The 67,877-nt window shown below is 42.7% G+C and overlaps 1 protein-coding gene across 1 annotated transcript; it reads right to left on the bottom strand.

Annotated features, from left to right (window-relative positions):
- Nucleotides 1-8,626: 8,626 nt before the first annotated feature.
- PSTPIP1 (proline-serine-threonine phosphatase interacting protein 1) lies at nucleotides 8,627-44,077 on the bottom strand (the record flags this gene model as incomplete). The annotated part of the gene is made up of 14 exons (XM_009703291.1): nucleotides 8,627-8,840; nucleotides 10,843-10,940; nucleotides 12,577-12,647; nucleotides 14,194-14,278; nucleotides 17,364-17,460; nucleotides 18,095-18,193; nucleotides 21,010-21,089; nucleotides 21,936-21,981; nucleotides 23,763-23,861; nucleotides 24,949-25,011; nucleotides 26,916-27,022; nucleotides 28,116-28,150; nucleotides 40,046-40,120; nucleotides 43,952-44,077. Coding segments are annotated over 14 exons (1,213 nt in total), but the record flags the coding sequence as incomplete, so codon positions are not given.
- Nucleotides 44,078-67,877: the final 23,800 nt, after the last annotated feature.

Raw genomic sequence — 67,877 nt, 5'->3', positions numbered from 1 at the left:
ACCACTCACTGACTGATACTCAGTTATTTCCTGAGCAGTGACCTGCCCCTCCCGGCCAACTGCCTCCAGCATATGGTATGGAGTATCCCTTTGGCCAGTTTGGGTCAGCTAGCCTGGCTCTGTCCCCTCCCAACTTCTTTTGCCCCACTGGGCATGAGAAGCTGAAAAATCCTTGACTTGATATAAACACGACTTAGCAACAGCTAGAAACACCAGTGTGTTATCAGTATTCTCATACTAAATCCAAAACACAGCACTGTACCAGCTACTAGGAAGAAAATTAACTCTATCCCAGCCAAAACCAGGACAACCTTGCAAAAGAGATTATCAGAGCTCAAATCTGGTAACCTAACTGAGGTTCACTTAGTGATCCTGCTGGAGCAAGCAAAGAAGCATTTGGGCAAAGTTTCAACTTTTTAGTGCTATGCAATGGACAACACTTTTTTCTTTTTGCTCCCACCTGCTTTTCTTGACCCTGAATGATCATGCTTCACATCAAAGCTGTTGAATTGAAACCTCTCCTGTCTTTGCCAGAGGGAAGCCTGCAGCCATGGGTTACTACTGGTAACTGGTGAGCCACAGCAGTGTGGGACCATAGAGCTATTTTTGTCACTCCAGAAAATGGACAATTTTGCTTTCATCTTGGATGTGTGATGCTTCAGGCAGCAGCCCTTCACCAAATGGGCTCCTGCCCCATTTCAAAGAATAACTTTAGCTTTCTCCAGGATAAGTGCGATGTCAGACCTTTTCTAACATCGGGCTGTGACTGAAGAACTAGAATTCATTTTCTTCGTGCAAATAAAATGCTTAAGCAAACCACTGACATTTGGGGGGCTTGGGAGCATCTAGGATAGCTTGCATGCAAAAGCAGTCTGTTTGGTAGACCGAAGTAGGAATTGGTCTAGAAAACCACTTTTGAACAGTGTTCTGAAATTTTCCTCCCACCTGCACAAAGGAAGCAGTAATATATGAAGTTAAGTCGTGCTTGCCACTGAATGAGGGTACCAGCAAGTCAAGTAAACAGGGGTAGTGTTCATATGCCCTCAACTAAGAGTAAGAGAAGGACAAGTCATCTCTCGCAAAGATTGCATTATGTAGTCCTGGGCCGAGGCCTCTGCCACACACCTCACAGGCAAGAGGCAAGACTTTATTTCCTGGTACATATTGTAGAAGAACTAGGCACTCCTGGCACTTCCCGGACTTGGAGAATGCCCCATCCTTGGGAAGCATGCTTGTTGCTGATAGTCCAGCACTCTACAAAGCACTCTTGTGCTTTGAATACAATATTTATTTTAAAAGCTTAAAACTACCATTTTAGCCTGGTAGTGTTAGTATATGTGGGCGGGAAACAAAGATGTTGGCATTGAGAAAGGATGTGTTGACGATACAGTATGCAGACTGAGCGAATGTAAGGTGAATTTAGGACCTATGCTGATAAGTACTGTGGTTAAAAAAGCTGGCACAGGACCCTACAGAGTAGGGAAGGATGCATTTCTCCAGCTCCCCTCTCTCCCTAGAATAAGGGCTTCACTTTGGTTTTGAATCCCCCCATGACTGCTGAATTGAGGAGTGACTGTAGTAAAACCTTTGTCTGCCACTTAGCAGAACAAAGTCACTGTCGCTCATGTCTCCCTTCCTCACAAGAGGTTCAGACACAAGAAGGGCTGTGCAGCCCTTCTCTAAAGACAAAGCATTTCTCACGTCTGTGAGTGCATTGAAAGCTTTCCCATTCACACTTATGTTAACATTCTTACCCTGGGAAGGTTAAAGTTCACCAGTTTCCCAAGAAGTTCCTCCATGGACTGTTTTCAGCTTAAAATTTCAGAACAATTCTTCCTTAGATGCAGCTGTTGAGCATTTGTGCCCTTGCAAAGCAGAAGGGAATGTACTAAACTCCCCCACACACTCCCTACATTGAGTGTGAGTGTTATCTCATGTCTGCAACCCCCTTCCCAAGGGCCATCCAGTCATATTACAAAACAAGCAATGGCACTGTGTACACAATATAATTTGTCCTTTTGTACAAGATTTTCCATTGCGAATATCGATCTGACCACCACCCAATGCTAGTTTGTTTAGACCAAGTCTGGGATTGAACAATCACAAAAATACTTAGTGTGCCAGAAGGATTTTCAGCTTATGATGTCAAAGTGCTTTACAAACTCCCCGTGATCAATGGGGAAACTGAGGTATGAGGTATGACTTTGGAGAAGTTATACCTTTGCTTCACAAATTCAGTCACTTTTTTATTAAAGGGTTTAGCCTGGGCTTCTTGAACAATCCAAGTGTGTAATCCCACACTCAGGAAGTTTCACTTCAAGTTTAGGCTAGAATTTCTTTAGCTGTACCGTGTGCCCATTTACCCTGGAGCAGGGGCTGCAGCAAACACCAGAATTTCAGTCAAAGAGAGTTTAAGTCAAAGCGCCACTGATGCAGTTACAGTTGATTCAGTATTGTGCCAGTTGACACACTGGTTACTTCTACCCGTGCCTGCCCTTGGTTTGGTGGTTTAGTTGATTTATGTTAAGGTTATATGTGCTGTTTTATGTTTTCAAATCTGTACAACACTGGCTCTTTTAGATCTGATACGTAAAATTCCTTCTGATTTCAAAGAACCTCTTAGGATATCTGTTCCCTCTTTACTTACCCCAGTTGTTTTTGTACCTTCTTTACCCTCAAGATGATATGTGAAACCCCCCGGCTTGCTACAGGTAGAAACCAACTGGTAGCTATGTTCTAAGCCCTATTCTGTTCACCCGGTGGTTTTGGAGGATTTTGTCTTTCCTTTTAGAAATTTCAGGTATGTTGAATCTGATTTCTTCTGATTTTGCTGGGAGGTCTCAGTGATTTCTATTAGAGTCTTATATCTAAAAGCAAGATTTAGTCTGTGCTCTCCACCAGAATACACCACCACAGTAAATCTGCCTTTTGGGCCCTTGTGTCAGACGGAAATGCTGCAGCCACATGGCACGCAGCAGCGATAGGCTGTACACGTGCTCTTAATGTTGCACCAAGAGGCTTTGTGCCAGATCAGGTGTCAGCTGTCCTTTAACAGCTGGTAGAAGGGCAGGACGAGCACTGTGCCATGTGCACCAGCTAATTTGATGGAAATATGATTATCCGGCCTTTCTAGAAATGGATCAAATTTGCACTGTGCATGATCCAGGAGTGCTCAAATCTGGAGATAACTGTGGCTCTGAGCTTCCCTCATCCAAAATGTGAGCTGGCCACTGAAATTAAATAATTGCTAACAAAGAATAGATAATGGCTAGCAGTTTGACTAAAAGTTCTTTGCCCTCTCTGCTTTCTCTCGGTAGGTGGGGTGTTGTCATTTTGTTAATAACCTAGTCACAGGCAGGACACTAATTCCTGTTCCTCTTCCAAAATCCAGTTATTCCACATGAGTATCCTTTCCCCTAAAAAAACAGTCCATCAGCCCCTGCAGGCCCCTAGCAGCTATTTACTTTCCAGAAGCCTGATGTGACCTAGCATCACAGCTTTATCTCCTTCCTCTTCCTGGGGAGCAAAACCTCACCTATTCTCTCCTCTTTAGCCTCAGCTACAGTAAGCATGCCTAACACATCACAGCTGCACTATAAAAACACCTGTGATGGGTACTGTCATTAATTTAGGAAGCTGGTGAATGGTAGTGGCTGACCTTCATGCTGTTTTTAGTTTTGTTTTGTTTTGTAACAGCCAGCTCTGCTTTACTTTAGGGGCTTGGCTGGCTTGGTGGTGCCCATAACCCCATGGCAGCAAGGAGACATGGATCTAAGGCTGAACTAAGGGCATCTTCCTGCTCTCCTTGCTCACTAGCAATAAGTGTAGTTTCTGTTTGAGGATACATGAAGTATCAGTAGCTATGTGGCTGGTAACTGCCCTTGCTTTCAATGGCCGAGCCCTGCAAGCTGGAGAATGACAAAGCAAGGGAAAAGAGATGGTATTGAGCAGCAGAGGCTGCTTTTCAGGCCTTTACAGTTTGTCCTGTACTGTGCAGAGTTGTTGCCAATCCACACTGAAGGTTAACAGTGACTTTTCAGTGCAGCAGACTGTGTTTGTATAGCACTGATGTGGAGTCCCCTAAGTTCTCTAAGCCTGCACAGTTAAGCCAGCTAGCAATGATACAGCCAAGAGATTACATAGTATGAGAGAAGAAAGTGTATTAGTTATCCACCAGTGTTTAGGTTAGATGTTTCTTAATGCCCAACCAGGCTCCTATTAGGCACCACCTGATGCCTGGCTTGTAATGAATCTCCGCTTGGCATCCATGTGCTTCCACTTAAACTGCATTCAGTAATCAGTGAGGTCTGAGCTGCAACCAGGAGTCTTTGCCAAGAAAATTACCTCTGGAAAGGAGACTCAGACCTCAAATGCACCTCTTGAAGAAGCAAGATGAGAAGGAATCCAAGGTAAGAGTTGCTGCTGTTTATGTCTTATGTGTATGATGCGTCAAAGCTTTAGCTGAGGTATGCTGGGGTTATTCGTAATACAGAGTTCAAGCCAGGGTCCTCGAGGAGGTGGCAAACACTTCAAACCTTGAACAGCCGCTGTGCTCCTGCTGTTGCTGACTGTTCAGCTGTAAAGGGGTTGATTTCTTCCTTTCAGCTGACTAGTTGTAAAAAATGCTAGAAGCTAGCTGTCTGTAGCAATGGACCTGTGTGCTTTGGCATGAGGTCCTTTCTGTGTGGTTAAGCACTGCCTGCATTGGCTGTCCTAGAGCTTGGTCTCCTGGATCTCTGTGTTTCTACTCTGACACTACTTACTTTGACCAAGTTTTACTACTGGCTTGTGGGTGCTTAATGCCATATGTGGCAGCTGAAATCTATTCTGTGCAGAGATGGGCCTCATGCTGCGCTTGTAGACACTTCCTAATTACACAGGGTTGTAATTGGTTAAATGTTATTTTTAAACAGGTTTTCCTGTTCTTCTCCTTAATTATTAATAATATAGTAAAAGAGAATAATATGCGTATATCTGTCTGGTTTAAGGGTATTGTTGGGCTGGATTGCCTACTTCCATCCTTTGAATTCTTGTTGCGGTTAAAGGAATAATAGAGCAGATTACCACTACACTTTTTCAAATCAGTCTAGTGGACGTGTTCCTCAAATCCAAAATCCATCTAGAAGAGCAGCAGGTGTCAACCTCAGTCTCTTTCTATTCTGTTGTGGTTTGTGAGGGAAATGACTCCCAATCTTTCTTGCCGTTCATATTTAGTGGATAGATGATGCTTGTTTCTTATGGCCCAGTCAAAATTTCTAGAGTTAACAGTTACAGGTCTGAAATTGTTCAGCATTAAATACTTGTTGTCTGTTGTGCAAACTGAAGTCTTGCAGTGCTAAGTCAAAAACAGCTCAGTAACTTTATTGTAACTTCTCTTTAATTAGTTTGTCTGTATATATATACTAGCCACAGGCTATATGTAGGTAATTAGGTCCCCCCCTTGCAGAGCAGCTGGGAAAAGCATGTTCCCTGCTCTCTGGGAACAGCTGCTTGTGTGTGAACCCACGCAGAGCCAGAGCAGTAGCGGTGTCAGTAAAGGGGTAGTCTGCTTATTGTGAGTGTGCTACGAAATAGGAGTTAATGTGACAAACACACAACTTTGTTTGCCACTCTTGTTTTGTCCCTGCATGTTGCTTGCCAAAAAATGGTAGTCAAAATGAAAGTGGAGGCTTATCAGAAGTGTTTGTCCAAAAAGAATTTCAACCAAAAACACTGGAGTATAGTTTAAGAATGCCTCTCAATGGAAGGGGCCCAATTCAGTTTCCCGTCTTACCTGAAAATTAAATGGTTGCTTGAATGTGTCAGTTCTGTTGCCCAAGTGTTACCAAACTGGAGAGGAGACGTTGTTAAGGCAATATTATTAAGGCAGTAACCTACATTTGACATTCCTCTGCTTTTCCTCCTGATGGGGTGGATGACACCTAAAATGCGGGTGTACTCAGAGGGTGTGGGTATTTCTTGATATCTCTGTTCTATTTCTGACGAGTGCTGCCACACTGATAGGGCAAACCACCTAGATATGGCTTGGTAACTACTTATCAACCAAATTCTTCAATGTAAAGCAGAGGAATCATGAGAAAACATTGCTGCTGCTTTTTCATTTCCTGAATAGTCTGGAGTTAGTATGTGGGACCCAAATGCTATGACACTGGGTAGATTTTGAAATACCTATAGCCTGTTGCACTTACAGCGGTATTTACTTGACAGAAAAACAGATGGGTAGAAAGGAAACCAGTTTCCTGAGTTTAGCAGCAAAAATATGAAATTATTTGATGAGGCAGAAAAAATGGTCACCATTCCACTAGCTGTCTGTCAGAGATGTACACCATGTGGTACATGTAAGCAAAGATGATCTGTAACAGGATTTCAGGGTAACCAGGACTGAGTACTGCAGTGGCTTGTGTGGGACTGACTGGGCTCCCAGAGAAGCAAGGAATCTTGACAAAATCCATGTCTTACACATAATTAGAGGAGGTGCATCTCAATGGTTTATTTTTTCTCTTTAATTAAGATAATCTGCAACATATCTACCTAAATTTATTTAAGTATTTGTTGGTTTATTACAGTTCTCTTTGTGGAAGACTGAGTGTTCAAGAAGCAAATATATTAAATCTCTCATACTTTAAGTTTCCTTTCGTGCTGTATATAACAAGCAATGTTGTAGTTGTCTCTGACAGCTACAATTTACAGTGCGGTTGCCTAGTTGAAGGCTGTTGTGGACCGTCTTTCTATCACCGTTCAATTCAGATGCGGTCACGGAAACCTGTTGTTAACATCTTCAGCCTGAACAAGCACTACTGTGTATCTAACCTAGGGCCTTAAATGCCATTCAAGTTCCTGCAGTTCCTCTGAGCCTGTGCTACTGTGAGGTACTAAGCCCTTCAGCACTGCTGCAGATGTGCTGCATAATAACTTGGCGAAATGTGGGAAGGACAAGTATGCCTGTGCAAAGGATTGCAGGAAACTAAAGAAAAAGGGCCTGCAGCAACTTTTATTCCATTCTTGAAGCAAGAAATTAGAATAAGGTAATGCAAGTGCCTCTGACCTTTCTTCTGTTTCATTTAAGGAATAATTGCATTGACCATTATGGCTTTTTCTTCTGTCTACATTTCTCTTTGTCTTTCCTGCTGTGTCTTAGCTAACAGTTCCTTCTTGCTCTGTGCCTTTTGGGTAGCAATTTGATTCATTTTCATTGACTTTCAGTTTTAAGACCTGAAACTTTGGCAAGCAAGGTCATTCTGCCACAGAAATAGCGCGCTCTGCTTCAGATTAAATCACTGGGTTTTATTTTTTTTTAACCATCTCGAAATGCTGAGAAGAGAGGAGTGGCAGAAAGTATCTATTGATCCCTCAGTAAGTACAGTAGTAGTTGGAAACTTTCTTAAATACTAAACTAGAAAGACTGATGGAGCTGAAATCTTTGAAATACAGTGAACCTGCACAGTGCGACTTCTCTGAAGAGGGTTTATTGAAGAACAAGCACATTAAAAGTGCCTGGAAACGAACCAGGACATATCTACACCAGCAATCCCAGAGGTGCAGAGGCTGTAGATAGCAGTTGGAGACAGAAAAGTCTGTGGGAAGGAGAGAGAGGATCAGCCAGGTGGACAGAGGAGTTGGAAGGAGATCTTTCAACTTGATCTTTTCAATCTGCATACCTAATGACACAGGTATGCAGATTGCATGAGGAGGTGATGGTACTTCTCTCTGGTGCTCAGAAGAGAAGGATCAAGGCAGTGCAACACTGCTGAAGGCTTTGCTTATTTTTTGGTTTTGTTGTTGTTTTTTTAAATATGAAAAATCCCAGGGACATGTCAGGGAAACCATCAAACCAAGGCAAAAGCAAGCCTTGGGCTCATCATCTCTTCTTGTTTTGCTGCCTGAGAATCCAGTGTAAAGCAGAGCCATAGACAGCATGGATTTCATTGTATTAGGAGATGGTCATGATGGGGAGTGCCTTATGTTTTCTTACTACTGATGTGTCTCGGTCTATCAGGTGCTCTTCTAGCTGCATTCGTTGTTTTTCATATTTTCATTAGTGTCTCTGATAAAGAACAGTAGAGGATTCTGGTTTCTCTCTGGTTACTTATATGCTGTAAGGGGAACTTGAAAGGGGGCTGTTAAAAGGAACTTGAGAGAGCTTCTTCCTTGCTTTGTACAGCTAAGACCCTGCAACATCAAAGCTATCTGCTTTCTGAGTGTGCTTTCCACCGCACTGTCAAAAATGCTTTCGTGGCCTGTGCTGTCAGAGGAGGGGATCCATGGCAAAGAACGTGGTTGCTGTGACCATGAAGGTGACTCACAGGCTGGCTGGAGGCAGTCCTCCATCCTGGAGAAACCGCACTTACTTCATGGATCTTTTTCCTTTAGTGCAGTTAAGTTCTGGGCAGGATTTTCCTCCCAGTTTCGCCGAGCTTTGCAACACTGATGGCAGCACAGTGTGCTGAGGGTAGGAAGAACTGAAGGAAGAAACGCACGTCCTAGTCTCTCTGAGGTGAAGATGGTTTTGGCAGACAGCGTAGGTCAGGAGGTGCTGGGATGAGGCAGGAGGGAGGAAGAGGAAATCATGGTCAGTTTGTTATTTCCAGACTGGTAATTGTAGAAGACAGTATTATGGATTGCCCTTGGTCAGCTGAAGCAGACCTTGTGTGCTCTTTGTTTTCAGTAATAGAATATTTTCTAAGTCTGAGGACTGGGGCTTCTTTGTATCAAAGCTTTTTGAGATAAGACCCTGGCACAAAGCCTCGCTGCCCATTCCTTTCTGCTGTCCACCAGCCATCCTCATTTTCTTCAATGACAACTACAATGTCTCCTTCACTGATGTCCAGTTCATCCATGTTCTGAAAGGAGACAGGGAAAGGAAATTTGGTTAGCCTGAGAGCACAGGAGGGCCCAAGCATGTATCTGGTGGTTTGGTTGTTTTTTTTTTACCCTGCCTTCCACCAACAGTCTGCCAGTGTCCTTCTGGTTGGGAGTGAGCCTGAAGTACCAGTGAGGGATTAAGCACACTGAGCTGGCTATTTCCCTAAGATCCTCAAATTTCCCCAGCCTCCATGGTGTTTCCTTCTGAGCAACTTGACTTTTGTATCATTGGGGAAGGCTGGAAAGGGTTAAATATGACTGTCCTAAACCAGGTAACCATGACCCTTCCATAGTCTGCAGGTGTTGCTAAATAAAACGGTGCACAGCGTAATTCCCAAGAGAGATAACTGTTTCTACTAATCCAGGCCTTAAATAGGTCTCTCAATTCTTTTAATACGGAACAGTGGTGACCAGTGGAGGTAGCGCAACTCTTCCTGAGATAGTTAACTTTTATCTCTGAGACAAATGGAGTAGTTGCAAGTAAGCTATCACTGAGCTCTGGGGCAGCTATCAGTCCGTTCAGTGGTGCTGTCCTATTTTCGATAGGAAACCACTTTGCTACCTGCAGTGTAGTAAAATAGAAAACAGAATAAGAGAGGCTTCCAGATATGTTTGACATGTCAGCTAAATCTAAATTTATTGTACCTGAGTAGGTAAGAACGGACTCAAAAAGTGAGAGGCCTCAATATACAATATACTAAAAGTAGTAACAGGCTCTTTTCTCAGCAGGGAAAATCCGTGTGTGTCATATTCTTAAGGCAACTCCTGGAGTAAGGATCTGACAAAGAGATCCAGCAGTCTTCTCAGGGGAACTGCCATTAGTGAGACACTTTCAGCTGTCCTTGGATGAAATTTCAGGCAAATAATAAAAGCACGTTTAAAACAAAACAAAACAAAGAACATATAATAAAAGGTGTCAGAATGCTGCTGTACCTAAGAGAAAGCGCTCCTTTCCAGCCCTTTCTCTGTTTTCATCATTTATCTGGCTATCTCTTTTGTCATATGCCAGCATTTCTTCAATGTTGGCTATTGATGGTAGGTCCCTTGGTGTGAGGGTCTCTGCACTGTCACATAAGACCTCCTGGATGCTGTTCCTTCTGCTAGTCTAAAGCTAATAAAAGGAACCTTTAAACTGATATGTAATTAAATGGTGAAAGTCCCGTTAGGGGAGGCTAATGGTTTAGCAAGAGTCCAAGAGCTTCTGTAGTCCATCTTTCAGATGGACATGATATTCAATTCATAACCAGTCCATTCATAACCTTTTACTAATGGTAAGGGTAAATATGCCTAGATAGGTCTTAAGCCAGTGAGAATTCAATATCCCAGTTAAGGATGCAGGTTGCTCTTTATAACAATCTTTTGGTACATGGACTATGTCCACTGTGATTCTGCAGTTTGCAACATGGAAATACAGGGAAAGTGTCATTTATGGGGATTCAGTCCTCTCCAGAATGGAGAGCCAGTGTGTTAAACTGGAGCAGGACTCTCCAGATGATAAGCGAGATCAAATGGAGGAGAGTTTCTAGATAAGCATCTGTCCCAAACTCTTACACGAGGAATTTGTAGCCATTTTCCCTAGGAAAGCATTTCACAAGAGATAAAAGTTCAGAATGCACCATACTGCATATTTAGCCATCGTTCCCTAAAAAATAAAGTTTTCCTTGGGTTGTAGTCTCCTGCGTCTCTGGAAGGACGTTGTAACAGCTCAGCACGAATTTAGGAATGATTACACTAATGTGTAATCACTTGCAAAATATCTTACTGTTTCATTTTGAGGCAGCATGTGATGTGCGCCAAGAACTGGCAGTTGGGATTCCTGGCTTCTGCATGTGACTTTGACCAATAATTCTCTAAGTGTCCCTGGCTGTAAAGTGAAGATAGCATCTCCTTCACAGAATTAGCACTTTCAAGATATTTGGATCAACATCATCTATTTTAAATCTGATGCTATGAAATATTTATTTTGAAGCCTTTCATTACCTGGGCTGTGTAGTCATAAAGTACTCTGTAGTCCTGTGATGATGTGATTCCAGCTTGTTCATTTACAAAAATGGATGCATAGACGCCGTCTGCTTTCTCTGCTAGGGAGGAAAAAAAAAAACAAACAACACAACAAAACCAAACAAAAAAAACCATACCACAGAAACAAGGAGTTCAGTTGCTTATAAATGCATGGGATCATATGCAAGAGTTCACAAATACAAGGGTTTCTGTTCTCTCTCTGTCTGGAGATGTAGACGTTTAGAAAAGCTGCTGTGAACTGTAGGTAAAGTCTTGCACAAAAACTGTGTCCCATTGATTAGATGACAGTACACCCATTGAACTTTGTGGGAGGTCAGAAACTAGCTTTAGCTTCATCCAGGTTGGGAAAAATGTTTACCCTGCTAAAGCACAATCCAAATGGTCCAAAGAGGGAAATGCTGTGATTAAAGTAGTTTAAAATGGTTGCTACTGGTGGCATAGAATTCTAGCAGTTCAGTGACTCACATAGAGCTTTTCTTTTTCCCTTGAGGAAAAATGGAAAGTATTGTGCCAATGGGTCACAAGACATTTCCCAGTAGTTTACATAGTTTCCAGATAGCTGTTTGTCACTGACATAACTTTTTTGGCAGATGTTGTTTTAATCCAGCTTGACATAATTAGGGAAACCTCTTATTCTTTCCCAGCATCTGCCTGGGAGCTTCCCCTGCCGTTGAGGCAAGCAGAAGTTTCCCACGTATGACTCCTTGGTGGGATGATAGGGCTCTGACAGTGCGTGGAGCAGCCGGGGTGCCTGTGCCTTCCCCCACTCAATCCTTGGTTTAATTGTCCTGCTCTGAGGAGCACTGTCGGCTCCTTGACTTTTCAGATTTTGAAAGACCAAGTATGGGAGCAGTTGAAAAAGCTGAACGCAGAGGGTCTTGTCCAGGGAACGCTCTCCCCTCCTGTCCCCAACCTAAGGAAATTCAGAAGGAGTGATGACCCTCAACTGCACAACGCTGCACTGCTCTACATGTGCCCGAGCTGGTGCCTGGTGGGTCCAGCTGGTGTTTGATAGCACTGGAGGGTGTCCCCTGGCTGAGCAGCAAGTGGAACAAGTAAGATAGTCTGGGCTTCGTTTCTGGGTGCCCAAGCGGGCAAGCCTGACAAAGGAAATTGATTTGGCTATGTTTTAAAGCTGTTCTAAAACAGCTTTGTACTTTCTTCAGGCAAGAATCATAGTTAAAATGTTTTGTTTTAAATCAAACCAATAAAAAGCTGTTACTTTCTGCATAGCCAAAATACTGTGTTGTAAATGTCATCTGGTGAATGCCTAGTTGCAAGGGTTACAATAAGACAGTGTAACTGTGAAATGAGATGGATGTTTGCATTCATATGGCGTGAACCTGCTCTGTTAAAAACTTTAGGTATTCTCTTAGGCTTTTTAGAGGTAGTGTATTCCACCTTAGGAGAAAACTATTATCTAAGTCAGACTATGTTGTTCTGAATGTATATATATAATTGTTCTCCCTTGCCTAGACAGAGGTTTTGAAGATTGTATGGATTATTTGGCACTTTAAACTGGGAAATTTGTTTAATACACATCCAAGCTAAATTCGTTTCCAGTCTACTCTTACTCTTGACTGCCAGCATATGAATATCTGCTATACCATTTCTGCTCTGTGTCAAAGCTTGATTTAGCAATGTGATCTAAAGCAAACACATCTGGTAAGCTTATTTCCTGAAGAGGCATACCAAGAGGAGGGACTGAAGGAGTGGTGCTTTCCGTGTTGTTTTTGCTGCTTCCATGCAGTAGTCCGGAGAATCTGCAGAACCAAGAGAAGCAAATAACAAAATGAGTGAACAGGACTGGGTATGAGCATTCCTTCATCTCGGCTGTCTGACTCAACCTTCCCTCCATCTGCTGCAGCACTGGGTAGATGTCACCTCTTCCTGTGGCTGTCTGTTTTCATTTATGCTGTAGATATATTTATCCTCAGTTAAAAATATATTTAAAAAAATACAGCAGAATACTGAACCATCAGCTGTCACTAAATTGTGCATAAAATTCATCAGATAGTATTTTGTTGTTGATCCAAAAGCTCATGGTGCGAAACTCCAATTATTTCACGACATTAATATGATGAGAATTATCAGTTGTTTATAAGAGATTACCATCTCTCTGTCTTTAAGGAAAACTCTGACACAATTTAAAATACAAAGCTTGTGTAACGAGCCTTTCTAAAAACTGTGAGTTTAAATGAAATTCTTTTTTTCTTAATCTATCCCTAGTTATTTTCTATATCAAAGCTGTGTACTGGAGTCTAAGTAAAGTGAGAAAATGGGGTAGGATTCTCAAGCATAGATAGAAATAGCATTGCATACTTAAGGTGTATTTAAAGGGTCTGATTTTTCAGCTGGCGAACGCTCAATGTTTCTGGAACATGGTCATCCAAACTCAACGGTTTCTGAAAAACTCAGACTGAGTCTCCCTAGGCTATTTGCCCGTGCAGAGCACAAGTTGTATTCTAAATGGCAGTACTGTTGTCTTTTGTAACTGTATAGGATGCAGCATTAGAATTCATTATTGCAGAAGATTCAGTTGCCAACTGAAAACCAAAGAATTGTATATAAAACTTTTCAGTTTGCTACCAGACTTGGACCACATTTTAAATGGGAGATCACAGCCTGCTCCTTCTCTTAGCCATGTAACAAGGCTTGTCAAAATATGAAGCTCTTCTGCTTTAAATGTGATGCCATTGCCACTGTGAATTAGCCATTTTAGTATAAAATATTTAAACCAATAGATCTACCATGCTCTTCCACTGATATAACTGCATCCATGTTACAGCATTTACCAGCATAAACACATCAAAAAAAGAAAAATTGCCTCCCTAATCATCACAGTTATTCTGCTAAGTGGTTTTTTTCCTTTGCTCTAGATACAGAGAGCAGCTCTTTGTTCTGCTCAGCTGGGCGGTGCAGTAAGCCAGGAGGTATTGCTGACAAAGACAGCTTTCCCCAGCCTCTGCTCCCAGCAAGATTCACCTTTGCCCTCCCTTGAACAAAGTGGTTTTGTTGCTATGTGCCATGACTCACTAAGAAAGAGGAAATAAGTGACTGCTACCCATTGCTGGCCAACTAATTGTTTTATGAACTCATCCCCTGTCTCTCTTCCCGCTAAGCCATGGCAAAATTACTGTGACTGGTTTTAATATGTTTACTTCTTCTGTCAAGTTATATTTATTGATACGTAGCTGCCTTTTGCTACGATGAAGGAAGTAATAACTTTCCAGGTCTTGTTTCCTGTCATCATACATGGCTGTTCATACGGAGAAACACATCTTCTGGGAACTGAAGTTTGCCACTTACCTCTTCATCATCCCACAAGACTGAGTTGGGCTGCTGTTGCTTCTGTTTGGTTCTTTGCTGTAGTAGTTCTCATATCCTATTGCATCTGCAACAGGGCAATAAAAATGAGATGTTCAAGCAGGCAAAACTTTTTTCTCCCCACCAGGATGCAACCGACAGTCGCAACCATCAGGGGCTGCTGGAGCAAACTGCAATACAGCACCTATCTGCACTTGCCTGTGATGTGGCTGGAGCAGCTCAGAGGGACTTGGGGACCTGAACAAAAGCCATTCAAGTGATTGTAAGCAGATCTGTCCTTGGTAGAAAGGCATGCTTGACCTGAGAGGAGCACAGTCAAGGTCCTGAAGAACCCTTCTAATAGCTGTGGCTTACCCTAATTAAGAAGGCAGTTTCCTCTGTGACTACTTCCTCAGCTGCCTTAAAGCTCAGGATTTAAGGGAGCTGAGTATGGTCATTGTGAGCCTGGGACCATGGTCACGATACAATTGGCTGCAGTGTGCTTTGTTTCTTTTTTTTCTTAACGTATTGAGTCAGGAATTTTTGTCAGAGCTAGGGAGATTTCTGAACACTAATGGCAGCAGCAATAATCAGCAATTTCCTGGTGTGTGCTTGTGCTGGCGTGTCTCCCTACCTTTCCTGTCTCCCCGTCCACCTCCTGAGAGCTGACTTGCTGTTTACCCAGAGATATTTGGAGTTTGTTCTCTCAAGCACAGTTATGTTACAGTTCCTTCACTCTCCCCTATGGTGTCGTTAAGGGTGAAACTGAGACCATTTCCAAGTCTAGCTTTACAGATGAAATTAGTTACAGATGGATTTATTTATTTTTCATCTCGTATCTCCCACTGTAGTTGCTTAGAGCTGGTGGCCACACAACCTTTCTACCTTCTCTGTGTTAAAGCCAAACAGGAGTGAAGTTTGTGATACCGTATTATCTCAGTTTTGATACCAGCAAATTAAGAAAGACATTGAGCTTAGGCTAAAGGTTATGTTGACATTTTCGCTTTGGGTTAGCCAAGATCATAAGCAGAGCAGGCACGTACAACTAGTGAGTGTGAAGAAACTCGACAAATAAGACTCACAGTAACTAGAGAGTTTTCTGACTAATTTAAGGGTCTCCTATTACCCTTCTGGATTGTTACCTTGGTACAGTTTGTAGTCTGTAATGTATTGTAAGATTAGGTAGAAGAAGGGAGTGAGAAGCAGCATCAAGAAACCAAAAGGTTTGGTCAGGATGAAGATCTTCTGCTACACAGTGCAAATGCACACATGGATTTCCTCCTGCATTTTGCAAATAATAAAACAGATCAACAGCTCACCATGTGTTACTGTGCAAACTCATTAGCCAGAGCTGTGGAGATACTAGGATGTTACTTCCAGAACATGTCACCTTCTAGAAGGTGGCAAAAAAAAACCACAAAAAAGCAAGTCAGGTTTTTCTTTGCCTTTCCTAAAGCTCTCAAGGGTTTTTCCCACCTATTTCTTATTAGAAATGAGTCCTGACATAGCCAAGAGCTGTTTGCAGAAAATTGCCTAGGTGAATGGAGAATGAGAAATCTCACAGAAAAAAAAACAAAAACAAAAAAAAACCCTAGCTGAGAATTACAAATTTCTTAGTATACAGAAGTTGTTTCACACTGTTGCAAGGCACAGTTTTCCCTCCTGCCAGTGAAAATGTAGTTTTCGCTTGGTAAATGCTCCTATATCAGTGAATCTAAATCTCCTCTGTGAAGAAGAATAAACTATAGCAGCAAAATAGCGCCCAGTGCATCAGTATCCATATAGTCTTTTATAAAAATTCCCAAAATCCCAATTCTTGATCATCACAGGTGTAATGACAGAAAGGCTGAGTGAAAAACAGGCCTCAGATAGCTCAGTGCTGAGTTAGTGCCAGCACCAAGCTCTGCTGAAGAAGTTCCTGGGGTGTAATTGCTGCCAGCTCTGAGCTCTGCAATGAAATCAAAGGGGTGTAAGCTGTTCCTGTATGAGATCATTATCCCTTGGGACAGGGCGTTCATACTGCTGATGTTTGTACCTATACAACTCCTACCATGGAAGGTTTTTATCAGTATGACATTTTCTTATGCCAACATAGCTTATTCCCCACTCTGAGTGGAAGTAAACTCTATTGATACTGCTGAGGGCATACTAAGGGGATTTTCTCTTTGACATAACAGTATGGTGTTGGAGCAGATAGTGGAAGTAGAACAGTATCTGTGCACGGATTAAAAAAGAAATGGTGGAAGAGATCTTTTCAGCATAGATATGTATCATCAACTAATGAAGAGAGGAAATAAGGATTTTTCTGTCCTTTTACGAAGGCTGTGAATCTTTTTTTACTGCAGCAGCTGCACAGAAGTGCAAACGTTCACTCAGTCTGTAAATATCTTGTATGGCTTGTTGAAGTAAGAGGGTGTGGTTTGTATTTGGCCATGTTAAACATTAGATAGCCTCCTTTCTGGTGATGCGTTTGGGGAACTCCTACCCTGGAGCAGCATGTTTTCATTTTACAACTGCTCTTGCTGTCTCAGTCTCCACATCAGGCCAGAGATTTTGATCACTGAAGTGGATGAAAAGGCTACTTTGGCTTGAATGGACGGAGTCTGTGAACTTCACATCACTTCTGCATGCTGGGGCAAAGCCGATTTCATTCAAAATTGCCCCCAGCTAAAGTCTTGCCCTTATACAAGCAGCTTCCTGAGAGGACAGAAGATGTTATTCCCCACTGGGCAGGTGGAACAAAACAGGACACAAAGTCTGGTCTTCTCTGTGCTGCAAATGAAGAGGCAACATCTTTACCAAGGGGACACCAGGGTGACTTGTCACCACTGCAGGAAATTGAGGTTGCCATCTCTGCAAGGCAGTTTGCCACCTCTTCAGCATGTCAGTTCAGCTGTACTGTGAAATGAGTCTGGTTGCAAAGCCAAAACAACTTTTTTTTTTTCTTCTTTTTTTGGAGGGTTATTTTTAACCTGGATCATGCAGCTATCCCACATACAGTGCCGCACAAGGAGCGATGGCAGCACAGTGAGGGGGAAGTGAGCCGCGGCGGGTGGGAATGAATAGCCAGAGCAGAAACTCCAGCTGGCTTCACCTCCGAAGGACATGTACTGCAAAATTGCAACCTCAGCCTAATGGGTGACTCATCTGACAAGACCAATAGGAATAATTACCTGGAGGTTGTGTTCCTGTCATTTTAGTCTTAATGAAGTAGTCTATGTCTGACTCTACAATGCAGTTCTCCAAGCTTACTCGAACCTCTTCATACAGCTACAAAACAGAATCCAAGAATTTAATTTCATTTATAACATTTCACATTGAATTAACGATTAATGTTCTTCTAATAATTTTCCCCTTAAGAGACACTTTATACTTGGTACATGTCTGACCTGAATGGATCTTTGGCCTGTCCTACATACAAACGTTCTTGTAAACACAGTTGTTTATTTGTGCTCTGGATATTCTTTTAAGAGAGGAGGACAAAGGCAGTCCAGGGCTTTCCAATGCAATAAAGAAATTAATAGCAGGGAACAACCATTCAAAATCAAAACTAGTGTATTCTTTATGTCTTCTAATTTTGAGACCATGACTGGATGCCTTTCTGAAAGTTGTGCCTGAGCCCAAATATACTTGACTGAGTGTGCTGGTAGCTGGAAGCATTCCCCAACAAACTGAGGGGAGGAAAGTGTCACCAGATGTGACAAGTGGAATCATCCAGGCATATATCTGGTTTACATCTAGAGGGAACAAGCTAGATTGAGAGTACTCCCCCCTCACTGAACATGCACAATAGCTGGTTTGCTGGAGACGGTTGGCACACGCAGAGAAGGGCAAGCTAGTGCTGTGTTGTTAGAGCACCTTTGCTCCTCCTCTGCACGTGAAGCTACTTGGCAGGTGCCCCTACCTCATCATCCTTCACACATTGCATGGACAGCTGGTTGCAGTGAACCCACAGCGAGTTGCGGAGGATGGTGATGCGGTCACACTCTTGGAGCTGGAAGACCTAAAGCCAAAGAGGAGATGTGATGTAGCCTTATGGTAGTTATTTGCATTGCAGGCAGTGACAGGGCTGGGGCTCCTGGGCCAAGCCCGTAAATCTACCAACCGTTCTGAAGGATCCTTTGTAAAGGAGGACTTTTCAGCTACTGGAGAAACTACATCTACGTGTTTGTGCTCAAGAATTTGTTTTAACTGATTGCACCAAATTAAAGGAATGTTTTATAGACAAAAATAAAACAGGAGAGAGGAATTAGCATCTGGATTTGACTGCTACCTCTGCTGCCAAGGATTTCAGAGTCAGGGTCCTGTCTGCCCATCACACCGAAATCTTGATGTTTAACAGATCAGGAGAGTACTGGCATGAAAGGGTTGTATTTTTGTTAGAGGTAGAGCCAAAGCTATCCATCTCTGCCTTCTAAAAAGTCTTTCTAAACTTTTCTCTTTTGAAACTATTTGAGCCTCTGTGGAGTTGCCTCTGTTTGTTTCTAAGGTTATTTTCATGGTAAAGAGAAGGCATTTTTCTTTCTTCAGAATTTACTCCCTTCCTTCATCTTTCTCATTTTCTAATGTTGTTGCACAGCTTGGAAAGAATGAAGGGGGAAGAGAAAGAAGTGTGAACTGAGTTGAGGGAAGAGGCAGATAAACTCTTTCTTTAAAGACTTTAAAAAAAAAAAAAAAACAAAACCACAACCTGATCTCTAAGTTGTACTGTTATAAGTAGCACATCAATTTTTAGTTTTCTATGAGGTGTGAAAAGCTCAGATGCTTCTAGCCATCTGTTTCCATCTCCATTTGCTAGTAATTATGTCCAGTACATCACAAATATATACAATATTCAGCAGAACATTCAGTTGGGTACACTGCCTGCCATCTAATACTTTACCATCTAAAAAAAAAAAAAAAAAAAAAGTCCATCAAGGGAGTAAGCTGGCGTTGGGACCAGTTTCTGAGAGAAAAAGCTTTTAGAACCTAAAGGGTGGAGAACGAGTATTTTAATATCCATTCCGAAGGAAAAGCCTGTGGCTGCAGCCTAGCCCCTCAGGGGCTGCTGAAATAGCACCTGAGCGGACTGGGAGTTTTCCAGGTAAATGGTGCCCTGTTGGGAAATGCAGCTCATCAAAGAGGGAAGTGTAGTGACTTTGGGCTTGTCAAGCCATTTGCAAAGTACAGCTGGGCGTTGTGTTAGACACACCGCTCGTGTCCCATCAGCTTGTGCAACAGACTGCTAGTGAACCTGGGCATCTCATGCCAAGGAACATGGCACAGCCCCAGTGATGAAGGTCATCCCAGTGCTGCCGCTTGTTAGCCAAGATTTTTGGGCTATGGATGTCCAGCACTCAGCCAGAGACCTAAGCAACCTCAACACTTCCAGATTCCCCACTATGCAGCCAGAAGTTTGGGATCTTAAGTTGTTTTTTGTACTAGTTACTAGTTTTAAACACCTCAAAAAAATCTATCAGTTCTTTTATCTACAAGCACTTTTAAAGGAAGGCATTAAAGATGCCCTTCCTTTATGAGTGGTTGTTTGAATGAAGCAGTGGGCAGGCCACAAGCTCTGTGGGCTATTCAGAATATAGCAATGTGGGAGAAATGAAGTGTGTTAGGTTGTGGAATGCTTTGCTTTTTGTTGGCTTTTTAAGAAGGGGGAAAATGTGCATCTTGGGAAAATTAAGGCTTGGCACAATTTCTGTGGAAATGTGCTGTGCCAGCCATGGGACTTTCCAGTCCTCCCAGATAGGGAATATTTAAGAGGAAGCAGAGAACTGGAAAGCTATGCTCCTGGCATTTTATTTTATGTGGAAATAAAGCCTGCAACAAGTAAACATAGCAAAATCATACTGCAGCAGATGGGCAAATGTACTTGAAGGATTAATAGGGTCAAATGTGTGGCTGATTGGGGTGTCAAGCAGTTCCTGTAAATTGTTGTCCAAAACTTACTAGCCAAGTGCAAATCTCTTTGTCCATCCTCAGCATAATGGAAATAGAGACTTTTCCACCACCACCTTTCAATTGAAAGATTACTCCATGGCAGAGGACAAATATCCTTGCAGGTGAATATAAAGTGCTATACAAAATAAAGATTCTGAGTGGCTTGGATGTCTTTGCTCTCAGAATGCTACGGTACATAATTTTTTACCTTGGCCAGAAAATTTTATTTTTAATCTCCATTGAACTTGTGAGATTTAAAAAAAAACGAACAACCAAACAAACACAGAAACCTCTCCTGCATTGGAACAAGAACCCACTCTAGAAGCCTCTTGCAAAACACAATCTAAAGGGAATCTTTTGTTTGTTCATTTTTAATGGATTAATTGAATTCTTCTTGTTTCAATTCTGAAATTCAATTTTTAAACTAAAAATTACTTTTTATGTCTACATTTCTTTTCATTTTCTGCTGAAATTACATTTTTTCACAAAGCAGTTATTTGAGAAACCGCCTTATCTTGGCTGTGATAGAAGATCATCCCTAAAGCTAGCATATTCTTATGTTAGGTTGTGGGTGAAAAATGGCAGGAAATGCTTGCAAATAGATTGTACCAGTTCATATATGGCTCCACTTCTCACAGCTCTGCACTTATTCTCCTCCTTTATATTTACACACGAATGCTGAACAAGCAATGAGAGTGTAAGTAAGACAGCTAGCAGCTATGTCTAAATCAACTCTAGTTTTTGCAGTATTTTTGCAAAGACATCTACTGAGACTCCACATAAAGCAAACAGCGAAACCCTTGGGACGGTATTGCAGGTCTTAGACTAATATCTGCAAGCAGGATAAAATAAAGAGCGCACAAATACATCGCTGCAAAAGTCAATGTTTACCTCGCAGGTTTTGATATGTTCCTGTTCCCACTCTGTCCTGATCTTATCCAGCTGCTCAATGTTCTGTTTGTACACGTTCTCTGTAAACACAGACACACATAATAGGAACCCAACAGTTAGGGAAAAAAAATGTACAACCTTTCTCTTTTTCCTCCTACTAGGACTTTGCTGTGGTTCTTACACTTTAGGCCTGTGGTTTGCTAGACTATCACAGAAATGTGTGAGCTTGAAACTGGGGGGCTGCAAAGATATTTGGATTTTTTCTTTGCAACTTTATACTAGAGTGAGGATTCCCTCTGTATGGTTCGCAGATCATCTATAAATTTTACAGTGGAGATAATGCAAATCAGAGATTAAAAGCCTGGACCATGCTTGGGCACTAAGCATCCTTAGGCCCTTTCCATGCTAAGCCAGCCAGGTAAGCCATGTGATTTAGTGTAAACTTTTACATGAGCAGTAAGGGACAAGTCTGAACTCATGAACCAGCTCAGATGTCTGCTGGCCTGTCCTTCTAGACATATGCTGTGTTTTGGCTGGAGGATGCTACCATGCTTATATACAGGGAACCTGGGGACTGTGTATCTCATTTGGGCTGGATGGGGGCAATTTGACTGTAATTCTTTTGTGCTTTCAAACTTGTTTCAAGAAGAGCTTTTCTTTCCTGGGTGGAGTCCCTAAAGGATGTCTTCTATAAATTCTTTAATGAAAGCAGGAAACTTGCATTTCCACAAAGGAAGGTGAATGTAGATGACTGTCAGGTTGCCATTCTTTAAAAGCTTATTCGTTAGTCTTTAGGTAGGTGACTTTGGGAAACCTGACTTCAAACAGAGTCAGCCTGGGTGATTTGGATGGTGCTCTGTCAAAATCAGTGTGCTTGTAGATATTTGCTGAGAAGAATCTTAAATCGCTTGCAAATAGAGCATCACCTGCTTCACTTGCTGCGTCTCTGCATTGCTTGGCTTTGTTCTGACTCTGAAATAGGAAAAGAAACACTCCAAATTAATTTCTGACCATATTTTTTGCTTCTGCCCCATTTTTTTTGTTGCCTGCTCCCTCTCCCCTTCTAGGGGAAAGGCTCAAACTTGCAAACACTTCTTGACTGTCCTGCTTTTATGCACAGTTCTGTTGAATCCGTGCTGTGGAGGAGGCACCAGAATTTCACAGGTGCAGCCGTAGGTCCACTGACTTGAAGGGACATCTGGCAATTTACACCTTTCCATTCAGACATCCCTGCCATGGGAGCTCGGTGCTAGCGTGATCCACCCTGAAGCTTGTGTCTGCTGGCTGACTTGTTTTTTCTTAAGTGTTTGATGTGCTTTTCTAATAGATATTTATAAGCAGAAATAAATGGCAGTTAAAATTCTTCATCTTCCAAGCTCCTCATGTAATACATAGATGAAAAGAACACAGCCTTTAAAATACTTCACAAATGCCAGATGATTTCCCGTAACAACTCAGAAGCCTAAAAGCAAAATTCACTCTGAGTAGATTTTTTCTTTTTTGAAAACCTGCAGCTTTTAACAAATGAAAATACAGCTATTATTGACAGCTCTGTACTCCCAGGTCTTTCTGCACAGATGGTGATGACAGTACATTAATGCACAGCTCTAGACATCAATGTAATACATTCTTCTATTCTGCCCTTCAAGACAAGGCTCGGGTAGGGGTTCTTATGACCATATACCTCATCACAGCTGGTTGGAAAATGTGTAGTAAGCTGGGAATATAAGCTTCGCTCTTATTTGCTTCCTGGTCTAAACTGTTGGTGAGTGCTGCACAGAATTAAACAGCTGACATGTTTCTTGTGAGATGCCTCTGTGCATTTCAAATGTGCTGGCATGTGTGTGGACGTAATGGCAATGAAGCACTCTGGGATCCTGCATGAAAGGAGCTGGGTCAGATTTTGGTGCCATTGAAGCTGCTAAGTATTCTGGAGTAATTTCAGTAGGGCCAGGATTTCTTCCCCTCTTTACAGCTAAGCTGGAGGGGTTTGTTCACCGAAGATTAGCAAATGCTAAAATGTAAAGTTCTGATGCTGTTTTTAGATTCTCCATCCCCCCTGCTCCTTGAGATGATTTTTGATCGTTTTTGCTTACACTGCACTGATTTTTATCGAGCCAAAGGGAGTTCATTTATTTTGTTTTCTCCATCTGTTCTGCTGTAAAATGTTCCCATTAAAAGTTAGTGAATTGTCAACTACAAGTAGCAAGACGATGCAATGGAGGACTGCAGTGCCTTAATTTCCAATGATTTATTTTTGAGTTTGTAAATTTAGTTGAAATTAAACTAACCATAAGGAGAAAAATGTTGAGGAAAAATATGCATTTTAGTATAAGATACTATGCCTACTAAATGTAAGTGACCAAAAGGCAAAACTAACTGTGTGGCATACTTCTGACTTGTTTCTTTATTTATGAATAATTTCGGAGAAAAATCTTACTCACTTTCCTTTCAGGATTCATAGAGCAATTAGATCATAGCCTGGGATAAATTAATTAGATAACTTAGTGCGTTCCCACCCTTTTTAAAAACCCTTGGCCTACTGCACAACAAGATCAGGGTTACCAAAGAAGTTTGTGAAGGAAGACCTCCTTGGGAAGGTGCTTTGTTTTAATTTTGATTCTAAGGGGTTAATTAGAAGGGAAAGTGGCTCCCGACATTCGGCAGAATGGGTTGTTCAATTGTATTCTCTTGTACCTTGAAAAGGAAAAAACCACAGTTTTCTCTCTAAATAGCACTGTCATCTAAGGTACCTTTTCTGTTTGCTTTTGATTGCCTGAAGCACTTGTCCGTTCGAAGGACTGTTCGGCCTCATCTGCCTCCTTGCACTTCTGTTCGTAGGTCTTCTTTGACTGTATTGAAATGAAATCAAATGTGAGGGTTTGGGTTGGGGAACAAGGCTGGGTTGTCTCCAGTGTGATGTTCTAGGCATTTTCTGGTTTGCAGTCTGGATAAGAAAATCAGTGCCCAAGTTTAGGCAACAGAAAAAGTTCCCAATGACACCTTATGGAGATAGAAAAATAGAACTGAAAAACTGGGGTAAGGGCTGGCAGCATAAATCGTGTCCTTTTCTTGCAGCCCTGAAACTGTTTGCTTTGTACAATTGCAGCCAGTTCCCCATAGGGTTGGTCACAGATACACAGGCAGCTCTAGCACCATTGGTGCATCAGGCATCTGTCCAAGCTACAGTGTAGAGACAAAATTAGGAGCCCACATTCTCAGGGTGCCAGTGGGGATGGGTTGTCATTTCTACAGTGTGACTTGGAGCATCAGGTGGCTGAAGTCAGTGTGTTGCCTTGCCCATTGCTCCAAGCTGTGAGACAGAGCCAGCACCCCATAGATAACAGTCTCAGTGTCGTCCTTAGAAGGAAAATAAATCCTTATTTACACCAAAAGACCTCCCTGTCTTAAAGATTCACTTAGTACAACCACATTTAAATAAAAATTGTTAGTACCGTTTCAGCTGTAGCACTGACAGGTCTGCAACTACTTTTCTTTACAGGCAAATGCCCATCGGAAACCAAAACCAGCTGCCCACAGTTCCTGTACCTGCAAACTTTCCAGTTGGAGAGGTTTCCGCCAATGTTTACAAGATTCCCTCACCATTTTAAAAACTGTATTTACACAGTCTAAAAAATTACATTTGCTCCTGTAAGCATCCTTGCTTAGAAAGACTGAAATCCTGTTTGGCCTGGGGTGTTGTTCGTTCCATGTTAACTTTCTGAGTATTTGTTTTGGAGGCTCTTCAGTGGGTGCGGCAGGGAAGATTATCTTCCTCTTTGTAGCAGGAGTCACATCCTCTCTCTCTCTCTCATAGTCTTGCACACTCACACATTTTTGACCTCTCTTTAAATATAGGTGCATATGATACAGGTTTCACCCTGTCTCAAGCTGGAGCCAGTTTGCATTGAGAAACCTGCACAAAACCTCCTTGCTTACCTCCATTGTTCTCTTATAATGGGACAATTTGCTCTTTTGCATGCGCTCCATTGCAGACTCATACTGTAAGAAACACACAGAAGTAAGCATTTCTTGCATTGGACTTCTTCCTCCCCTTTTTAGTGGCAGGATTAGGAAAGCAATTGCCAGGGCCTTTCTATAACCCACATACCTGTGGGGAAAATGACTTCACTCTGCTTTTATAAATGACAGGTTTCTAAGTGATACAGAGAGCATCGAAGTGCCAGGTAAAAAAATAATCCAAGATAATTCTGCTTCAGTGGTTTCCATTAATAGCAGAGAGGATCTGGATCTTCATTTTCTTCCTCTCCCCTCCCCTTTTTTTTTTTCCTTAAGGAGATTAAATAGCGTAACACCCAGTCACAGTGCCCATCAGCTCTGCCAGCAGAGCTCCTTTGCTGGTGCAAGAGCTTGATCCCACATCTTTGCAGACCAAACCACTGTTTTGCCCACGTGAGCGAGGGTAGTTGTCCATTTTAAACACTAACAATTCGTGTAATTTATATTCCATTGCTTCTGGAAAATTTATGCTCAATGTGATTTGATTTCCATACCATCATCTGGTCAGCGGTGAAACAACAGTGCTGAATTCTCTTTTATGGCTTTAGTTGTGACATGCCCAGCCTTATGTGACAGTGAGATATGCTCCTACTTGGCAGGGTATGGGTTTCTTCAGTGAGACTTTTGGTCCTTTAATCTTTATATTCTGCTCAAGCAAAACTCTCGCTGGGGCTACCCAGAGGCTTGCTTCACATTGGGCTAAATAGCACAGTCCTGAAAGCAGCCATTTGTATTTGTGAAATACAAATCACAGCACTTTGGGAGGTTACCAAAAATGCTGACACCACCTAGCTTGTCTAATGTCGACTTCCTCACAGCTGCATGCTGGATGGAGAAAAAAACCTTGCCTAAGACTACAAAGCATTTTTTCCCTTTTTTCCAGGCCCCTCTAACTGTTTCTAGTTGAGTTACAGGCTTATTGTTTTCAACAGGAGAGGGAGCCTCTCTCTTTGCAAATCCTAGTGGCAAAGTGAGGGTGGGGGGATACAAATGCTGATGAACTAGGTGCGTGCTGTCTGTCTTTATATGCCTTATTTGCTTCATCAGATCACTGTGGACCTCAAATCTCAGTAGCAGCACTGGTTTTACCCACTTTCACATTCAGAGTCCTTTGCTATTCCTGTGTGTCAGGGTTGTAGACACAAGATTTTTGTGGCATTTGATACTGGTCATGTGCATTTTCATTTGTTTAAACTTAGCAAAGAACTGGATATTTTATTTTACTCCTTCATCAGTCAGTGCATTCAGTGTTAAGTGACTGTCCCATCTTTGTCTTCAACACCATGGAACCAGAGAAGGTGTAAGAGTGATGATCACTCTTGTCTCTATGGAGAGCTACTTTTTCAAGGGACTTAGAGCTTGGTAAGATCACAGGGGATAAAATGGCCTTAAATATACTCAAATTTTTGTTATACAACATCAAGTAGATGCTATGTGTTCCACATATTTGTAATTCAACATATATTCATATTGCATTCAGCATGATATTCATTTGCTTTTATGTTTTTAAATGTTTGTTTTACCCCTTTATTTTAGTGCACGTTGGAGATCATGCAGGATCATACCAAAGAAAACCAATTAGCAAGGGTATAAAAAAGAGAAAAGGAAGGATTAAGTTTTTACAGAAATAATAATAATAATAGTATCTGCAGTTACACTGGAGAGAGTAAAAGTGACTAAAGCCTCTGTCTCCTGAGTTCAGAGCACCACTTTATTTCCAGCTGGGATCAGAAAGAGATTTTCTTCCACAGTCCAGTATATGGAGTGAACAGGACACACTGGGCATGTTTTATCATCTTTTGCAATATTCACAGCCTATGGCTGGAGACAGGTCATCGGCACGGACCATCGACCCAATCTGTTTCAACATTTCTCTAGTTCCTCACCTTTTTCCTTTGTTCCTTCTGTCTTTCTCGGAACTCCTCTATTCCTTTCAGTTCATCCTTCAGCATTACTGCCAGCTGGATATGAGAGTTTCCAACACTTTCGATTTCTAAAGCAAATCAGAATTCATATACGGTCAGTGGAAACATCTTTAAATATGAAGTCATATTTTTCAGGAGATATTTCTGCTGCTATATGACTTGTTATGAACAGGGCAGCCTTAAAAATGGCCTCCCTGTGTTTCAGCATGCACTGACATTGCCAAGGGTTCACACAACCTGAATAGGGCTTATTGCAGGTCCTCTCAGTGCCTGCAAAATGCATGGGCAAGACTTCTCGCTGCAGAATTGGAGCACCCGCTCAGAGCAGCCTTGGCAAGTGCAGCTGCATTTCTTCGTAGCTCCATTTATGCCAGGCACCCTCCTTCCTTCTGGGGCTGGAGGTCAAATGTTGTCGTGCAGAGGGAGAGAAGGAGCTCTGACCTCCATCATCACTCCCTGTATCTGCTTTCCCTCCACTACACTGCTGGATTGTCATTGCTCTTGGGAGCTGCTTGCCAGTTGTGTCCAGCCTTGCGCAAACGTCATTAGATGAGGTTGCAAGCTGAGAATTTCCAAGGGTCAGCAAAGATGGGCTGAATTTCAGAGCACCTGGCTGATGCTTTTTGAAGAGGCTGGTAATTTCTCTGCCTTGTCAGCTTTGGTGCCTCTGAAACGGAGCCCCATGTTTTCCAGAAATGTTGAGCTCCCCCACCCAGGCTCTAAAGCACCTGAATTCACCAGCCGCTTTTCAAAAGCGTGTTTTTATCTAAACAGCAGGTGCCAATAGCCAGTTACGCTGTCCTGTTGGCTATGATGGTGTTGCATTTTCTGTGCATGAAAGGTTTTTGTTTGGCCTTGGGCACATCTAGAAAGCATGCTGGTTTAATGTCAGTGGTTTGCAGAAAAAGGAACAGAGGTATTTTGTACCTTGATCCAGGTAAAACTAACTTGAGGAACAAGCCATTTTCTTTGCCACCAGAGAGGACTGAGTGCCCAGCCTTGGAGCACTCCCAGCGAGTGTCCTTCCCCTCCACTCTCCACACTACAGACCAGGATAGAAAAGTTGGAAATAGAGGGGGAAGAGGATGAAAGACCCCAGAAGGGATGAAGATGATATGTTCCTGTCTTACCCAGGTCAGAAAGGAAGATGTAAATACTTACGTTGCTTGAGCCTCTCGAATGCTGCCTTCAGTGTGCTGTGAGGCAGAAACAAGTGCACTTTATTAGTATAGGCTTCTAAGGATGGGTTGTGAAGCTAGAGAAAAAACTTTCCCTCAGAATCTCAAAGATCCACATAGAGACAAAACTCTGAATAGTCTTGTAATAAAAGTCGACCATGCTAACAAGCACAATAGCATCAATCTGTTACCATCAGGAAAAGCAATAAAATGCTCCATGAAGCAAGGAATTGCACTACTCCTTATGTGCACCCTCTTTTTTAAACCCACTGTATTTGTGACTGTGAATGTTAACAGGTATTTCTGTATTCTTGCACCTTGCCAATGGATATAAGTCAATTGAGTGAAATAAAGACGGTCAAGGGGAATTGGGTTTTGGAGTAGTAGTCTGAACAGTAGAGCAAAACCAGCTCCACCCTCTGTTGAATGCAGCACCAGCAAATTTTTCCTCCTCAGTCCCCCCTGAAGCTAGAGCAGCTCTGCTGTGCAGCATCCTCCGTACGGTGCTTTCCGAGCACCCCCGTGTGGCACCGCTCTCTCTCCTTTAAAAGACACAAATGGTGCAGAGAGTCTACGGAATGTTCGAAACCCTGATGTTTCCAGGGATTTTCGACATCCCAGAAGCACAGCATGAATAAACCATGCTGTGAAATCAGGCCTCGGTGCTGGGCTGTGAAGTACAGCATGGAGATGAGCAAAACGAGGTGTTATGCCGCTCGTCCACATGGACCTACATAACTAAGTGGTCTACTAAATGTATAGTTGCAGAACGGCGTGAAAGGGTAACGATAGATTCCCTGATGACCTGGGTTTTGGCAAGCTACAGTCCATTTCAAGAAAGCACCAGAGATGCTTTCTGTGATGGGAGAGGAAAAAGCATAATCTGTAAAAGGCATTTTCAGCTTAATAATTTCCCCTAGCTCCGAGTTTGCAGGCTGGCAGGGCATTTGTATACACAGAAGCCAGGGCTGTGGTGAGATTTGGAGGTTTTTCAGATTTAGAAATCATTTCTTCAAGCCCCAGAGTGTGTTGTTCCCTGAAGGAAACCGTTCTGGGATCTCCATGGAGCCCTGGTCTACCCCAGGCGGGAGCCCAGGGGGAAAGCCTGTTAATGAGGACCCTGAAGTCTCCCTGGCTGAAGCCTGGCTACTAGGAATGCCCAGAAGAGGATGCAGATCACTTCCCAGCCATGTGTGACTGCAGATGGGTAGGGAAACCCTGTATCTCTTGGGCCATTTCAGGAGTCTTAAGAGACACATGAAGGATCCTAATTGCCCTGTGTTAATTTAGGCTGGACATCTGTTTCCTAATCAAAGCTTGCTCTCCCAGTAGCAAGGCTGCCTTGCCAGGCAGAAGAAAAATGCCCAGGCAAGGGGAAAGGCTGGGCCTGTCCTCAGCGATACCCGTCTCGCACTTCCAAATCTAAATTTGTAGAAATATAAGGAAAAGACTTTCAGCCAGAAAATATGAGCATTGAGCTAACTGTTTGGTTCTTTCAGCTTTCAACTAGATTTGTTGTGGTGAATCTCCTGAGATAAGTCAGGGGAAACGTGCTAGACTGAGTGTTTTTTGGTATTGTAGATTAATAATATACGGTAATAAATTTCAGTATTGTATATTAATAATATATAGTAATAATTTTCAGTATTGTATATTAATAATACTTAAATATTCTGAAGGCTCATTTTGCAAAAAATTAGTTTCTTGTGAAATTTTGATGGAAAATAAGTTTTCACAACACAAAGGAAACAAACAGTATTCTTTCCAGCTAAGTTAATTAAAAACTTGAAATTAAAAGACAAGTTGAATATCAGCAGCAGAGATAGCTTTTTCTCACCTAAAAGCTCTAATGGATTATTTTGAAAAATTAAATACATACAAGGAATAAAATTTGCTTTTTTAGTCTGGATTTTCCCATAGGAGGTGGGGAACATGCTACCAACTTCATGCCTGAAATAGGTAAATACTGGAATTTAAAAAATAGAGGACACTTGCAAACTGCGTATACTATTTGCACGCTGTGTTGATCTATTGTTCCCAGATATTTTTTTTCCTTTGCTGTTGGTGATTCGGGTTATGCAAAGACTGGCAAAATTGCTGCAGTGGATGCTGAAAAATAGCACTTTCTCTGTACATATCAAGGACAAAAGCAATTTGCTGCTTTTTTGGTTTCCAGGCATCTGAGCTATCAGAGTAGTTCATGATCATAAGCCGTACATGAAGCTTTTCTCCTTTTTGCTGGCTCTCTGTAAGGACGAGTGTGTCTTCTGGTATAATATTGCATCTGGCTATGACCTGGAGAGAGATCAATTTGCCCGCTGCATGGTCTGTAATGGCCTTTTCAGAAAGCTCTGGCCTTTTTGCTCCTTGTATGAAAGATTTGTCCACCCAATTCCCTAGCTGCTGACTGGGGCAAGGCCACAGTCCATGAGTAGACTGAAATAGACTTAAGCCATTTCCTTCCTTATTTTTATAATTTTCTAAAATCAGTGAATCAGATCTCTCATCCTTATGGGGCATGAGGGAGTAGCAAATATGTCATTATGCCAAGTTATGTGTGGGAGAGAATAAATAAATCAGATTTTGACCCATGGATCCATCAGGTATTCCTGTATGACTTCTGGGCTGCGGGGATGTGTTGGCTGCAGCAGCAGTGCTGCTATTGGCAAAATATATAATTTCGGTGCTTTGGAGGGTTTAATGGAAGCAACTCGTGTAGCTGACATACAAATGAGTTTTAATTTTGTCTGGGCTCTTTTGTATGTACAGTACCTATTATCTGTTTCTTCCCGGCGGGTTTGACTTTCTAACAGGATTGATAAGAGCTTTATTCTGAAGCATCCAAAGTGAGGATGTCTCCCTCTCATAGACACTTTAAAAGGGTGCTTTATCCTTTATATTATGTATATTATGCTGCTTAGCGTTGTGGTAGTAATTGATTTTTGGGTTTTTGTTTGTTCTGTGGCCAAATTAGAAAACCTGGGGTTGAAAATAATTCAAGCAAAACTGAAAATTTGCGACTTGCCTCTTTTCTTTTTTCTTTTTAAATTTTTTTAATTGCTCCTTTCTGACATGTCCATGTAAATTCAGGAAGACTGTTAAACCACTCCAGCTAAAGACAGAGCACCAGCCTTCCCTTCGGGCATCCCGACGTGGAGCCTCCTGGAGATGTCTCATTAAAAATAGAGCTGGACCCAAATTTACCGTGAATGTTTATTAAACGACTCTCCCTTGGACATTTAAAGATTGGATTTGTCAAAAGGAATTTCTCGGGGAGACAGGATTGACTGAATCCGGAGTGCCAGGGAAGAGCCAGAGCCTGTGCAACAGCCGCTCTGCCGCAACTGGGGCTGATCTTTGCCATCTAGTGGCTAAAATATTCTTCCCGTTTTCTGGAAGACCGATCCCAGCATTTACTGTAGTCTCCTCCTACTCGAGTACAGCAGAATTGAGCTGCTCTTGTAAAATATGCACGTTTCAGTGTTTTTTTTCAAGTGGAGAGGGAGAAGGAGAATAGCAGAGCTTTTAAAGGAACAGAGGAACCAAGGGTAGAAGCTCATTACAATAAAGCTCACCCCTTGTTTAGCATTCCTGATCTGTAGATTGCAAAATACTTTCCAAAGTGAAGTTATCCAAATTTAGTCAGCGCATCAAAGCTGGAAAGGCAACCCTGTCTCTCTAGGGCATTGACCACTAGTCCCTATGGCTCTCCTCTGACAGGATAAACACATACAGAATGCATCGTTTGAGAGCTTGGCTTGATTTTTCCGCCAGCAGAACCTGTCCCCTGCTTTCAAGGCAGAAAACGCATCCTGTATTTGAGCAGAGGTGCCTTGTTTGGCCCTCACTCACCATTGCACTACAGGTATGAGGAGTAGTGGGGAACCACTGCATCTGATCATAAATCCATTTTACTCAGTGTGAAAAATGATCTTAGAGTTGGCTCAGGAGGGGGACTCCATTGGAGCAGCGTGGGATGACAGCACTTCAGAGTGAACTTGCCCTAGCTGCTCTCTGTGTTTGCTTTCCCTCTCTTTGTTTTTGGACCTCATTTTTGCTAGAGAACTGGGCTGTTGCTGGAGAGCAGGCTGCCCTGGGCAGTCCCATGTGACACGAGGACAACCAGGCAATCTACTGTAGATAGGGCTCTGGCACCTTCTGCTTCACAGTCATCAAAAGCTGAATATTACGGCACCAGAGATGTAATTAGCAGAGCTCTATCAGTGGCAGTGCTTAGGTCACGGGTATACTCACTATGTACACTGTTGCACTATACTCTCTTTTTTCCTTTTTTTTTTTTCCCCTCCAACTTTAGGCTTGATAGTTTGGGCATTTTTTTCAGTACCTTGCCTTTAGCGACTGGTTTAAATGAGTAATTCAGAGAATCCCTTTACATCTTGTACACAGGAAGGTAAAACAGGCTCTTCTAACCGGAAAACCACAGCTCTTTTTAAATTTTCTTTCTTTTCTACCTTTGTTTGGTGAATACAAGTGTGAAATAACCCCACCTTCCTTTCTCGTGGGTTTCCATTTTAACATCAGTATGATCTACAATGTTCTGTTCTTACTGTAATTTTTAAAAATACTTTTTCTGAAATTGAGAGAAGTCTTTGCCAGATGAGCTCTACAGAGCACTTTCCAGCAGTCCTATTCACCCTCTGCCCCTGGTAACTTAGATCCTGATAACACGGTTATGAAACTAACCCAATGCCAGTCTCTTCTGAGGCTGCAGTTAACATCTGTCTTTCCTCCTGCCACACAGGGAAGACCCAATGTGGTCAACGTTTCTTTCTGTGAAGCCCAGTGGTGGTAGCAAAGTGGGGAAACAAGTTCAGAAGCATCTCGTCTCAAGTAATTCTGTCTGCATCGCAAAAAAAGAAAAGAAGGGGGAGGTGGCATGCTCTTTTAACAGGGAGGTAACTAAGTCACTGCCAAGTCCTAGGCCAGGCACATAGCAGAGTATTTCATATGAGAATCACATCTAACATTGCTTAGTGGGGATGTCGTGAAAATATCAAAGAATTAATTTTGCCAGGATGTTTTCTTCTTGTTCGCAGAGGGGCTATAAACAGAAAGGCAAAACCACTTAGTGCAACTGGAAAGATTTCTGTACAGGTCCCAGCTGTGGTGTGATGTCAAAGCCACCTGTGGTGGAGAAAAGGCAGGAGCAGCAGCCTTTCTTTGACCAGGGGAGCCCAAGTTTCTGTCTGTCTATAAATTTGCAATAGCAAGGTACCTGCTAGCATGAGGAGTCATATTATGGGAGGCTGCACTGTGCAGCAGGCTGGGCTTAGTGTCAGGTTGGGTGCCGCATATCTTTCATGAAAGTAGCAACAAATGTGGAGGGTTCCTCTAGTGCTGTGGTGCGTCTGCATACATGTTTTGCTTCTGGCGCTTGGATGTTTTTAGATATGTGTCAGAAGTGGAAACAGCCCCAAATTGAATGGCAAGGGGCTGTACCATCACTCCCAGGGCCGGTTACTGGGAGCACGAACACATCACCCCAGACTTTGCTGGGGCAGGGGAGCAAACAGGATGACATCTCCATGTACCTTCTCTTCCCTGTAAATCTGTGCCCATAGACTACAAAGTAGACCTCTTGTGACTCCAGAATGACCTATGCCACTCAAATTGAAGGATAAAACAATCAAAACAGCTTTTATACCTTTAACATAAAACTAAGTTTCCTCATGTCTCTTGGAAAGAGAGCAGCACTGCTCAAAAACACCTATCCTCATCACCAGAGAGCTTGTCTAGATTGGATTTAACAATAACTGAGCAGAGGCTTTCAGAGTATGTGCTTGGGTCCGTTTTCACAGAGTCTTGGAAGTTCAAAAAGTACAAGTGTATAACATTTGAGTGGAGAACAACTAACCATGGAAGGATGTGACCTTCCAAAATGACTTTCAGCTTCAGTTCAAAAATGCCTGCTTTGTGTGAATAATACAGAGGATTCTGTATATTAAGTGACAGACGCACTATATTTATACACAGGAAGCAGCAATTGGCATTTCATTTCAGATGCCCTCACCTCACATTCACTGAAATATTCTATTTCAGGCATCACAGAGAAGGGCAGAGCAGACATGGGCTTGAAGGAACTACCCTTTCCCAAGGTCTGAAGGAGATGATGGTAGAAAAGAGGGAAGGAAAAAAGTAGGAAATCATATACATGAGAAGAGACAAGCAGAGCAAATGACAAAAATAGCTGTTGTCAGACTAGGCAGAATTTAACCAGCTACTGCGTGTTTACATCAGTTATTTTACAAAAGAACGGAGTTCCCAGAGGCTCTATTTCAGCTGAAGCTGAAGCTGAATCTGAAAGCTGGGCTCTGTAGTATATTCTGTTTTCATGTTGTTCTGCTGAAGAGTTGCCAAAAGCTACTGCATGGAAATTCCCAGTCACCTTGCAGCCTGAAAGGTGTTTCCTCTTAAAGGCATGAGCTCTGCTGAGAATCATCTATAGTGAGTAAAGACATCATTACTGTGTGTGCCACCAGCAAACACTTGCAAACTTGATCTCACTTTGTAACTCAGCTGAAAATCCCCAGTTTCTGTACATCCTCTCCCATGTGTACAACACAGAATACAGAGAGTACAAAACTGTACCGCAGTTTGAACTCCATAACATGTAGTTCCCTCTCCCCTGATGGGTATTGGTGTAACCTGGCATTTGCCAAGAAGACATGGCTGTAGCTTTGCCATCATCTTTTTCCCAATTTCTGTTATGAATAGACACTATGAAATTGTGATTCAGATGGGGGTTGTGTAACTAAAGAAGTGGAATAACAGGCCTTTAAAATTAGTATAATGCAGGAATTAAGTAATTTTAAACATATACTTTAGCCCTAACCTAACGGAGCTCCAGAGCTCTGTTTCTGTGCAGCATCCATCCTTCCACCCTGCCTGCCGCCATCCTCATGCTTTGCCTGCTCCTCAAGGACTGCCCTGCCGTCTCCTTGGACTGACCCACTCAAGAGGTACATTTGCAATTGATATTCTCTCATGCTCCCTGCCAATACATGTTCTCCTCCCACTACTTTCACTAAGGCTACCCATGTTCCCAGGCATAGCCTGCATTCATGACTGCGGTGGCATATCCAGGTGATTCGCTTGAAGGAATCAGCTAGCCTTTTCCATAATTTTGGTGTTGTTATGGACATGAGTGTGTAAGAACCAGAACAAGCAGTGGGACTGCAGCTCACCAGTGCGGATGTGTGTTGAGGAATCCCACTCTAAGGAAGCTAATCTGCCTTTGTCATGTGTGTCTGATCTAACACGGCAAGTGTGGTGAGATGGGCTAAAAATCAACAAAGAAAAAGGCACTTCTGCAGTTAACAGGAAAGGACATTGCTTTACCTTAAGCCTCAGTGGATACTAAAGAAAAAGACACAAGAAAACTCTATTAGGGGCTATTAAATACAAAGTTGCTACGGGTGTGGCAGCCCCTGAACTACCAATTGCTAAGGCTAGAAGATTATTTAGGAGAAACATCCTCATACGCTTGCCCTATTTTTCTACTCTTCCCTTGGGATCTAGTGTTCATGACAGGCTGAAAGGATTTTGGTCTTGAGCCTATGTGATCCTTCTTGCAGTCTTGCACTTAAGATTCAAGTGTGTGCATCCTTCTGTACATTAGAATGAACTTGCCAAGGCCTATAGCGACTGCTGAGTTAGGCCTGTGTCATGGGTTGGAAAGAGGGTATCTCCCTTCCCTATAGGAAGTAGTTTCGACCGGCTGCAGTGCTCGAGGCAAGGGCAAGCAGCCAGAACGCCTCCATTTGCTTGAATCAGGCTGGACTATGGGTGGTTGTGTCCTTTGGCTGTTAGGCAGCAATTCTAGGGAACTTGCATTTCTTGAGCAGGAAGCTGGAGTGTTTGTTTGCTATGCCCATGGTAACCAGCATGAGCTTCTCTTAGAAACCCTGTCTTTGCTTTGTTTTAAGAATAAAAAATAAAATAAAAACTGGCTGCAGCACGACTCCTTTATTGCAGTGTGTCTGCCTCTCTGATTTTAGTTTTGTTACAAATTTTTCTACAGCTGTAGGCTCACCATGGCGGTTTCCAATACTAGTTTGAAAAAGAGCAGCAAGGACCTCACTGAAGTCAGTCGCACCTCCAGTAGCAGTGCTAAAAACTTGTCCCCTGCTAGCTCTCAAGTCAAAGTGATTTCTCACATTTCTGGTGCTAAGGAGTCCTATTTTCTCAGGTCACGATGTTATATTACTGCTGATACTCAGTGGTGAGGTGTCCGAGTACCATCTTGGCTTGTAGTTGTCTGCCGAGCACGAGCAGTTGCTGGGTCCTGAGGGCTCAGTTCTCCATCAGAGGAGCTGTAATGATGCCGAGGGAGCAAGCACTGGACAGCATATAGGATGGAAACTGGGTGGCTGCTGTCACCTAGATTTTTCTCAAAGCAATGGAGAGTGATCCTAGAGTTGCTGTTACATTTCATCAAGCCTTCCCTACTATCTTTCTTTTGAGTCAGCAGCATATTTCTTCATCTGTGTCTTTCAGTAAAGAAAAATGGGCAGTTGAATCTATTCATACATTTAGCTGAGTTCAGCAATTTGCTCCAGCTGAAGCAAAAGTTTGGGGGAGAAGGGAAGAGCCAGAAAAAATGTTGAAATTGTTCTTTTCTTTGATTCAAAACTAAAAGCTTTTAAAATACAAGGGAGGCTTGGGAGAGAACTGTTTTCTACAGCAATGGCCACTACTTGGTGCAGTGTGCCACAGACTTCTCCAGGCTTCTCCACATTGCTTGTATTTACTCACCGTGCTTATTCCCTTTGCCTTGTTTTGTGCCGGTCCTGACTGTGCTGAAGTAACAACCCAGGCAGTATCTCCTCACCACAGCCTAATTTCTCCCTTGAGCAGACCCTCTTCCCTCCAAGCATAGGAAGCAACAGAAAGGGTTTGGGGTTTTTTCTATCTACTTTTTTTATCTTCCAAGGTTTTGAGATCAGAAGAGCTGGGCAGCTGCCAGGGACTGCATTTCTGGAGTTGGAAAGAGCGGTCCACACTGGTACTGGGAGGAAATAAGCACATGAGTCCCTGCTGGGCTGCACATCGCATGTAGCAATACCGCCGTCTCCAGTTTGGCAAATTTGGCATTGGCTGAGGTGTGGATTTGCCACGGACACTTTGCCAACAGGCCCCTGCATGGGGACCGCTGCTCGCTCTGGCTTTGTGCCGCTTCTCTCCTGCTCTGCTTTCCATAGCACCTACAAAGCATCACTTTGACCTGGTGGAGTGATGGGAGGGTTTTGCAGCCAATTCATTAGTTTCAGAAGTTGTGCTGAACAGAATTAATTGGCCTTGCAGTTGTTCCTCTTAAGATCTTCTGGCTATTTTCTGATACTGGAAGCTTTTGGGTAGTTGTTGCAGATGGATTTTCTATGTTTTTTTTATCGACTTTTTGAAAGGGTATCCAGGACCTTCCTGATATTGAGAGCTACTGGGGTGTGAAATAATTTCCCAGGAGAAGTGACAGAAAGCCTCAGTATCTGAGATGTTTTAAAGATGACTGAAATTAAGACTAGAGGATAATAATTTTGCATTAGCAAGAAAATGAGTGAGTGATCTAAAACCAGTAATTCCTGCTCCTCTGCAATACATAGCATGGCACAGGAGGTTCTGTAAAGTGTTCTGCAAAAAAGCTTTGAAGCTACTTTTTTTAGTGGTGATTGTCAAATGCAAGTTTTAGGTACAAATACGTACACAATGCCTTCATTAGACTTCATTTGAGAAATACTGCTACCCAAAGGTGCATTTAAAGATGTGAACAGCCCTGTTTAGCCTGTGAAGTACTTGTAATACTATTAGGACTTGGTGTGCCAGGTGATAATAGGGAGTCCTATAAAGAGGAAGCACTTGGAATAATGCATGAGGATAATTGTAGCATAGTCCTTTCAAGTTTTTCTTACTGTAGGTAGTACATAGGTTGCCCCCAACCCTGGTCTCACCGAAGGACTGACCTTAGGAGCAGAACTGCTGCAGCAATCAATGTCATATAAACAAACAGAAACTTCACACCATGTCAAAACTTCTAAGGCATTAAAACCAAATATTTCATTTTCATGAGTTGTTCCAGCCCTGAATAGACCCTAGTTTTCTTGAATTTTACAGTGTTTACTCTGGACAAATGCCCTTCACTGCCCATCTGTGTAACTCCTTAAAGAACCAGAGGATGCTGAACGACAGAAAGTAAAGTGTCCTCTCTCTGCTTCAGAACAGATATAATGAGACATTTGCGCTGATAAAAATATCAGCGCAAAGCTGGTTGCTACCCAGACCAGGCGTGGGTTTATGGAAACATAGTAAATCAGCCCTGCAGCATGCTTTGTTGGGATATTCAGCCTTCTCTCTATGCCAAGCTATAAAATTGCTGGATCAAAGTGGAACCGGGCCCAAGTCCAAACTTCCCCCAACTTGAGGGTAACTTGGATCCATATCCCAACTCCGGGACTTGGCTCTGCCTCTAAATCAAGCTCTTATAATCTCTTAGGAAAAGTCAGACCCATCAATTATCCACTAAGTCACAGAAGGGCAGCCAAAGCCGTCTGTTTCTGAACGTTTGCTCTGCCTGCCCTGCATCGCCAGTAAAGAAATTTAGGTGGAGCCTTTCATTAATCCTGGAATGCTGATCTTAGCCTTTGGTTTGGAAAGAGGCCATCCATCCTTAATCTGCTATTTTAATTTCAAAATAATCTTCCTTCGCATTCCTTTTCTCCAGTTAGGCCTGTGAATTGAGATGCCAGGGAGCAGCCTGTGCTAGGAACCTTGCTACACCTTACTGCATTGCCCAGGGCAAGGGAGAGATGGAGCTCTGGGGGAGGAGAGGCTTCTCTGGAGTGAGCCTCAGTGCTCTCCGCACTACCAGGCACTCGGGTTAATGCAACGGTTTCCCTGTCAGCCTGGATGTGCCACCACCGAATCGATAGCAGGTGCTACGGGTGATTGCCTGGCACTTGCATGCCATGGTGGTGCAAGGCTTTGAGGTCAAGTTTTCCCATAAAATATGAACAGGAAACCACGCTCATGCTGAGAGTGATAAATCGATGTGAAAAGGAGACTACAATTAAGAAATGAGGTATGGAGTGGATGAGGGTAGCAGGCCCCAGGGATCAATAGAGCTGTTTTGTGTTTAGATTGAGGTCTTCTCTTTCAGACTTGTCTTCTGTGACCCCAAATCTTCATCCTCTGCCACCTTATTACTGTATTATTACTTGTTACAATAATGACAAAATGTCTCATTATTGCTGCTACCATCAATAATAGCAGCAGTTTGTTAGCAGTGTTTATTAAGTTAAATTCCATGACAACATATATCTTCCCCTCCCAACACAATTTATATGTGATCTAATATAGTAGTAGAGGAGACAGAGAAAAATATATGTCATTTTAGTGTATTTCAGTAGTCCCATTGATTTGTTTCAAATTAAGTCCTTTCAAAGAGGCTTAAACTTTGTATTCCTAAGCTAAGCCTTTTTCCTGCTGCAGAAGCTAATTTTTGGTGTCTTTGCACTTTGCATTTATTCTGTCAGAGTCTCTTGGTGTCCACCAGCTTCCCAGAATTTCCAAGCTACCATCCTAAACTTTTCATAACCTTTTCCTTTTCCCTTTTTTCCCATTGCTTAGTTTGCTTTTGGAAGGAAATATTAAACACTGTTAGGAATCTTGAAATTAAAAAATTTCTCAGAAAATACTTACTGACAATTCCCAAATAATAGAGATTTTTGTGAATCCTGCTTTGAAGGACTATGGTGTTTCCCCATTTTTCCTGTACATTGTGAAGTGCTGTGTAATGCACTGAAGTGAGCAGGTTACGACCTCATTCATAGGCAAAACACAGGAGTCTGATATTGCTTCCAAAATGCTTTCGTTTGCACTAATAATAAAAGAATTCCTTACTTGATTTCTGTTTGTCCTCCTGCTTTTCGGGCAATTTGAATCAGCTCTTTCCCGTATCTCTCTTCTGCTTGTGCTCTGTGAAAAGAAAAACTTATTCAATTTCTCTCAGTGATACCAGGATCACGTTTACACAAATCTTGCAATTGCATCCAAGGCTCAAAACACGAGAAACACAATTTCTGTAATTTCTCTTATCTCCTCAATCCTAGCGATATTAGTTACCTCTAAAATATTTTGGGTGAGCTATTTCTAGAAGAAATGAGGGAAGATTAAGCCCGTCTCCATGGCTTTGATTACTGTGGAGTGCTACATACAACTCTGTCCCCCAAAAGTTGGATTCGATTAGGAGAAGAGGTGTACAGAAGTGTGGTGAAGATGCTCAGAACAGAGAGCTTCTTTTGCAATAGAAACCTGAAAGATGACAGCGGTCTTGACCCATCAAAATGAAGGCTGGGAGGAGAGCAAAGAGTAGGTTCCAAAGGATCCATTTAAGAGAGGTTGTGAATAAATGGGAGCCAGGAGTAGCAGGAAAATTCCCGACCATTAGAAACATGAGGTGCTGCTTGAACAGCTGCAGTGGAGACAGAGGGGGAAGGAGCCTTGCTAGTTGTAAGGTGAGGCTGTGACAGTTTTTTGGAGGGGACAATATGATGTGATGTCTCACCTAATGGGGAATTGTAACTAGTGACTCAAGAAAGTAGTTCTGTTTCTATGGTTAATAAGGAAATAGAATTATTTCTTTGTTGTTTTCCCCTCCCCCAGCTCTATTGTCTGTTTAAAAAAAAAAAAAGTATTTGTACTAAATATGTTATTTCTTTTCTCCTGCAAGAGAGAGAAGGCCGGGATGGAACTGAGTTTTCAGTCTTTACATAGCTGCTAAAAACTATGGAATGGTCAATAATAAATACTGAACAGATAGCCTGGTGCTAGGATTTGGGGGGGACACAGATTTTGTTTAGGGTAAGTACAGTCCTCAAAAGAGGTTTCAAAGCATTTCAAACAGTTTAGAGCCTGAAACTTGGCACCTTAGAGAAATGTCCTCTTTGTTCAAAAACGGAATTTTGACGTGGGTGCAAGGCCATGCAACCCCGCTGGTTTGCTCTGACGTCCATCTTCCCACTCGGCCACGCTGTGCCTTATGATTGCTCTTTGCTGAGTTCCAGCGGTTTGAGGGCTGGTCTTTCAGTTTTGCAACACAGCAGCTGCTGGGGTGGGTCTCTGAGAACATCCGACCAGCCTTTCGACGGCTCCTCTGTATCTGATGGCTGTGAGCACCTTGCGTTGTAGCCAGCTGTACTGGTGGCTCTGGTGCAATTTCATTGGTTTGCAACCATCTTCTGTGACCTAAGGCAGGTTCGTCCTGGGGACTTTCCCCCAGTTGAAGGAAATCTGTCAGACTGGTGGAATAGCAAGTGCTGGTCATACAGCAGCCTACAGTCACCATAGCCCGGAGTGGAGGCTGATCTTGGCTTCTGTCCATGGCTCCCATGTGTCTAATGCTGCGCATACCGTTAGTTAATTGCTGTCATCCTGCACTAGAAATCGCTGTGTTTTAGTGGGGTGTTCCTACATCACTGCTTTGGGATTCCTCCTAGAAGAACAGGGCGCAAAATACGGTGACAGGCCACACAGAAGTACCACTTCATTTTCATGTTAGAAGAACGAAATTTCATCAAAATGGAAATATACTCCACAGACATATAACACTGCAGAAGTAGAATAGATTAATTTTCTTCTGATTTTAATAACAAGAAACACTTTCATGTCAGAGACTTTGCTTAGTGCCAATGGATATACAGCAATGAGAATAACTCCAATGCTACAGTCCCACTTTGCTTGCTCAGTACACAGTATATCATGGGGAAAAACGCATGGCCAGCTCTCAGCCAGTCCCAGCTCCTGCAAAACCCTTGGGTTAAATCTTCCTAAAACCTCAGGTATGGGACTGGGCTAGCCCAGGGTCAGAGGAGTTTGACAGGGGGCTGACACCATCTTTTCACGTTTTGGTGCTGCCTTTCCCACTTTCCAGTACTATTGCACACAGCTTCTAGGTTTCCCTGCAGCTGTTGAGAGCTGGAACATATTTTGTGTTTTAAATCTGGGGCTTTGTTCTGGAATACAACTGCATTCTCCCTCCCCAACCTTTTAGGCCTTCCTCTGGACCAGGCAGGAGTATTTGTGAGCAAAAGTAATTGACCTGGGTGGAAAATGGATGAAGTGTTAGTGTAGCCAGGGCAGTTGGTTTCAGGACTTAGGGCGGCTGCTGCAGGAGTCCTTGTGGAAATTCTGGCATGAAGCCCATGATACAGGCAGCCTCTAAGAACTGAGATTCATCCCGTGCTTTGATCTCCTCCTAGGTCATTCCGATGAATGACATGAGGACAAGCTGAAACAAACATCTTCCAGAAATAAACTGGAAATAATACCTTCTTTCTGCAACTCAGTGCCCACTATCTTTTCTCCTGCCCCACCATGACTGTACACACACAAGCACACGCACATATGCATGCTCACTGGAATGTTTTGAGGTTGTGAAAAAGTTCACGGAAACATTTGTTCTTGTAGCTTTCAGAACTGCAAAATGAGTGTATGTGTATTTGTTTCTTCTTTGTGGAAAGTCCTTTGTGCCTCCACCTCAAACCAGGAAGAACCTTATCCTGCAACTTGCAGAAACGTCTGTAATGTTTTGGAAAGACACAGAAGCGTATATAGCATCAGATGCGGGCTGCAGTGCAGAGCCTTCCTGAAGCCTGCAATGTAATTCTGATCTCTGTAAGTTATGAGTCACAAAGGAGCTATTTTAAACAGTTGAAACTAAGCTACTGTCAGACAGACGTGACTTCAGGACTGTGTGACATGGGGTAATAAAATACGCTTCCACTGGTGGTCAAGAAAAGCAATTCAAATAGCTTCAGATTTTGATGGGAGACTCTTCACACTCTGTGAAATAGTCAGCTTTCAGTTTCGCAGCTCACATCACGTTGAAAAGTCCCAGTGCTTGAAAAGTAGGCTTCAGAAAACCAACCTAAAACCAGAAAACTGGGTGGAGACAGCATGGGAATTAAAAGCAGGCTGTGACTGAGAAAGGTAGAGCAATATTCATAAGGAGACAGCTCTGAGACGAACTGCTCTAAGATTACCTGCTGAGTATATAATTCATATTGTGTCGTCTTTCCTACAGGTCAGGCACAGCATGTATGTGCCTCATGCAACGTGTTGAAACTGTTGAAACCCAGCCACTTAAAAACAAAACTAAATTTCAGATATGTTTTTCTAAGTCAGCAGTACAAAAATGAATGGCAAAGGAGTCAGAGCAGCTGTGCAATATGTGTTTTCTCACCTGCAACAATGTCAGCTGTCCATAGCTGCTGTTGAGTGGCACCCAAGAAGCATGTACAGGACAGACGAAAACTACAACACTATTATTACTCAAAGTCTGGTAAGGCTGGCGAATGATGTGGGCTTTCTTAGGTGTCTCAGAAAGGCTTTTGGTAGCATCTTACATATCTTTGTCTGTATTTGAAAAATGGTCCATTTTTGGTAGTTGCAGGAAACTGAAACAGTGCCTGTGGCAACAGCACATTCAAAGAGAAAGAAAAATGTGCAAGTCACTCGCTCCGTGTAAAAGGGGAAACTCAGTAATGCCACTTGTGGATGTATGTGCTACCGTGTGATTCTGGACCTGGGTCTTAACGGAGCTCTGGATTTCTGACTCTTTCAACCTTCTTTTCTCAAAACCTACCTTCGCAAATCACATCAAAAGGCTAGGATTCAAATCACTCAGGCTTTTCTGTGTAAACTAGTATCGCTACCAAATTCAGAAACAACCTACTATTCCTTTCCAGGTGCCAAACAGGAGAGAAAATGGAGGCTGTTCACACACTTTTCCACTCTGATTTTTCTTACCTCTGCTTGAGCAAATCCTCCACATCTTTGCACATCTTCCTTCCATCCAACAGCCGCTGTGTGAGCACCTCGTAGCCAGTGTGAAAGGTGAACTCCTTGCACTGAAGATGGAAAGATAGAGTCGAGCTGATTTGTGTGCATAGTTTGCAGGTTTACCAGACACTTCCTCCCAGTCATATGGAGTAAATTAACTTTCTGGAAAATCCAAATGGACTTTTAGATTTGCCCAGAGCAATGGCAGCTGGGGCAGGGCTAAGGGCACAGGTATGGGTGAGGTTTCTACAAAGTTAAAATCTGTAAGGGTTTTTTATTAAATCGAGTTTGGTTTTTAATACTGAAAAAGTGAAGTGGGTTGCAAGTTTTGCTGTGTGGAAAGCAGCACTAGCTGTCTTTTTGGGGAAGGCAGGTTTAGCATTGGGTGTGGGATCTTTGCAGAACAGAGATGTGTAGTAGCTCTTAAGGACAACAGCTCCTTTTACCATATGTTTTCTGACAAGAATGGTCAGTGTCAACTCACTGCCACAGGACTGCCAGTAAGACAGTGACCCACTGTCTAGAGTGAGTGGAGAAGTGAAGGAATCTTGTGCTCATCTGAATATCAATACATGGGGCAGTGGTTGTGACACCTGGTCAGTGGCGGGGTGTTTTAATGGGAGGATTCATAGCACAGGGAGACAGTTTGCTGTTAGACAACACATGGGTTCTGATGTGCTGTTATGTCTTCCTTTGGGATGGCTGTAACAACTCTTTGTTTGAATCAGTCTGTCTCTGGTGTAAATTCAACGTAACAGGGGTTTTTTTTTTTAAAAAAATAATAATAATATAGGCATATGGAGCGCTTAGGAACGTGGACGTTGGATCTGCAGGAAATTGAAAGTCTGTGTTTGAGACACTTGCCAATGAGTGCTGCTCCCCTTGCTTTTGCATTCACCACCCTATCTCCTGTGCAATACATGGGATTTGCTTGTGCCTTTGGGTATTTTTGCAGCCTGTCCTGCTCCGTGACTCCATGTGGCAAATGGAGCCAGCCAAGGCGATCTGTGATTTCCAGCCAGCCACATTACACAGGCAAGGTCATGGAGCTGGGTGGAGTTTGCTGCCCCACAGCCAGGACTCTTATCTCCTGCCAGGGATCAGCACTCTGTGTGGCTCAGGGCCACGCTCCTCTGCTGTGGTCCAGGACTGCAGATCCCTCCCCATCACACAAGTCTTTGTGTCAGACTTATCCATGTACACATGATCCATCAGAGCACACTCCCATACATCTCAGACAAAAAGATCTGAGTAATGAGGAGAAAACCTGTTAGTCTTCCACTTCTTTCATCTTTTTCTAGCTTCCAGATTGCGCTGCAGCAATGGTGAATCTGAGTCACAATGAAGTCAGTGCTGCTGAGGAAATGCTGGGAACCCAGAAAGGGAAGGGAATAAAGTTGCGACGTGCTCTGAGTGTGGCACTGGGAGAGGATTTCTGTGTTCGACTCCTGGTCCTCTCACTGACTCACAACAGGGTCAGGATGAGCCATTTTTACTTTGAGAGCCTCAGTTAACGAGTACATAGTGATAATGTTATTGAAAATGTAGTGGTGAATGTTATCTGAGCTTTATGTTATAGCATTATGGTAAAATCACGGACTGTGTAACCATAAAGAGAATGAGTATGTTCCTTCCCTCAAGCAGTTTATGTACAATACAAGTGCTTATATACGAAGCGTATACACGTCTATCCACTGTCCCCTAAGCAGTTAGCGTTTAATAAATGCTTTAGTTTATTGCTTTCCACCATGACTGTGAAGAAGACAGCTGTTTAAGTTTTGGGACTCAGGAAGGATCCTCTGGCAAGCAACTGCTGGACACTTGGGCTTGTGGCTTTGCGTCCTTGGGCCTGGAGAGGAATAGGGTGAGCTCTGGGGATGAACGGCGGTGGCCGACAGCAGCCTTGGTGCTGCTCACCCAGGCCCTAGGGCTTCTGTGGAGATCTGCAGACCTGGCAGTGGGGTTTTTTTTGCTTCCTCAAGAGCTAGGATAAATTTCTGCAGACAATCTTTGGAAACCTACAGGCTGTAGTAACATTTCCAGTGCTACAGTTTCTTGACAGCAGTAATTCCTTCTTCCCTAATGGACACTCTTATCACAGGCAGTGGGGAGAAAGGAAAGACGGGTAATAATCGTTCACAAGAGACAGAGACAAATGCCTCTACCAGTAAAGTGTCTGCACTACAGAGCCAGGCAAGATAATAATGTAGATAAAAGAATATGGAGAGAGTGTAATGGATGGATCTACTGTTATCACTGTTGCAACCACAGGAAAATGATAGGATTACATATGCTCATCTGATGCATATGATCACCCCTTAAGAAACAGGATCTCAAAAACAAAACGTCAGTTTTCCTAACATTTCCAAGGGCAAGTTACACACACACATCCCAGGGAGGGATCCTGCTGTGAAATAAATGAGAAGCAGCAAGTTTTTGCCATTCATAGAGGAAAAGTAGGCAAGGTTCTTGATAATACCCTGGCAATGGACTTGTCACTTCCCCTCTCTCCCTTTTTTTTTGAGGACAGTCCAATGGCAGAAAGCATTGCTGCTGTAAAAACCTCTCATATATTTCTCCCTCTCCCTGGCAGAAACCACTCTGGTCAGATGCTCCACAACCAACTCATAACCCCAAAATTTTGATTGTATATTTCCAGATGCAATTAACTACATCCCATAGCTCTGTACACAGCTTCCTTGTCCCAGAAATGCTGCCCAGAGGTAACTGAAAATATCATATGGGTTTGTAACCCCCCAGCAGTCAGGCATACTGCCACAAGCAATAAATGGAGAGTGCGAAGCACACTGCAAAGTTACTCTGCTGTTTCTGTTCAATATATCTCTTTGTTTAGGAAATGCTAAAACTCACTTAGAGTTTTCCCCCACCTCTTTTAAACTGGCGCAGTTGCTATAGGGAAAGGATGGCAAATTCTGTACGTCTGAGAGAACCATTTATTAATTAAATTCCCTAAATGGAGAATGCAGCCCCAACTCGTTATCAATCCAAAAACATGCATGCAAACACACCAGTGTGCTGGGGGTCAGCCTGCTGACCCGTGACCCTTGTAGGGGCCTGATAAAACTACCTAAAGGACTCGATTCAGCCATTTGGACATCTTGCTCTAAGCTGTAAAAATGCAAAGGGAAGAAGCAATGCCGTATTCAAAACTGCATCAAGGTTCACTCTGCCCTGGTGACCAAGAGAATAAATTTTGCGGCAAGTCTAACAAGATGCTCTCACAGTCTGAGTTAAAGGATCCTTTGCAAGCTGTGCTGCCCTGAGTAGCACAGCAGTGCAATCTTCCCGGAGCTCTGCAAACAGGCTTCCCTCCAGGACACGCACTGCCATTTTTACTGGCACTAATGCAAAGGGCATAGGTTATCGCCGCTCCCCACTGCTCACAACAGATTCTGTGCTCCGTCTTTTGGCCTTCCTACTTCCTTACATCAATGAATTTAGAAATGCAGAAGCTAGATTTTGCTTATTATAACTATAGGAATATTTTAGCCCTTTAATGCATATAGAAATATACCTGTTTAAATGTGAAACCTGTAGAAGCACTTGCACATTCCTAGGTTGCAGGCTTTCTACCAAGCAGGGTACGGGAGCAGTGTTCTAACCGGTCGTTCTGCGCACTTGTGTGCGTGTGTGTATGCCAAATGCAAACAGCCAGTGCCTTACTCAACAGTTTTGCTTTCTGTCTGTTGCCTGCTAACATAAGTAAGACTTGAACCCATTAAAAATGGAGCCGCTACAGCCGTATCTGAAGGACAGCTGGAACCTCCTCTGATGGAGGCATCAGTTCCTGCCTGCTAGATTTGTCTGGGTTTTGTCCCTGTGGCCGACCCTTGTAGAGGGATTTGGCTCCAGCTAAATGCAGGTTTAAAAAGGACTTCCTACCACAGGCACTCATTTAGTCTTTCATCATTTTGGGGGGATCCATCTCAAAATCCACTTACTGTCCTCACTATGTGTTCCTGAAGAATGTGAAGCTATATTTCAGAAACCCCACAGCATCTGAAATCTAAATCAGAGCTGCCTCAGCCTCCCAGGCAGCAGATCTGTCTGTGGTCTAAATAGCATGTGCCATCAGCATGTCACAGGCTACAGCAAGGAGGGAGAGGAAATGTAGACGAGTGACAGCCCAGGTTTAGACAAGTTTAAGTTGCTATGGTCACTCACCCTGCAACAATGCTTCTTAATTTCCAACCACAATGTAGCCGTAAATAATTTAGGCCTAAGTTTACTTACACAAACATTTCCCTTTCATTTCAACAGCTCTGTTTCTTCTTTCCTATGTTGTATAACTGCATCCTCTCTCAACCTCTTCTTGAATCCAAACCAACCTCCTTTGCCCCTTCCTGAGGTACTGGTTTTTTCATTCCATCGATTCCTGTGTGTTCTTACAGTACCTGTTCAAGGCTGAATAAATCCCGGTTGGACAAGGATGATGCCCTACTGCTCCAGTAAAGACTAACTGATGCCTTGTACCATAGCATTAATGTCTGCTCTCTAAGAAACTCTTCTGGTACATCAGAGGATCATATTTGCCTTCTTCCACTATCAAATCATATCAGTGGCACCTAACTGAGCTGTGATCTATTGATGTACATACAATTTTCTTCTGTCCTGCACTCTTACTTAAGGAGGTCCCACAGTGTATTGGACCTTTTTGCTACTGATCTCTTACTCTCATTTTGCACTTTGAACAACTTTATCTGCTTTCTGTTACCCCAGGCTTGAAGGTTATCAGATACCTGCTGTACAATATTTCATTCTACCTATTTGTTTCAACCACAGCTATTTCTAGCCCATTCTTAATGTCTTATGCCAGTATCTCCAATGAATATATTGAATAAAATTAATCCTGAGACCAGCTCTCGAGATCCCTTCCTCCAGCTCAGGCATTTCCATTTCGGCACAAGCCACAAAATCTCCCCCAGAACAGTGTCTTTGCCCACTTTACAGTTTTTCTTCTTCTGCTGTGTCTGTTCAGTCCTGTTTTGGTTTTCTTCTCTAGTTTCTTAAGGATTTCCTGTGTAGCACTTTATAACAGACCCCACATTTTCTTTGTCAAGACAGCAAGATCGTATCACATTAAACAACTATCTAGCCTAGATAAGCTGTCTTGATTTATTCTATTTTCCGTTTGCCATTTTGTGTTACAATTAGCATTTGCATCGAATGGTTTTGCAAAGACTGTTAAAGTCTCGCTTTTCAGCTAGTGCTTGGGCACTTCTCAGCTAGGAGTTTGTAATGATTATAAGAACTAACGAATAGTCAGAGAACTATTTTATAAGAAATTAGAAAAAAGTGCTTAATAAATATATTATTAAACATGTAAAACATCATTTGTTTGTAACAAAATCTAGGTAGTTACTTGGAAGAGGGTGATTTGAATCACCACCAGTATTTTGTCTCATTGCAAAAAGTGATTCTGCTTAGTCAAAGCGTGTGCGGCTATGAAAGAGGATTTACTCATTGTAATTTTAATAAAAAGTATTAGTTAATCTGCATTGTCCAACAGACATAGGTCTTGACAAAGGGATTTCAGTGTTGCTGGCAGATTTGTATTGTCCTGAGATTCTTCCATTAATACTTCAGACGTGCATCGGTCTCCATCCCAGAGCCCAGGGTTTTTCTTCTCATGGAGGAAATCACAGCTAATGGAGAGGCAGCATCTCCTCTCCTGTTCCCATTTACAAAAGTTCCTTCCCTCCAGTGCAATGAGCAACACTGTTCCTTCAGAGATGAAAGAAATGTGAAAGGGAGTATATGACTGAAAACCACAAATTTTATGCTCTAGTTTAACCAGAATAGCTTTTCCTAGAATACCTGAAAGGAGGCACGGAAGACTGCAAGCAGAGATGTTGACAGTAAGCACACTGGGATAGGCTTTCTTCTTTCCACTTCTTTTTTCCTCTGTGGCTTAACGATGCTGCTCCCTCACATTAGCACTTTTCTAAAGAGATAGGTGCCGTGGGACTGTGCCATCCCTTCTGGTAGCAATCAGGCAGGTAAACATTGGGAATTAATTGTGGGAGAGATTAGTCAGGGCTGGCCCTGAGCTGGTTTTTGCAGCCAGGAGGGAGAGGGCCCTGAGGATTTTGGGTTGGTAAGGAAGGCTGCCAGCAGGAAGACTGATGGTGTCAGTTCCCTGCCCAGAGCTGGGTAGAAAGTTCAATACAGAGTTGGCTGGGGGGTGACATAGTTTCTTCTTACCTCCTGGTTGCACAACGCTGAGTAACCTTGTGCTAAGTCTATGACTAGCTCAGAATCAGCCTTACAGCACATCTCTTCTCTGTGCTGCAAGGCTTTTTGAAGAGCAAGCGTCTATGTTTTGAAGTCACAAGGGTACTGTTATAATAATGTCAAGTAGGAAAGACTAAAACGCTTTACTGGTTACTGAAGCATGGTTTTGGTAAATAGCTATTACAATGGACTGAACTGAAGCAAAAATATCCAGGGTTGTGTGCAAAGCACTCGCTAAATTGTACGCCCTTGCATGTCCAACTACTAATATTCAGAAAGTGACATGAATTGATGAAATAGCGATTACAAGTGACTGAACTGAAGCAAAAATATCCAGGGTGTGTGCAAAGCGCTCGCTAAATTGTACGCCCTTGCGTGTCCAACTACTAATATTCAGAAAGTGACATGAATTGATGAAGTCATTGCGGTTGTGCTGTAGGAACCGTGAGCTCTTCTGTTGTGGCTGGTTTTCTTGGAGCATTTCTAACAACGTCCTGGGACCTGGCTTGCCCACCCAGAACTTTTTGCAGAGGTAGATCACACACCACAGTTCATACCTCTACCCGCTCCTGCAGGATATGCTGGCTTATCGGCAGCTTAGCATCTCCCCCAGGGAAGTGCTTTGCAGCTAAAGTCATACCTCCTGTTTGATAAGTGCCACTGCAGCTCCACCTCAGCTGGCTGCATTGCTCAGGGGTGCTGCAGCTCTGGCCAAAAAGGCCTCTTCCCCAGCCCCTCCAGCTACAAAGCCTGCTCACTTGCTTTTTGCAAGGAACTAGGTCAGGTCCTAGGTGGTACACAGGGAGAGCCCCCCCAGGATACACCATGGCAACGACGCTACCCTGATGGGGAAGAAGGGCCAGAAAAGAAATAACTACGTAACAGACACTGGGTGCATTGCTTGGTACATGGCAGGATAGTGCTGAGCTACCGTGATGATAAAGATAGTATCAAAATCTGCACGTTAACTGGTTTGCTTATCTAAGGTGGGCCTGACTGCAAGCAGTAGTGGTATGAGCACTGGCAGTTGCAGCATCGCTATTGGGCATTCTTTTAGCCTAATGATCCTTCATTTAGGAATTATTTGAAATTTATTATCTGCAAATATTGAAAAAATCTTTTAAAAAAAAACCAAACACTTTCTCTTAAGTTTGAAAATATTTAGCTATAAAAGTGCATTCCTTGTCTTTGTTCTTAATGGTATTTTCCCAAGGCTTTTATCAGAAGTAATATCAAGATGGGTTTTGAACTGAAAATGATGAATGTTGCTAATTCACCTAAATAAAGTGTTCATACATATTTTCAAAAGAGAAAAAAATTGAAACTGAATGTGTTATGGGTATCTTTGGATTTTTTTTTTTATTGCACTTTTTTTGCATCATAGCTTATCTTGTTTAGCTAAGATAAGGTCTTAAAAATTTTAGTAAAACAAAAACTTAAGATTCAATTTTCCCACTTCAAGAATGACATAACTACTGGTGTGAGGAGGAAGTTTAGAGAGAACAGGGGATAGTGAGTTTTGAACAAGCATCATTCTGACAACATCTTTTTCAACTGTTAGAAAGAAATTCTTTCTACCCACAGTTGTATCACACACGATATCTCAGTCCTGGATTTGAAAGTAAGTTGTTCTGATGGAGTTCTATCAATGAATTATATCATTGCATCATACCACTGTGTACTCGCACTGCTTAAAAAGAGTTTCTAGATCTTGATCTGCTAGTCTCCTTGTCAAGTGCTCTATCGAGGGCTTAGTATTTACTGTAGGTGAGCAGCAAACAGATTTAATAGCCAACAGTCAAACACGATTTATAATCTCAAAGTACATTTGACTGGGCTGGATATTTTCTATCATGTCATGGTCTTTCACTGTAATTGAATCACTTGCTTTATGTTTTGTTTGGTTTTGTGGGGTTTGGGTTTTTGGGGTTTTTTTTTGTTTTTTTCTGGGATACTTTAAAATACTCTGGTATTTCTAGGAATATATTCACATGATACCAAATGTTTTAGGAAGTTTACTGCTCTTGCTCTGCGCCACTCAAACTATCCTGAAATAAATAGTGAAATAAAATGGGACAGCAGTAAGCACTGCTAATTTGTGTATCTGATCTCCAAGTGACTGTTGAAATCTCCACTCCAGCTCAGCTGTGATACTGAGGAGGGATGCCTGGGCCTTACGTGGCCCTGGTGCGATAAGAAGCGGTTAGGTATTGCTTCCCCTTACATGAGATGCTGTCCTAGTTCTACTCTACACAAGTGAGACATGAAAGAGCCTTTTTTCAGAACAAACCCCCAGGTTCTCAGCCTGACACTCTGCTGCTTTGTCCTGGAAATGTGTTAGCAGCTGAAAACCCAGCTGTGCAACCTAATTAAGAGGTGAGCCCATAAATGGGAGAAAGTCATTGGTGTCCAGAATAGAATGGCATTGCAGCAGAAGCTTCTAACCGCAACAGTCTCCTCTGACCAATGCTTGGTGTGATACGAGTCCTTTTCTATAAATTTTCATGTGATAACAAACTGGTTAATGAGTTTAGAAGCATATGTCCATGCTGTACTGTGTAAGGGCTCCTTTTTCTTACTGGCTGGAACTGTTTGGAATGGCTGGGAATGCGATGGTTGCTTGTGCTTTCCAAGATTAAACTGACTACAGAATTTGTATGAACTTAAAAAGCAATACTTTCTTTTAAAAAGTAGATGATTTTTTCACATAAGCAGAAAAAAGCAAGGAAGAGTAGGTGAGCTAGAGCTGGATATGTAACATTTCTGTCATTTCTTGTAAATTCACTCATTGCACATTAGAAACAAACGTTTGCTAAGGATGTAGGTGGCTATCTTGGGACTTTTTTGTGATAATTTCAAGAGTTGACGCGGGCATTTTCAACATGAGGCTTAGTTTGCAATTTCACTGCTGCCTGTTACCTAAATCTGCGATGCAGTACTTTTCATGGGGAGCAAACAGTATTTATTGCCACATATAGCACAGATGTGACCCTTGAATGGGGCCTTCAAAAATCAGAAGGAAAAAAACATTGTATTTGTAGCATTCCAATTCCTGGGCTGCTAGATTGCTGTCTCACGATTCCTCCTGTAATGAGGCAGGCTAGAGAACTTCAAATGAAAGCAGGGATTTTCATCAGCCTTCAATTCTGCAGCAGCTAGGATATTCAGAAATAAATTGAAATTGAGATTTCACAAACTACGTGGTAGCATTGCAAAATTGGTGACATTGAGCAAGCCAGTAGCTTCTCAGTGGTCTTTTGCTCTCTATGACATTGCGGGTTTTCTCCGAGGAGGAAACAATTGGTTTAGAGTTCTGCTGACGAGAGGAATTTGCTCCTCAGCTTCTTGAGCCCTCGCCCTCCTCACTGGAGTCCTGCACTGCTCATGCGTTATGTATTAGGCGTTCTTATAGTCACGGCATGTTGTTTGGCTCTCTTCACATTTTAATCGTCCCATGATTTGCATAGCCACAAAGTGATGGCTGCACAAAAGCCTTCTTAACTTTTTGCAGGTGGTTTGTTGCCTGGCAGACTAATGGCATCCAGGGAACAGACTTGGAAAGTCTCAATTCCAGTCTAATAAAATGACTCTGCTTGTGCTTATTACCTCTGTTTTAGCTGCCCTTCTTAATAATTTGATTAAGTAACATTCTGCGAATGCACAACATTTCCTAGGAAATAAAAACTGTGGCTTAATTTTTGGTCTTTCTGTAAAGAGTGCAAGTGTTCTGTTTTCCCTTGCATAGCAGTGTTTTTGCATCTCATAATGTGATTCATCACAAAATCAGTCCTCCAAGCTTTAGCCAGAGGACTGGAGAATGTGACAGTGATCTTTGAACTTTCAGCTTCTTTCAAACATTACATGGAAGGAGCTTTGCTTCTTGGAAGGCAGGAAGAGAGCTTTCAAGACACGCCATGCTATCACCCCCTTTCAGCTGCCCATCTGCCCGCGATTCAGGAACTTTCCACAAAAGGCAGGAGAAAAGTCAGGAAATGGAAACCTTGTGCCATCCTTTTTCACAAGGATACCTTCTTCGTACTGAGTAGGAGAAGAGCATCTCTTTTAATTTGAGATGCTGTCATTTATTGTTTTATTCCAAGTGTCTTGTACTGTAAAGTAGACAGGGAAAACAATGCACCTTCTCCAGAATTGCATGTATTCTACCAGGTTGAGATCATGCTTTTATTTGCCCATTTCCACTAGTTTTCACTGCCTTCAGCCTTGACCTGAAGTTCCTGCAGGTGAGGGTCTCGGGATGTTTCTGACCACCTTCAGGGTATGACTGTGCAGCAGTTCAGACCTCAGGCTTCTGTGCTAGGAAAAGCAGAAAAGGGCGAGCCGCCAGATGTGCGTCACAAGAAAAAGTGTGACAAAAAGCTAGGAATCCATTCGGGAAATGCAGATATAACAAACTTCCGGAACACCTTTACAATGGGGATAGTGAGAAATGGGACAGGAGGAAGCAAAATCCCTCACTAGTTTTAAATGACAGCTTGATGTGGCTGTATGACACAGGTTTGAGGTGGCAGCCTCCCTTTATATTTTCTCCATGTGATGACTTTAGACAACAGCTAAATCCATAAAGTAAGGTAGCTTCTTCCTGGGAGCCAACGGAGAGGCCTTGTGAGCGTTTGCACCTGCCTTTCATAAGGCATAGCACCGGTTTGCCGTGGTGCCGTCCGGGGTCTGATAGATAAATGTGTCAACGGTGAAATCAGATGTTGCTTCAGTCTCTTCTTGAATAATATTAGCTACACAAGAGAAACTGGAAGTAAAATAAGGAGAAACAGAATCTTGAAAGTAGAGGATACTTCTGTTTTATACAAAATAATGGCCAGAGTTTGGTTTTGTTTCTATTCCTGTTTAGTTCATCCACTTCCAGGTCTCTCCTCTTTTATAAGAGCTCCTCTCCTCCTGCAAGCACGGTGGGCTCGGTCCCAGACATTTGTGAGCAAGGCAACATGAAACAACTGTGACTTGCTCAGGCACAGAGACCTTTGTTAGAAGGTCATACAGAGTCACTGGAACCAGACTTGCTTAGTCGGTACATTACTTCGTTAAAAAAACGATGTGTCTTTCTCCTCCCTGTCTTGGAAAACTTAGAATTGTTTCCTGTTAGCCCTGCAAAAGGCACTAAATACAACATACTGCTGCACCCACGCTCTCTGCTTCCCCTATAAGATGAGCCAGGTGTTTTGTTAGTGGTCTTTCCTCGCATGTAGGGAAGGGTAAAGCTTCAGGAAATCTTCCCAGAGTCTTGCTGTACAAGGGGAATGAATTAAAGATTTAGTTCATTTCTTAGTGAGGGTTGTTCCGATAGCTACATATTACCATTTCCATTTTCAAAGAAATCTTCAGAACCTAAATAATAATTTTCAACATATCCTGTTACTCAATATGATGCAACAGATTCTGACACTCCGTTAGCATGGTGTATCACAAAGTCCTGGGGAATTGTGCAATCCAATAGAACAAAATCAACGTGAGGCTTTTAGAAATTCTTAAAAGCAGGAAGGTTCATGTAAGTAAAGTCAAGCAGTTTGTCCAGGTGGGACAACCGTGCCAGTATTACATTACCTTCTGGGAGGCATTTCTCTGTATTTGCTCCCACTTGCATAAATATCTCTCCTGCCTTATAAAAAATAATTAAAAATGGATTAATTCTGGGTTTTTTAGGAATTGCTGAATCAATGAGGTATTTAGCTGGATGTACCCCCTTTCTGCTGCAAGCTCCTAGGTATAGGAAGTGGGCAAGATCTACATAAGTGGGTTCACACTAAGGGATTGCACCAGCATAGCTACTTTTGAACCCTTTGAGCTGTTAAAACTGTTGCATCAGCTCGACTGTCACGCACAAGGTGTCCATTCACTCAAAACTGCCTTGTCTTTTAACCGGCAAGAATAAAATTCTTGTTCCACTTGCAAAGACCCTCAGCATTATCTGCCTTAGGAGTGTTTTATGTTCTCGTGAGCTTCTCTTGTATGAAATGAACTACTGTCACTTCTAGAGCAGGGTGGGAAACAGTTTTCTTGCCCTGCAAATTTATATAAGATTTTTGAAGTCCACATTTCACCTCTTGACACCAACAGCAACAGAAAACAAGAAAAAAAGACCTCCACATTGATATAAAGAAATTTGCTCTGAATCAGACAGATCTGATTGAGACATCCCACTGCCTAAGCCAGCACAGTGTCCACCATCTGCTGTCTATATAGGGAAGAGGAATTTCATGTTAATCTCTCCTTTCTCTAGCTGTTTTACTTGTGGATGAGTCTACTGGAGCAGAGGGAAGGCAAGCCTGGACTCCAGGCTGCAGCTAGGGTAGACTGTGGGCAATGAAAGCTCCAGTTCCTCTTCCAGACTACGTCTCTCCCCTGCAGAGCTCCCACGAACCCAGAGGGCTGGTTTTTATGAGTTTGGTCTCCTCTTCCCCTCTTTGGTTAGAAATTTCACTTTAAACCCCCATCTCCAGAGGAAGCCTATACCAGATGTGAACTTTTTCATTGAAACCCGGGTTTACCTTCCAAAACAGCTTCCCATCTCCCAGTAAAATGGTGTTTTCCCACAAAAAAGGTTTTGTCAAAAACACGAGTCCTAACCAAATGTGCTGTCAGGGTCTTTCAATGGCAGGTGCCTCCTTTCCTTCTGGTGCTTCCGGGGATTTCCACCTTGCTGAGCAGCAGCCCCCAGGGCTGTTCATCAGTCCTGACTTGTTCATAACCCTTCAGTAATTACAGCACCTATTGCAAATAGCATGAAGCAATAAGACTCAGACCTCGGTGTTGTTCACCACCTATTTTCTTTTTCCTTTGCCTCTACCCTTTATTTTTTATTTTTCTTTCCTTTTGGACAAATTGAGAGCAGCACCAAATAGCATCTTGGTTTGAAAAGTTGTTACTTTAAAGAAAAAAAAAAAGATTGTGTTTAATTATTTATTTATTTGCTCTGAGTGAAACAATAGAAGCTGGTATCTCTAAGCTAGCCCAAGCTGGTCAATTTTCACGTAATTCTCAAGACTTAGAGTAAATAACTGTTGCCTTTCATTTCAAGCAAAAATGAAGTTGCACCAAGAGCTATGGAACTTTTCAATTCCTCAATCTTGTTCAGTGATGTTTTTCCACCACTTTGAAGAAGTACTAGACTCCATATATAGTCTGGGAGCAATTCTTTGGGGAACTGAAAAGCTGTTGGGATCTAGATGCATATTTTCAAGATATTTTTTTTTCTTAACGTTGACACCCTGAGCAACGCTGAGTGATCTCTGTGCAGAGGTTTGCCTCCGAGCCCTCGCCTCATCCCAGCTTCAAATCCCCAAATTCTTACTAAACAACATGGTAAAATTTGTACGTTATTGAACTGTGGCTGCCAAGAAAAGTTTTATTGCAAAACCTAGATTAAACCGGAGATGAAACAAGTGTTTTCTGTGCCATCTGCCAGCCAGAATCTACCTTGCTGCAGTATGGCATGAAAACAAAATCAGAAAAAAGGTCTTTTTGAGCGAAAAGGAGCTGAAGAATAACAACAACAACAAAAAATCTGTTTATGAAGCAGCCTAATTTGCCTTCCATATGAGTATGCAATGAGTGTAACTGGATTGAAATTCAGAGTCTTCCGTTGTGCCTGCAAAGCAGCGCAAGGTCAAGGTCAATGGTTACAGTCAGTGACTGTAAACTTTGAAGAAAGAGAAGTGGTGCAACTCTGTGCTGCTGCATTGCGGGAGTGCAAGCCTTGTGGGAGGAAAGGGATGGGTCATGAATCACCCAGTCCTGCAAGGAAAACGATATGTTGAAAAGAGATTCACAGGGAGACTCTGAGATTCACCCTGGAGAATCTGCTGTGGGAGGAGAAGCTGAGAGCGGGGATTGCTCAGCCTGCAGGAGAGATGGCTCAATCTGTATAAATACCTGGTGGGAGGGAGTAGGGGAGACAGAGCCAGGACTTCTCAGTGGTATCCAGTGACAGGGCAAGAGGCAATGGGCGCAAACTGAAATTCAAGAAGTCCTGTTTAAGCATAAGAAGGTTTTTTGCTGTAAGGCTGTGAGACACCGCAACAGTTTGCCCAGGGAGGTTGTAGAGTCTCCGTCTCTGGAAATACTCAAAACGTGGTGCTGGGCAAGCTGCTGCAGCTGGCCCTGCACCGAGCAGGGGGTTGGCTGGATGATCTCCAGAGGGCCCTTCCAACCTCAGCTATTCTGTGACTCTACTATCACAAAAAGAACCTCAACAGGCTGCTTTAGCAAACTGGAGGACCACGCTCTTTGATATTTGCGTGAAGTGATGTTACAGATCCACAGGATCCATTTCAAACTGTGTGCAACAAATACTGGTTTAACTCTACGTGGTGTTCATTAGATGTGTCTGTGTACGTGTGGGTGAAAAGAGAGTTGATGACTCACTTATTCCATATTTAAAGTGGGTACTCATGGCACAGTTAAAGTTGGCATAAATAAGAATTCTCTGTTTCTCTGAGCCCAGGCAAAACTAAGCAACTTTTGCAGAGCAGGACAGATCAAAACGAACCAGATATAACTGTGTAAAAATATTAACAAAACTGTTACAGTGACTTCATCAATCAATCAGTTTAGCCTCTAGATAAGGCACTCAGTTGCAGCATGGTCATCAGAAAATTTTAATAAAAAGTAATTACATAGCTGTCTAATTATTTCAATCGCTGACCTAAAATGAGCTTTCCATAAACTCATTAATCTACCTAGTCAAGAAAGCCTTCTGCAGCCTTAGGACCAGCCCACTGTGTTTAAACCCGCCCCCCCCCCCAGATACTCTTCTTCTTCACAGGGAAGATGCTCAGCCTGATGTGCCACATGCAGGCCATAACTGAGCATATAACCAAAAGCTGCGAACATAAAACTCTAGTCCTTCCATTTGAGCTCATCACCAAGGAAAGGAACCACCCCGAATATGCTGTACTTGGTTCCTCACAGACCCCCCTAGGTGCTGTTTTAGGACTACGGGAGATGGAAGTAGACATTGACGTGTTTATCTTGCTAGTGCTATCTATCCTGGGAGCGTTAGTTCATTTGAGCTTCACTTTAGCTGTTGTGCTCTGCTCACAAGTGATTTGTGAAGCACCAGTGTTTCCATAGCCACAACAACTAATCGGGTTTTCTACTTGTGTTTTCCTGTGTTTTCAAGGACCGTTGTGAGATTGCAACGAGTGCTCCTTATCGCCCCAGTGAGCTAAGCATCCTTCCCAGATCGGCTGGGGGAATGTAGTAAGAAATTAAATGTAAAAAAAGAATAGAGCAGCCTCTTCCGTGGAGATGAGTTTGACCTCACAACAAACACAGACATCAGCTGGGCAATCGGCTCAACTTTTTTGAGTTGATTCCCCCTTTATTCCCCGTTTCCACGCATGTCCACCAGTGGTGACTTGCCCTGGATGTAAGCAGGGCCACAGCCATACCTCTGCCTCTAGTCACGCTTTCTGGAGTTCAGAGAGATGCGGTATGTACCAACAACAGAGCGTGGCCTGTCTATGTGCCAGTGTGCGGTGAGATTATTTATTTTCATTTGCCTTGTGTCAGCAGATACAGATGCAACCGGTGCAATCCAATTCAAATGAAACTCAGTGGGGAACCCCTTGCAAAGCTGAGATGCCAGGGTGAAAGGTTTGGTAGCCGCGTCCTTCCCTGCCCGAGCTCAGCCGTGCCTCGGGTTCACGGGGCTGGCAGGAGCCCTCAGCACCCCCGGTTTCTCCCTCCTGACAAACCTGCCCGATCTCACTTCCTCCACACAGACCTGCCTCGAAACAACAGGCCCTGCAAAACTTCACCTCTACAGGAAAGCAGGGTAGCTCCTGGTATAAAAAAGATTTCCTTTTTTGACTAAAACAGTTGATATTGTATTTCTTCAGTACATTGCCTAGTAAGTCTAGAAAACAGTTTTACTGTGACTTTTGTAATCATCTCTGCACTCTTGTACCACAGTTAAGAGTCTCGTTAAGAATTAAATTATTTATTAAAGTAATTACATCTTTTTTGGCATATATAACAGACCATTGTGTGAAAAAGCTACAGTAACAGTTGAGCTCACCTGTAAAGTCAACTTCGCATTGAACCTGATGTAGAATATAGCCTGAAGTCAAAACAAGAAAGATTAAGCAAGTGTCTTTAAAACAGGCTCTTTGCCTTAAGCACTTCCATGGCTCCCACGCCATAGCGTCTGACCATAATCACAGTACCGCATAGGCAGGAATGTGGTAACCAGAAGTCCGCAGCAGGGCAGGGAGGCAAATCTCGCTCTCTTATGTTCAAGGCCTGCATCGTATTTTTTGGCCCATATCTCCAGCTCACTCGTGCTTTTAAATCTGAGCTGTGAGAATCCACAAGCCCTGAGCTCATCCCAGAGCCGAGAACGAACAAGCACTTCACACTTCAAGCATTTTTTTTGTTAAATCCTAAGCACCTTAGGAGCCCATGACACATTTTCAGAATTGACTTGGCCATTTGAGTTTGATTCAAAGCTGCCCAAGGGAATAGATTTGCTCCCTGTCAACTCTGGGCACTTTGGAGCCTGCCCCAAAACCAAACACCTCTTTTGAAAGTCTTCCTCATTCTCCCTTCCCAGGTGGGTAAGGCAAAGCCAGTAAACGGTGCCGGTAAGCACCTACCTACCTCTTGGCCAGAAATAGCTGCGTTTCACAAGGTTGCAACTGGAGTGTTGAGCAGCACATTGGAGAAAAACAAAATAGAGGGAAAAGGCAATGACAAGAATTTCAGAGGAAAAGCAAACAATGACTACAAGAACATAAAATGAGACTAAGAGAGAGACTCAATATTTGTGACAGAAGAGGAAAGATTTTCTTGGTTACTGGTTTTTTGTAACAAAAAAAATTAACGTTGCTCAGATCTCTGCCTATTAACATAACCCTGTTAACATGAATCTCAGCTGGTATCGCAGACGTACTCTCCATTAACATGGGAATTTACCTACCTGTCTAATATGATCCTAGAGAAGACAGGTAACATCTCTTACATTTGTACAACAGCCCAGCAGAACATTAATCCATTAGCAACTGCCCTGCACTGGCTATTTTGTATTTTCATCTCACTAATATTTTCAAAAAAATATTATCAGAGGATAGAAAACTTGTGCTAAGAAGCACATTTTAGTGCAGGCTTTGAGCAACTTTACCTTAAACTATTACAGAGTGTGTGGAGAACATAAAAAGAACAATTGTAATTAAAAAATATACTGGTTTTAGCCCAGCCATGCTACAAAGAAAATAAAAAAAAAATAGCACAAATGTGAAACTTTTAGTATAGTACTATCACTGCTGCATTTAATAAGGGAAAAGAGAGATTACGTCACTGCTACATTTAATAGGGGAAAAGAGAGATTAAAACTTAGACCTGTTATGAGGAACAATCTGCATTTTCCTAAAAGACAGCACACCCTGTTCTTACAAAGTCTGAGGAGCTTTCGGGAGGAATGAATGGTGCTCTTGCTCTGCTAGCTGGGGAAGGTCTGCTGCTTTTAGGGTTTATTTACATGTTTTATTTACATTGTGATGGGTACTTCTGCCTATCCAAAAGTCTACTGACGGTAAGAGCAGGGAGCTGTTGCTCAGGTATACCTCGTCTGGGTGAATTACAGGGAGGGGGTGCAGCGGTGTCTTTACGCAGGTCTTGGAGAACAGCGATCTGTACTGAGAGATCTACTATGGTGCAAACATACTTTCTGGTTTTTAATCATAAAGACCGTTTCCATTCATGGTACAAATAAAGGAGATAACTGCTCACTGAAGTGCGCAAATGCATTTCCCTCTCACTAAAAGGCATAACAGAACCTTATGAATGCAAAAATAATTGCTGATCTTGTGATTTGGGGGGGCGAGCTGTATGCTTTTGCTGAATTGTGCAATATCCTGTAAGTTTTTGTTTCAAAAGACTTGTTATTGCATAGCTAAAACTACCATCCTGCAACCGCATATTTCTCTGGTCTCTTAATCAAGCTCAATGTTACAACATTTCCAGCCAAACAATATTAAAAACGAAGATGCTTTCCTTTAAGGGAGGTGTTAGCTTCAAGGCTAAGCAGGGGTTATAGTCGTGGTAACATGACTAAGCACAGGAGGGAAGTTTAGGGAAGGAGAGCCATGAAGAACTGGCCTGGCCAGACTGTCAACTGGCGTTAACCACTGTAACCCTCCTCCGGTCAGTGGAGTATCCCTGATTTATTCTCACTAAAGACCAAGACCTTGAAAAGTAAATACTAGATGTACCAGTTCTAAAAGTCAGATGGCATGTTTTCAAAGGAAATCCCAAAATGAAAAAGCTGAAGCTTCCAGGGTAGCACTGGCTTGCAGTTATGTCCTAACCCACGGGCTGGACTATGCAGTTAGTAGCTGTATAAAAGAGGAGGCATGGAGGATCTCGTGTAGGTGTGGTCGGGCACAGTTAGGGTTAGCATCAAAATTAACTTTTGTATTTCCTCATTACATTTTTTTTTTTTTTAACTGTTCAATTCTGGTACTAGGGCGGGGGCGGGGAGGGCTTCCTGGAGGTGCCAGGAGGAAGGTGGTTCACTGAAATGTGTTCTTGTGTCTGCCCTTCTATTTTATACCAAGAGAGGGTTTACCCTGAAGGGTGGGTGGATAGAAAGAAAGTACAAGCAGCAAATACGCTGTGAAGGAGCTGTTCTACTTGGCCTGATAGGAAAATAGCAGGAAGAATTCATATGTCTTCATGTCTTTCTTTAAGTCAATCCTAGATGCTGGAAAAGTGGTTGCCCAGACAAGAGGTGACCACTTAACATCCTGTTTACCCAAATTTGCAATGTTAGAATTTTGTTGTTGGGAGGTTTTTTCCTTAAAAACTCCATTCCAGAAGCAATTGCAAGAGAACCTCAGATTACCCTTGAGAGAGAAATGACTAGGGTCTTTTTACCTTGTAACTGCAGAGAAAGAGCTTGAAAACAAGACACCAAAAGGTTCTTCAACCAAAAGTCAAGTAACAAGAACAGAGCAACTGTTTTTAAGCCAGTTGTGAGTGTTCAGGCTTAGCTCTCGAGCATCACTGCTAGCTCTTTCTACTTGTGCTGCTGCGTGACTCCTGGGTGCCTACATGCCTCGTGCGTGCCCTCCTGCACCTAAAGGCAGGCATGGACTCCATAGGTGGCCGAGCAATAGCATTTTGCACGCAGCCAGCTGGCTTTGCTCTACGAGCAAACATGAGAGAATTCAGACTGTAATTAGTGACAGTTCACCTGCTCAGGGGAGCCACTTCTAAAACTGAAGGCACTCACTGCAAGCAAGTGCTTTTAGGACTGTGAGACAGACAAACCCACGTCCCTTTCAAATGCCGTTTCTGGACCTAGCACAGGAACTGGGAATGTCAATCGTTTTACATATATACTCTTTACAATGCATCCCTCTGCCTAGGATCAATCACTTATGCTACTAAACAGTATATTAGAAAAATCTGAGTTTTTACTAAACTGAATTAAAAACATAGTACAGGACTAAATTAGTTTTAAATTGTATATAGAACCAAGCTGTATTTTAAAAGATTTTTAAATATAGATACATTGAATATAGGAAATACATAGGAAATGCTCACTTACCCAAAACGCATCTTTAAACTGCAGCTGTGTCATTATTATCAGTCTGTGGAGAGGGAGGAATCCTTCAGCAAGTTTGTTCTCGGATGAGAGCTGCAGCAGCCACAGCACTGAGCCTTGCTGTTACCCCCCAGCCAGCCCCGAAAGTGAAGCACATCCACAGACCTGTCTCTTCTGAAGTCAAGCTGGTGAGAAGTTGGGCAGTTTCAGGCAGCTCAGCATAGTGACCTATGGCTGTGAAGGGACAGAGGGGAAAAAAGCTCTCGCTCACACACAGAGACATGCATGTACTCAGCACCCTAACCCCAAACCTGTTTCTCTTCTGGTAAACAGTTAATATTGAAATGAGGAAGCAAGGAGATGTCAAATGATGTCAGGCTGCTCCTTGCGATGTGTGCATGTGAGCAGCTGGCAAATTAAAAAAAAACAAAAAGAGACAGAGAAAAAAAAAAAGAGAGGGGAAAAAAGTAATTCAATGATAAGATTTGACCAGCTACAGGAGGAGAGAGAGCAATTAAAATGCAAAGGAAACCAGCACAACACAAAGAGATAAGCTGTGGTCTTACAAAGAAAAAGAAGCAAAAGAAATGTATGTGCCACATTTCTCCAGTACCTTCTGGGGTTGGCAGAGGCCCCTGTATTTGCACATGGGAAACGTAGCTCAAAGTTGCATTTTGCAACTGAAAAGGCTCTTCAAGACTGGTTAAATTAAGAACACTGTAAAGTGTGCAGGTGTCTGCACACTTTTAGATACCTGTATGTCTATATAGAGAAAATTTCTGATTTGCATGCCCTCATGTAAATGTTTTTATGAATAAGCAAGATAATGTGAAATTTAGAAGTAAAACCCAAACTCTTGAAAAAACTTGTGACAAGAGAACTAAGAGTTTATTAGCCGTAGGGCCTGAAGTGAAGTTTCACGGGCATCTGAACCAGCAGCGCCCCAGCACCACACCCAGCGTGCCGCTGACACCAGGTATTTCAGACAGCTAGCTAAATAAGCTAACTGATCTGTTACAATGCAGCTAAAGTAATATGTCTAATGCTTCCATGAAACCCTCTTCAAAATACCTGTCCTACAGGTGAGGTTGCCTCTGTTCATCTCCTTAGGATGTTTCAAGGATTCTTAAATACGTGTTTTTAAATACTCACTGGCATTTTCAGAGGGTAGGAAAAAAAGGAAAAACCTCCTGCCCTGGTTGCCTATGCAAAAATGTGTCCTTCCACACCAAGAACACATCAGGACTTACTTCGCTATAGCTAGTTATCATTGCTCCTGATGCCTGGGTGTTGCTTTTTTCTTACTGTCCCTGCAGCACCAGCCGCACGGGCAGATTATTCAGTAGTGAGGAAGTCTCGCAACTTCACGGAGCTCCAGCGGGGCAGAGAGATCTGCTCAGAGATGTGCAGCAGTTGGTGGCTAGGGTTATCGGTAGTCACCCCATGAGCAATCTGTAGCTGCTATTTTAGAGAACTGGCAAGTTTCCTTCCTGGTGCTCTGAAGAAGACAGGGAATGTGCAGAGACTTTGAAAGGGAAAATGAAGTGCAAGCAAAGGAAGGCAAAAGAAAGATTTTGCAGGGCCAGAGGTGTGAAACTGCTTTGGTTGTCATGAGCAGCAGGAAAAAAGCATCATTGCATCAGAGCGGGAGGAGAAATGTGAGGATTCACTTGCAGAGGGTCCTGAGGAGGAATTAGTGAAGCTTTCTTCCAGGAGGAAAAATTCCCTGAGAAAATGTATTTTGTGGGTATATGCACTAGTCATGATACTTGATATGTAAGCAAAAAAAAAGAATCTTTTTAAGAATGTTTTATCTCAGTCTTTCTAAAACTAAATGTTTCCTCTTACTATTTCCAAATTACAGCTTTGTTTTGAAATGGACAGCTTTGCTGCTGTTGGGGTTCATAAAAAACCATCGAGTAAATTTTGGCTCTGCCAAATGATATGCTGCTTTCTCATTATTTTTAGTTTGGCCTCCAACGAAAAAGCCAATTATTTGATTGAATCTCACGCTGAGCTCTGTGCCTGTGTCTGTCCCACCCAACAGTACTGGTGTACCGCAGTCATCTCCCTTAGGAGCAGCCAGGGGTGCCTCTCCATACACCACAAGCACGGGCAGTTACCTTTGCACTGTGGATGAGTTTATCTCTTACCGTTGGCTGCGGAAGAGCATAGACCAACCGTGTTCCTAGCTCAGGGATTTTGATGAGCTATCAGAAATCAGCTGGTGTGAGTTGTAGCCCCTGGCTCTGACGAAGCAGAGCTGTTGGGCAGACACTTGATTTGGAGCCATCACTGATCACACGTCCTAGTGTTGCTGGATTATATCCAGAGGGTGCTGTGCCTTGCTGGGGTAGTCGGGCTTTCCAGGGCTCTGGAAGAGGCAGAAAAATATGTTAATCTTGCAGATGAAGGAACTGAAACCTGTAGCAAATGGTCCTGGCAAATACGTTAGTGCTAGAGGTGAAGGCCTGGGACAAGGTTCGTGGGATGCTGACGAGGGAGTTTTTCCAGGTGGTTGTGCTTTGCAGCTGCTGAGGTGCAAGTAATGCGTCATCAGCCAGCCGTGCCGGCATCGGGCACAGCATCCATAACCCCACGCTGCTTATTTCCTTCGCACGCAGCAGCACCACCTCCGCTTGGCCAAGGTGTAGAAGCTTATCTCTGCAGCTGGTAAATAGCTTTCTGCAGAGCCTCGGGTGTTACCTCCCCACTGCACTGGCCGTGACTGGGTTCAAGAAAACTGGTACAGCATTATTTTCCTCTTCTCTCATAGGTCAAAGCACCAAAGAATACCTAAATACCTTGCAGTGGGCATCTACTAAATTTATACTGAGCTAGTCTACTACAACTGCTCGTTTGTAGGATGCAATTACTTGTTGTAAGCTTGTATCATTCAGCAGAGCTTGAAATAGTACCCAGAAATAGCAGTTCCCAATTGCTGTGTTACTTTAAAGACACACCAGGCTCCTGACCGCTCCAGAAACTCATCTTTGTCCCTTTCCCAACCGAATGTATTGGCATAGTCTTGCGCATCCTTTGCAAAACTCTCATGATGAATGCTGCACTTGGAGAAGAAATCTGCCTAAAACCATCCTCTAAATAGGAACAAGGCAACATGGCATCCGGTTCTTAAATGCTGTATCTCACGATTGGGTTCATATTTTGACGTGAGTGGCCTGAGTTGTACGAGGATGGGAAATTTCGGCTGAGCCCGGGAGGGAGCTCTGCGGGGCTGAGGTAACGGGAGCAAAATCAATGAACCTTGCTACACTACTGCTATAATGCCATCTACTGAAACCACCTAGAACTTCACTAAATTTTCCCCTACAAAATAGTTATATAGATATATTTGTGCCAAACAGAAGCATTTTCAGCTGTCAGGGGTTTAGATTGTTGTCATTGTCACGAGTGGGACTAGGGTGGCAATGACAAGTGACCAGCCACTTGTTCCTTTACTTGGTTATTGATAGGCTGGGTGCTTTGGAAACCTGCAGGGCCTTTCATCTCCCCTTCCTCACCCTTTAACATGACTTTTAATCTACTCTTTGCATACAGGTCCACTCAGAAATGTACAAGTGTCAATAACAAGCCTTCAGTAGAACACTTCCCCGCTTCCCCTGCACTTCAGCCAGTGCAGCTCCCTCCCCACCGCTGCTCTGAAAGGTTAAAAATCAGGTTTCCTGTTTGTTAAGGCCAAGAATCAGTCTCCAGGCCAGAGTATTGGGGGTTTTTTCCAGTAATTAAATTGTTTGGCAGCAGAATTTACCATTTGATTCTGTTCTTTAGTGGAAAGTGATGAAAAGTCTGATTTTTTTTTAAAAAAGTTCATATTAAAAAACATCAAATTTGGATGTGCATCAGAATGGAAGTTTAATTTTGTTTTTATTAACTATATACTGCTTTCATCAAAGATTTTTATTAGGAATTTGTGTGGCAGGTTTGGACCTGACATTAGTTAAAATTTGAAAATAGCATTTACAAACATGGCTTCAAGCAAGACATTCTTCACCGTTAATGCTTCTGATTTTGGGTACTCTGATGGAGCAGACAGTA

Source organism: Cariama cristata, unplaced genomic scaffold (genome assembly GCF_000690535.1).
Source record: "Cariama cristata isolate BGI_N322 unplaced genomic scaffold, ASM69053v1 scaffold4707, whole genome shotgun sequence".
Lineage (NCBI taxonomy): Eukaryota > Metazoa > Chordata > Aves > Cariamiformes > Cariamidae > Cariama > Cariama cristata.
This window is presented reverse-complemented; position numbering and strand designations above follow the sequence as displayed.